This window comes from Rissa tridactyla, chromosome 16 (genome assembly GCF_028500815.1).
Source record: "Rissa tridactyla isolate bRisTri1 chromosome 16, bRisTri1.patW.cur.20221130, whole genome shotgun sequence".
Lineage (NCBI taxonomy): Eukaryota > Metazoa > Chordata > Aves > Charadriiformes > Laridae > Rissa > Rissa tridactyla.
In genome coordinates this window covers 5028803-5091220 of record NC_071481.1, presented here as the reverse complement: position 1 = coordinate 5091220, position 62418 = coordinate 5028803, and the positions used below count along the sequence as shown (strand labels likewise).

General features: G+C 46.4%; 2 protein-coding genes across 5 annotated transcripts; both read left to right on the top strand.

Moving 5' to 3' along the window:
- The first annotated feature begins 2329 nt into the window (after positions 1-2329).
- On the top strand, positions 2330-16146 carry H6PD (hexose-6-phosphate dehydrogenase/glucose 1-dehydrogenase). Of its 3 annotated transcripts, XM_054222245.1 has the most exons (8): positions 2330-2544; positions 2636-2778; positions 3032-3468; positions 4476-4646; positions 5993-6649; positions 7786-7903; positions 10041-10310; positions 10997-16146. In XM_054222245.1, the coding sequence occupies exons 5-8, from the start codon at positions 6023-6025 to the stop codon at positions 12352-12354; spliced, it is 2373 nt and encodes a 790-aa protein (XP_054078220.1). In that variant the 5' UTR covers positions 2330-2544; positions 2636-2778; positions 3032-3468; positions 4476-4646; positions 5993-6022; the 3' UTR covers positions 12355-16146. The 3 variants fall into 3 exon arrangements, with proteins under 3 accessions (XP_054078220.1, XP_054078218.1, XP_054078219.1); XM_054222243.1 differs by lacking the exon at positions 3032-3468; XM_054222244.1 differs by lacking the exons at positions 2330-2544; positions 3032-3468 and having other exon boundaries at positions 2613-2778.
- Positions 16147-24230: 8084 nt separating this feature from the next.
- On the top strand, positions 24231-61802 carry SPSB1 (splA/ryanodine receptor domain and SOCS box containing 1). Of its 2 annotated transcripts, none has more exons than XM_054222246.1 (3): positions 24231-24388; positions 55120-55948; positions 59671-61802. In XM_054222246.1, the coding sequence occupies exons 2-3, from the start codon at positions 55255-55257 to the stop codon at positions 59796-59798; spliced, it is 822 nt and encodes a 273-aa protein (XP_054078221.1). In that variant the 5' UTR covers positions 24231-24388; positions 55120-55254; the 3' UTR covers positions 59799-61802. The 2 variants fall into 2 exon arrangements, with proteins under 2 accessions (XP_054078221.1, XP_054078222.1); XM_054222247.1 differs by lacking the exon at positions 24231-24388 and adding an exon at positions 53085-53571.
- The last annotated feature ends 616 nt before the right edge of the window (positions 61803-62418 follow it).

Genomic DNA, 62418 nt, shown 5'->3' with positions numbered 1-62418 from the left:
AAGTAGATGGCAAACCCCCTTTTTCTTCCAGAACAGAAAACAGACTGTAAAAGGGAACTCCCACTTACCTCTTCTCACAGTCTGCTGTACCCAAACAGACCCAGATTAGCTGTAAGAGCTAAAAAAGCTTTGTCATCGGGTCATTAATGGGTTAAATACATAGCTATGGGATATAGCACTGATTCCCCTAAGCTTCTTGCTAAACGTACTGTGTAAGGGGAGATCTCTGGAGCTGGATTATTTGTCCAGCTGGCTCTTTCAGATGAGTTATTTACCCCCTCACCAAGTTTAAATTGTTAAATTTCATCACTTGAGTTATGTGTGTGATCTCCCCTCTGCTGGGTTTCAGAAATAGGGCCACTGTTGGGGGCATTCAGACTTTACCCAATCCAAAGCTGCACTGGTAACATGGTCGGAATCATAAAACGATGTGTAACGTGAAGCAGGGCAGACTGCAGCCTCCCTCGTCCCTAATTTGGCCCCATATCTTGCAGACAAACCTAGGTGCTAACACTCTGTGTCACTCGGACACCTTTGCGATGCCATGAAGGTCTTTTTGAGACCAGGCACACATGCTGATGGGAGAACCTCCAGAACAGGTTGGTGAAGAAGGGTACGGCATCAAGAAATTATGCTGTAAATATAAATTATATTACAAATATAAAGTAAGGCTTGTCTTATATATGTCTTATATATCATGTCATTGCTAGATTACTGACCTGAGCAGCAACTACCCCAGTTCTCAGTTGAATCTCGGCTGAACTGAATCTCTCACCAGTTCTCACCACAACCAGCCCTATTCTCAGCTCTGCCAACGTGACTCAGTTTCTCCACCTGCAAAGTAGCTGTGGTGAAGCATTTCTACTTGTGTAAAATAATTTGAGACCTTTGAGTGAGAAAAACTATAGGGGTGGTGTTTAGTCGTACCATATAATGTAATGCCATTTATTATGGGATACAGTTATAGCTGGTTAACTGCATAAGTCTGCTTTACAACTCCTTGCTACTGCCATACAAGTCATGATTTGCAAACCCACAGTGTTTTCTGAAGTCTAAGATGGTATCTGTGAAGTCTGGCTGGCCAGGGCTCTTAACAAAGGAGTTTTTAATATTCATTTTAGTTTTATGTGTTGCTCTATGGGGAGCTGGTGGAATCCATAATTAGAGCCCTGACGCAGCAGTGAGCCCAATGCTAGCAGAGACCCTGAGTCTGACTACAGCCTGCTTAGATCTTAGAGCCAGCAACTGTGAAGATTTCCATAAATTAATGTACTTAGTGGAGCCAACTATGGAAATGATACCTATGGCATTGCCCCCCCCAGTGAATCTGAAGACAACAGCTGAGCTCCAGTCAAAGTTTTACATCGTAGCAGCACATTTTATAAGGGTGCTCTGCCCTGTGCATTCTTGGGCCAAGGGGCAGTGCAGGCATTTGTGGAGTTTTGCTTCTCTTCTGTCTGCCTCATCATTCCACCTGCCTTCCCAAAACTCTATGTGTCTAAAAGCACTGTCAAACTGAACTGAAATGCACGCCAGGAGGTTCCCAAGGTACTTCCTTTGTTTAGAAACATAGAACTGGAGTTGTGGATGCACATGTGTAGTTAGAAGGTAGTGTGCTGGTGTCACGGTAACTTCAGGACACAAGGCAATGCAAGGTCTATAGGCAAATATACCATCATCACCACAACCACCCCTATATATATACATATATATATATATGTGTGTGTGTGTATAAAAATTAGACTAGCCAATGCAACCAGGGAAAATAAAGAATTTTTCTTTTGGTTCCTGAAACTCCTGGCCTCAGTAAAGGTTTTGGTCCCGTGGTGCATTATGAACCTCTCCAGCCCAAACGTGCTACAAGTGAAGGCACCATGTGCCCACCCACGTGGACATGCATGATGCAACCCCCAGGTGTCGAAAGGGTGCAAGCCTCGGTGCCCAGGGCACAGTCACCGCGCCGGTGCTGAGCTGGGGCTGGGCAAGGCTGGCTTGCCCCACAAGTAGAAGGGCCTGCGCCCCCAGACCCCGCCTTAGCCCTGCGATTTTCGACCCTCCCGATCGCCGCTACCCGGCGAGAGCCGACGCGAACCGCAGAGTCTCTCGGCAGTGGGCGGAGCGCTCGGGCGGGCGGGGCGCTGTGCCGGGCCCGCCCGCAGCCGCCGCCGCCGCCGCCGCCCCAGTGGCGGGTGGGAGGGAGGTGAGTGGGGGGCGGCGGGGACGGACCGGGGGGGGGGCGGGTGATGGAGGCGGCTCTTAACGGGGCTTCCCCTCGCCGCGGCTGCGTGTGGCGGCCGGCAAAGGGTGGCCTTCTGCCTCGGCGTGCATGGCGTTGCCGTGCAGCGCTTTCCCCGCTTCCCACCCCCGCCGCCGGGCTCTCGGCGTGGCCGCTCGCCCACCTGCGTCCGCGGCGGGGGATGCTCACCGGGGCCGCTCGGCATCCCCAGGGCTCGGGAAGCGGGAGGGGACGGCAGGGGACAGCCTGGGGACGGTGGCTGACGAGGTTGGGGTCCACCCCCGGCGCAGGCTGGCTGTCACCGCGGGGTACGCGGACCCCCGGGGCGCGGGCGGCCGAGGGGGTGCCCAGCACCGTGGGCGTTTTTCTGGCTGTAACCGTGTCCTCCCGCTTCTCCAGGGCGTCGGAAACCGAGCTGCTGTCACCGTGCTGGGGCTGGAGCTTACTCGCTTTAAGGAGCGAGGCTGCACATCACTGCTGCGCTGGGCGCTTCGCGGGAAAGGCCACTCACTAATTCACGCATCTCTCAGCTGGTTTTTAACGTGAGTGTCCACATTAAACCTCTGACCTTTCCAGGAGCTGATGGTGAGGTCGTTCCTGCTCTAATGTTTGCATATGCAGAAGGCCAATATATTTTTCCTGATTCTCAACGAGTCTCGGTAACCCCTTCATGTGCTACCTTGTAGGAGCCCCAGCCATGCTGCGTTTGGCCATGCATCTGTTAATTATTTTTCAGTGAGGATGCAACAGTAACAAAAAATAAATTATTTTTTTTTCATCTCTCCTATACCGCAGGGGAACTTACAAGACCTGAAATGGGCTCCTGGCAAACTGGAACTCCAGTGCCCGTGCAGAGGAATGCACAGTCTTACTGCTGGATTAAGTTTTTACAGTGTTTTAAATGGATCGGGCCCAGGATTCTTTTCCTGAATCCTGACTGAGTAACTTTGTTCAGTCTGGCTGGGGAATTTTTAGAGTGTTAGTTTTTAATGTGAACAGCGCTGAGTATCTGATACGAAAGCGGTAAACAAACATCCCTGGCTTTACTGTGCTTATTCTGAGCAGTGTAGCACAATATTTTGCAACTGGGAGTGTTGTGAAACTGGTTTCCAGTTGGCTTGGAGATACATGTGACTGTGTAGCTGATTCTGCCAAGAAACTACTTGGCTAATTCACTCATTTCCTTGGGTACGTGGAAGAGAATCACCCACCCAAACCCTTCCCATTCCATAGTAGGTACCGGCTCTTCAGCTGCGGTCTCTGTTCAGCACTGCCATAACTGCAGCCTGCCAAGGTGCAATGGGCAGATGTCAGACTTCACTAAGTTCCTGGAGCAAAGGTTGCTCAAGCCAACATAAATACTACTTTATTGCACTGAGAAACACTGTCATCTGCATTATAATCCCATAATGAGGCAAGGAAAACCAAACCTCTGCAAAAAATAATTATTTGTACTGCAGGCAAAATCTTAGGAGCCACGTTTCTGCCCCTCTGCAATTGCCAGCGGTATTTGCTGGAGCTTAAGTAACACAGCAAGAAGGGAGGGAGGGGAGGCAGTCACAACAGAAGGCTGGGGAGAGATGATATGAGTTAGACTTACAGACTACAATATACCTTGTTGAAGGTCTCTGGAGAAGAGCAATGGGTACTGGACCATTTCTTGAGGGAGTGATGTGCCCTGTGGGGGACATAGAGGCTGTCTCCTTGCATGATGGCAGGGCAGAGCAGGCTGCAGGTGTGGCTGGCTGACTGATGCTCAGTTGCTGTGGGATTTCCATGCAGGGAAGGAAAAGCCAAGGACCCTCTGCGTAAACTGACCTTTGAGAGGGAAGCCTGGGTGTCCACAAGGCACAGCAGCATCACACACGTGCCATCCTGCTGTCCTAGGGGGGCTCGCTAAAACTTGCCCCCTTCTCACTGCGTCAGGGTTGGAATCTTGGGACATGCTTTCTTCTGTGAGTTGGAGTGGGGGACTGCTCCCGGGGAGGCTCGCTACGGTCTCAGTTGGAGACCTGCAGCATCGACCTGAGCTCACGTGCAAAGCAGAGGTGTTAGGAAGATGCTCTGGGAGCAGGAGTTGCCACACACACCTGCATTTTGCCTGCTCGCAAATGGCAACCAAAAGGTTTAGCACAGCCAACATGTATGGGCTGAGAGCTGGGATGTGCTGGGACATCGCTGGCACCAGGCGTGTTTGTTTTTTCTCTGTTGTAATTGGGTCTTTTCCCTCATTTATCAGAAAGGGAACAACCTGCCTTATCTTGCTTGCTCACCTGACCGTTGATCAGAGAGTCTGCTGTACACGCAGGCACAGGAGGAGAGAGATCTGCGCTCAGGAGGGGCTGTGAAGACAACAAATTTCCAGCTACTTTTGCCACTGCATTCTCTGTAAAGCTTCTGTATTGCCCAGGTGAGTCTGCTGGGGAGAGAAACATGAGATTATTATAAAGACCAGTTCAAGCTGCAAATAGGGAGAGATGTTCAGAAGTCGTATGGTCATGAAACTGCTATTTTAAAATGGTGTAATCATGCCAGTGCGAAGCCTAGTAAGACTGCAACTGCACCAGTATAAAAAAGTCAGGTACTTTTTCCTCTTACTGTCAAAAAATGGCAGGTAAAATTAAAAGCTATAAATGTATTGACCACAACCAAAAGTTGATAAAGAATTTCATTGTCTTGCGTGCTGTGAAGGCTATGCTCCAACTAAACACAGCTTCAGAAAATGAAATTAAGAGAATGAGATAGCCAGTGTAAGAGCTTCGGAAATAATATTTGATGTAACAAGAACAGCACAATGATTTATTCAGTTGTTCTGGATTATCTCTCTTGAGATGTAAAGTCATTGCTGTGATTCTAGGTGTAAAAACTAAATGTGTCATTTCTCTTAAAAACAACTTTATTTTGGATTAGAGACACGAGAATAAATAAGAATGAGCCAAGGGCCTTTTTGGTCAGGGAGACCAGCTGTTCCTGGCTGCAGTGGTTTGAATGGGTACTGAGTGGAGAAGGCCAGGACGGGTGCTGACATGGGCTCTTCAGTGACGGAAAGTTGCAGTAGGCAGAACACAAACCCCACATTGTCTCCTGGCCGCGTACACAACCATCATGAGGCAGCTCGTGTCTAGACTCAGTTTTAAGGACTAAACTTCTTCCCCTGAGTTGTTTTATCAGACCATTTGTCTCCCAGTAGCTCATTAGAACTTAGTTCAGCTCCGTTCAGGAGAGTGGTGGTGCACAAGTCGCTGAAGTGCAGTCTGTTAAAGAAGAGCCTGTGTCCTGGAACTGGCAGTGGTCGTGCTTGTCCCTGAGCTGCTCTGACAATATTGACATGAAGCAATGCCAAGGCAGCATAATACCATTTGAGCAAAGTCCCAAACGAGGTTGTTGAAAGCAATACTTAATTTGCAGGCACGTGCGTAGCCAGCTCTGAAACTTGTATTAAAATGGATTACAGTTTCACAGTCTAAAGGCATTGACACCCCCTCATTAACTCAGCTGTGAGAACAATGCTTACGCTACTGAAAGACCTTAGGCACACGCTGTCTTCCGCTTGGTTTGTGTAAGGAGGCTGCAGTCTTTTCAAGAGCCCCAGTCACTGCCATGATTCAAATCATGGAGGGGAGGAGAGACTGTTGGGTGGAGGATCCAGGCAGAAGTCCCTGGCTCTTCAGCCATGGGAAAGCAGGTACCTCGCGTTGTGTTTTGCAGCGTTATAACATGGATTGACAGATTCTCTTTTTTAATCTTGTCCTCTAGTGTTCCTGAGTCTACCTCTTCTCTCCCAAGATGCTGCAAAGAGTCCTGTGTACAGTGTTGTTCATGGGAGCCTTGCCATCACTGGCTGAGGTGTCCCAAGGCCACATCTCAGTGGTCTTGCTGGGAGCCACAGGTGATTTGGCCAAGAAGTATTTGTGGCAGGGTCTCTTCCAGCTCTACATGGACCAAGTGAGCAGCGGCCACAGCTTCACTTTCCATGGGGCTGCACTGACAGCTCTGGAGCCAGGGCAGAGGCTGATGTTTGATGTGCTGAAGAAGCTGGCCTGTCCCCCAGATGAATCTCCCAACAGATGTGCTGTGCTTAAGGACCAATTCCTGAAGCTGAGCCAATACCACCAGCTGAAGACTGCCGAAAACTACACTGTGCTGAACAGAGAGATTGAGACACTGCTTCGCCAGGAGGGGCTGAAGGAGGCTGGAAGGATCTTCTACTTCTCAGTACCGCCATTTGCCTACACAGAGATTGCCCGCCACATCAACAGCAGCTGCAGACCACCGCCAGGAGCCTGGCTACGTGTGGTGCTGGAGAAACCTTTTGGCCATGACCTGGAGTCAGCCCAGCAGCTGGCTGCAGAGCTGACAAGCTTCTTCAAAGAAGAGGAGATGTACCGGGTAGACCATTACCTTGGTAAACAGGTGAGCAGCTTGCAATGCGCAGCCCTATGCCAGGTTGAAGGATGTAGTGGCTGGGAGAGTGTTGGGTGTCAGCTCGACATCTCAAATTCAGGCAGAGCCGCTGAGTGTGCTCCTAAGACTCCATTTGCTTATGGAGTCCTGTCCTGTTATTCTTGTCCTGTACTGTGCTGCCGTCCATCCTCTTACAGAGCAGAGGAAACGTGCAGGCCAAAGGAGGACTTTCTCTTGGAGTGATGAGGCTCCAGAGGGAAGCCAGGGTGTGGGGGTGAACTGTGTGTGTGCATGAAGGAGAGATGCAGAATCCATCTGGTCTTTCACCAAGGTCAGAGCTTTGATTTCGCTGAATAAGCAACGCCTCTTCCCTCTCTGACTTCTCCCATCTCATTACACACAGGCCTCTCTGCTTAGCCATGGCTTCTGGAAGCAGTTTTCAATTTGATACGATATGGAGGTGATGGGATGTTAGTTTTGCGGGATGCTTAGCAGAAGGTTTCTTCCTGTGCTGTGCTCCACTCGGGGCATGGAGGACTGCCTGCTGCAGGATGTGTAACTGCATTGTCCCAGAGGGAACGTGTTCAAGGACATGTCATCCTTGTTTCAGAGGAACATGATGCCATATTTTGAAAGGAGCGTGTTCCAGCCATGGCACTGTGGCCAGACTTTACTCAAAAGGTTGCATGTTCAGCTGCAAGGAGAGCAGCTCTACTTAGAGGGGGTGGATTTCTTCTCTTTTTTTTTTTTCTTCTCACAAAAAGAGCAGGTGGCTTTAGTCATGTAAGCATCTGATCTAATGTATTTCAGCATTTGGAACTGTACCTAAGTCCCAGGACAGTCTGACTCAGCCCTTTGTCCTTTGACAGATATGAACTGAGTGCCTTGCAGTTTGTAGTTCAGTCTTTTTCATGTGAAACCTCAAAATGCCTCAGAAAGACCTTTAATGTCTGCTCATTGGAGACCTCATTGTGCATCACTGCGGGCTCTCTTGCTGATTTTTTTTCTTCTCGGAGCCATTCTGCTCTCTGCTGTGTGGCATGTCTCGAGCTGGCTACATCCCGGTGCTGGGTGAGGCAGCGAGGCAGAGATGCTGTGGAAATCTGGTGAGGTTTTTATTGGGTCTTTGGTTTTTCCCTTCACAGGCTGTAGCCCACATCCTGCCTTTTCGAGATCAGAACCGGCAGTTTCTGGATCCAATTTGGAACCGTCATCATGTGGAAAGAGTGGAGATTGTCTTGAAAGAGACTGTGGATGCTGAAGGTTGGTGAGGCGAGCGTGCAGAGCCAGGGTGGATGAGTGAGAAGAACTGGCGGGTTCATTAATTGTGTGAAAGTGGGCTTTGAGGTACTGCTGGTGCAGAAACAAAAAAGCTGAGAGGGACTGTCTTACACTTCTTATGCTAGGGACTGACTCACTTCCAGGTAGTGTTGCTGCTTCCAAGGAAAGATTCCCATTGCAGTTCAGCCGGGGGCAGAGGTGGAATCCCCCACCTTTTTGTGCTGCAGAGCTTTGGGGGCATTGCACCTTGCTTTCTATCCCAAATCTTGGTAAAAGGCGCTGGATTTGGAACCGGTGCAATCTAAGGCCACTTCAGTGCTGCAATAACCTGATTGTTGTAACAACCATCCTTTTGTATTCCTGCCCGTTAGCTACCAAGCTCACACTGATTATACATTTGCGCTATTCTTTGGAAGATGCTTTTGCGTCTTTTGCCTGGATGTTACTCGTATCAGCCAGTCTGTGTCAATCTGTGTTTCTCTGCCTGTTTCTTTCCCTTCCTCTCTGTAGTAAGAAAGAGCATTGCAGAGAGAAAATCCAAGCCTGGAGCTGCTAGCATGGGACTCCTGCTGAAGGACACGGCTGCAATCCCTCCCTGCAATGCTGCAGCAGCCGCTCTGCAGTGCTCAGCATAAAGCACTCTGGGCTGGACTGCCACCCGCAGCACTTCTTGGGATGTCAGGCGCCCTCAGTTCTGCAACATCAGGATTGCTTCTCCCCTCGCTTTACCTCCTCTTCTATCTCCCTCCCTCCCTTCCTCAGCCATCACTAACTCAATTAATGCAACTTTATCAAACTCAGAGTTAATCTTTGGTTTGGCAGCCCAGACCTCACCTGGGCCTATTTGTGGGAGGGGGATGCACTGCAGAGAGATTTAGGGAGAAGAGTGTTGTCTGTGTGTAGCCCCAGCTGCACCCTCCCAGCTCTAAACAACTTTGCAATTTTTCATTTGATGTCTTTTTTTTCTCCCCCCCTGTGCAGCTTCAGCTGGCAGCCTGGCTCCCAGCAAGTCTGCAGCATTGATTACGTTAATGAATGTGCCTTTGGATTAGAGCAAGGGAGATAAATGTATCAATCAATAGGGGAAGCCTGTGGCTGTGATGTAGCCTGCTGCTGAGGGACCACAGAAAGGCAGCTGTTTGAGTCACTTTATAAGTGCATTGTCCTTCTCCCCTGTTGCCACCTCCATGAGAAGTCAGGCAGGGAATGAGAAGCAGGGATTTGTGCATGAAATTTGTCTCTCAAGGGCATGGCTCAGACCCGTCTGAGGACATGAAAACCAGGGGAAAAGAGGCAGTGAAGGCAGTGCTCATTGCCATGGCCCAGCTTCAGCTGTTCTGGGGACCTGGTGTGTAGCTATAGAGCTGCTGGGGTCCCTGCTGGACCCCCTTTCCAGCTACCCTGTCAAAGCTTTTGGGTAGAAACACACATTGTGTGGAGGCCCAGGTGCTGTGACCTGTGGGACAGGAGTGTTAGGGTGAGGGTTATCCAGGGGCCCTGCATCGTGCTGTACGTGGGAGGTTTGAGCTGGATATTGTTGCCGGTCACTGGCCACAGCTTCTGAAAGCACCAGCAGTCCAAGAAAGCAAAGCTGCCTTCTGCTCTGTGCACTTGGGAAGTATCAGGCAAGAGCACTATTCCTGCTGGGTTTAGGCCCTGTAAGCACCCAAAAGGAGGATTATGTCTGTCTCTGTGGAGGATGAGCAGTCCCGTGGGAACCTTTTATCTTTATTTTAGTAGCAGAGACGCTTTGGAAGCCCCTCTGGAGGGAGGGGAAAAACTTCGAATCATAGAATCATAGAGTGGTTTGGGTTGAAATGGACCTTTGAAGATCTAGTCCAACCCCCCTGCCATGGGCAGAGACATCTTTCACTAGGTCAGGTTGCTCAAAGCCCTGTCCAACCAGACCTTGAACATGTCCAGCAATGGGACATCCACAGCTTCTCTGAGCTTGATAGCTTCAAGTTAATTGTTGGGCCAGGAGAAGAGGAGCTTGGTGCAAATCAATTAGGGCTTGTGCTCTTTGTTCTCCTCGGCACACACGTTATACATGCAGAGGACAAGACTGTGAGAAAAAACACATCAGTTCACCAGCACCTTACCTCCTGTTTGTCCTCAGGCCGCACCAGCTTCTACGAGCAGTATGGAGTCATCCGGGACGTGCTGCAGAACCATCTCACAGAGGCCCTGATGTTCCTGACCATGGAGCTCCCAGCCAACGTGAGCAGGGCTGAAGAGGTTTTGCAGAGCAAGCTGCAGGCCTTCCAGTCCTTGCGGGGCCTGGAGAAAAACAGTGCCGTGTTGGGTCAGTATCAGGCATATGCCAGCCAAGTACAGGAGGAACTGCAGAAGCCACAAGACTACATCAGCACAACACCAACCTTTGCAGGTGAGAGTTTGGTCTGGGCCTTGGAGAGGGGAGTAGTAGTCTAGAGGTGAGGAGAGCAGGAGACGTGAGTCCTTGCATGCTGATACCAGCTCCATGACCCTGGGTCTCACTGCTGACACAGGGGTGTCTCCAGGCATCCACCCGCATGGCAACTGGGAGCTGTAACAAGATAATACTGTTGTCATGTTAGTTAACTAATGATCCAGTGAATGGGAAGCATTGCATAAGAGCTAAGTCCCATTATTCTTGATAAGATCTTTGCGTTATTTTTAGAAGTAGCCTGTAAACTCCTTTGCCTCTTCGTAAAGTCGAGTTGTTCTCTGCATCTGAGGGGTAAAGCATTGGCAGTTCTCTGTGATTAGTAGACCACAAGGCCATCTATGGTCATGCTGTGTCTTCTGAACATTAAAGATTTTGTATGAATGATATTTATGCTCAGAAATGGTTTTCCTGCAAGAGGAAAGCAGGCTAATGGAGTAAGATACCCGGGAGGAAGTACAGCAGGGTAGCAGGAGAGCAGTTAGTCCAGTGATGTCACAAAAGGGCTGAATGTGGAGCAAGAGATACGGTGGATGCCAAGATTTCTGGGTGCTAAGGAAGGAGAATGATGGGTAGGTGATAGAGATCCCCTCAAATCTGCTAGCAGTTCAGGTTTAATTTGGTAGCTGAGATCACTGTCCTTTCAGGTGTGCTGATTCACAGTGACAGCCTGCGTTGGGAAGGGGTCCCTTTCCTGCTCACTTCTGGGAAAGCTCTGGATGAACGGGTAGGTTATGTCCGTGTTCTCTTCAAGAACCGGGCCTACTGCACTCAGAGCGAGACTTTGAGGGATGCAGAGCACAGCCAATGTAAAGCCAAGCAGATCATCTTCTACATTGGGCATGGCGTGCTCAACATGCCTGCGGTGCTTGTGAGCAGGAACCTTTTCAGGCCTGTCATGCCAGAAGGCACTTGGAGAGAAGCAGTGGGTCAGTCAGACCTGCACATTTTTGGACAACCGTTGTCTGATTACTATGTGTACAGCCCTGTGAAAGAGAGGGATGCGTATTCTGTCCTCATCTCCAACATCTACCATGCCAGGAAGGACTTCTTCATTACCACTGAGAACCTGCTGGCCTCTTGGGGATTCTGGACACCCCTGCTGGAAAGCATTTCCCACCAGCCCCTGCGCCTCTACCCTGGGGGTGTGGAGAACCAGCACCTCTTAGACTTTGAGATGGTGAGCGGGGAAGTGGCATTCACACTGGCAGAGCCAGTGGAACTGCTGAACCCCAGCAGACTGATGCCAAGTGATTACAGGACGATCCAGTCCAAATTTCGGCAAAGTCCCCTGGTCTCAGCATGGTCTGAGGAGCTGATTTCCCATCTGGCTTCTGACATTGAGAAGACAGCAAGCAGGACTGTGGCACAGTCTGGGCAGTTCCACCTGGCCCTCTCAGGTGGCTCAAGCCCAGTGGTCCTATTCCAGCGGCTAGCAAGACACCATTATGCCTTCCCATGGAAGCACACCCACATCTGGCTGGTAGATGAACGCTGTGTCCCTCTCACTGACACGGAGTCCAACTTCTTCAGCTTGCACAACCACCTCCTCCAGAATGTCAGGGTGCCCTACTTCAACGTCCACCCCATGCCTGTGCACCTGAACCAGCGGCTCTGCGTGGAAGAGGATGCAGGCACAGAGCTGTATGCCAAGGAGATCATGGCCCTGGTGGCCAATGCCAGCTTTGACCTGGTGCTGCTGGGGGTGGGCACTGATGGGCACACTGCCTCGCTCTTCCCCCGGTCTGAAAACGGCTTGGAAGGGGCTCAGACTGTGGTACTGACTGAAAGCCCTGTCAAACCTCACCAAAGGATGAGCCTTAGCCTACCCCTCATCAACAAGGCCAGGCAGGTGTTTGTCCTGGTTTTGGGGAAGGGCAAGCACGACATCACCACCCTGCTCAGCAGAGTGGGCCACGAGCCAAGGAAATGGCCTATCTCGGGTGTCAGCCCTAGCTCCGGCCGGCTGGTGTGGTATGTGGATTATGAAGCTCTGCTTGGGTGATGTCTTCCCGGTGTCCCTCCTCCCTTGTCTGCGTGGCCCTGACAGCCTGGATTTTCCTACACAATGTCCGTGTTTTTCTGTTGCCAGCAGCAGCTTCATCTCTGACAGACTCCTCTAACCTTCTGGGAAATCTGTGGCCTGCAGTGCCTCTGACATTTGAGCCTGGAAAGGAGCTCGGCTCAGTGTCCAGAGCTGAGTAGGAGCCAAGAGCCCAGTGCAGCATTTCTGGCTCTGCTAGGGGCTCTGACTGTGACTTCGGACAAATTACCTCACCTTGAAGTGCCTTTCCCTGCCAGGCCTTTGTGGTTACTAGCATTTAACTACCTCACAGGCACTATGGGAGACTTCTTAAATTAAGTACCTGCCGATTTTTTTAATTTTTTTTTTAATTCTCAGGCTATAAAATGTTCAGGAAATAACACGTTCATCCTCTGCCCTGCTCAGTCTGGCTGGGACAGAGCTGTTGTCTCGGTGAAATGGTGGTTCTGTGCACATGGGTCTATAGTCTCGTATGTGCAGCCCGTCGTGGTGTCAGCCAGCCTGGGAGCACAGACACCCGTTTGCTTTTGTGCCATGTGGCCCCTAAACGCTGACACTGATTTGTGAGCTCACTGCAGCCCCGAGTCTTTGCAAATTGCCCAGCAGCGGAGGCTGAGTTTATAAGCAGTAATTTGCTGCTTTCATTAAGTGGGTAGCTGATACCATGGGGGCTGGAGAAGAAAGACACATCACTTTCTAGGCTGTTAGAATAATGGGGACAGGGTGAGGAATATCTCAGTTCACAGAGCTGTTGCTTGCCTGCAGTGCAGTAATTATTGAGGGAAAAGCTTGGTGTTCAGAGTTGTTTGGATTTAGCTAGCAAAGACATGTTTTCTTTAACCATCTTTCTCTGTCTCATTCTCTGGAATGAACTTTTCTCTGTCCTCAGAATTGAAGCTTGCAGTGTCATTCAGTGGCTTATAAAATTTACGTGTGAGGCAACTTTGTAAAGTATCAATGTCCCAGTCATTACAGCACACATTAAGGTAGTCACAGTGTTTGTGGATGGTGGGGATGGGGTTTGAACTCAAGGACACTGACTTCTAAGGGGAGGAAATCTTCTCTGTACACACCTCTTGGGCACACGGAACTAGCAAATTGCATCTCTGGTGACAGGACGATGTTAAGTGGCTATAGAAATGCATAGTGCTGTTGCTCACAGGAATGGTTGGAGGCATCTAGTCCTACCTAGAGACGCCACTCTCCCCTTCCTAATTTTCACCTTCCTGGAATGCTGCCACACGCAATAGGTGTCTCTCTGCTTTCGTGATACCCCCAAATGCTCCGTTATCTTCTCTAATGGGTAAGTTACCGCAGCACACCAGAGTGCAGCTCTTGGTAAGGAAATTGAGACAGCAGAGGATGGGAGAATCTGGGCTGATGGTCCATGGGGAGGCTAGAGGCAAACCCACTCACCCGGCGTGGCACCAGGATGGGACATGGATGTGGGCTGCCAGCAGGGAGGATTCCGCAAAGGAGCAGAGGCCACTTGCAAGAGGATTTCTCTCTTCTTCCTGTGAATGCTGGCCCTGTTTCTGCAGAGAAGTAGCTGTGTGTGGAGATGTGGGGGGCTGAGGTGAGGCCTGAGGGCTTGGCGGGGGCCCAATGCTGACAGGAGATGATGCCCCCACCTCAGGCAGCAGCAGTGGGTTGTTCTTTCTGAAAGAAACCCTGCTGTTCTTTCAGCAGGGCTGGCATGAGGCTGTGCCAGGCTGGGCCACCCATCACATCCCTGGCACCTCACAAGGGAAAAGTTGGGATCCCACGGCTTGGACCTGGGAGTCCAGTGACCCTTTAAGTACCTTAAATTCTGCCCTATAGGGAAGGAAGGAGACTTTGGTTTGGAGAGCTGGGTGACAGGCATTGGCTTCAGATCTTTCCCTGCGTGGGGATCTGCTGAATCCTGGTGATGAAGATGCAAATCCAGGTACGAAGAGGTGCTACAGTCTGATGGCACATGGAGCAAGGTGGGCAGGTCTCCACAGCCTGTGCTCCTGGGTTCCCGAGTTGTTGCCTTTCAGCATAATGCTTATCTTAATGCAGAGATCAGACGTGTTGTCCTCTGCTAACTGCACAGATAAAAGCACACTGAGCAAGCTCTGGAGAGCCTGTCACTCACCAGCAGTCCCTAGGCAAGCAGAGCCAGGGAGAACATAACCTGGCAGAAACTACGTGCAGCAGGAAAAGGCCAAATTCTCAGGGACTGGCTGTGATTTCTGGCAGACGCCCTCCCCCACCTTGCAGATGGTCCAGAAAAGCTGCATTTTACATACTGTATTTGACTGAGCTGAGCTGAGTCGCACGGATGCGCATCCCTTGGCTCTTGCATGGGAAAGGAGGGGAGTTGTGATAATGCAGCGTTATCAAAAGCTCAGGCAGAAGAGACACAAGTGCCTTAACTGGTCTGGTTTGACAGCCTGGTTACCCATCTTTTGTGGGCATTCGTGAATAAATTTGCTCCTGCCTGTTTTGTGGTTACGGGCTTAACTACCAGCACAAACACCAAAGGGTGAAAATAAATCGCAGGGGAGGAGAGGAGCATCAAAGAGCAGGAGGAAGGTGAGCACTGCAGGTTCCTTGCTGCAGGACTTGCCTGTCAAGTGGATATGCTGACGGTGGGGTCTGGAGTAAGAGCGTATGCCTAGGATTTAACTGGAATAATTCTTCTGGAGCAATTCTCTTTGTAGATGAGTGCTAGCAAACACTGGCTCCAGAATATACCACAGTGGCCGAAACAGCTCTGCAGAGGAAGATGTTTTAGGTCTGGTACGTCCATGAATTCAAACATTATTTTTCATTTTTAAACAAAAATAGCCATGTTAACTTCATTCCACTTCTCTTGTATTTGGTGTGAGGGAACAAGCTTTGATGAAAAACTGATCTATGTGAGAATAAATACATTGTTATGAATGACAGAATTTATTACTACTTTGCAGATGACTGTGGCATCGGTGTTTTATTTCTGCACACTTTCTTGTTAATATTTGGCTGGCACCTTGTGAAATAAACACTGGTTTAGAGAGGTTTGTTTGCACTTTTACATAAGCATGTGGGTTTTTTCCCAGAGAGCTGCTGTTCTTTGCAGCTGAAAATAGGATTCATTTGTGAGGTCTAATGGGTTCCCCCAAAATTCATCCTAGATTTTATTAAAATGCAGTAAAAGCTTAAAAGCTTACACGTGTTTTCCTCAGTGAACATAGCTGTCTGAGTTGCTTGGGGTTTGTTTTGTTGTTTTGTTTGGCTTTTTTTAGAACTGTATTTTCTTTTTACACAGACAATTCCTGTTAAACACTTTAATAGTCAGCATTTGCCAAATGAAAACCAAATATTTTTAAATATATAAAATTTGTGACAAATTTTATTTTGTGACAAAGGCAAGAGAGGGACTGCGGATGGGAAGAAGGGTTAAACAAATGACAAATCTGATGAAGAATGGTAGAAATCCACTGGGCTATAGGCCAAGGAAGCCGTGCTATTTTTATTTTGTGAAAGCTATTAATAGGTGTGCACCGTCTCGAGAGCTTGTATTAACCTTTCTTTGCAAAAGCAACTCCATGGAGTAACTTCTTGCAGTCTGTTTCTCCCATAAGTGATTCTTGATACCGATTTAATAATTTTTTTTAAATGGCAAGTGCATTCCTAGAACTCAATGGTATGATTATTTGTATGTTTTACAGAATGCTAACACTGGAATTCATTTTTCACTTAACTTTTATAAATTGAGTTGTAAAAATCTTATTTTCCATGAGTAAAGTTTTGTGATTCCTTTCATGTTGTGTAATGAATAGAGAATTATATTTATAAAAAAAATAGTTTTTAACAAAAATGTCTCTTAATTTCTTTCAAAGATGATGGTCATTCTGTTGTTGTTGGTTGGTTTGTTTGTTTTTCCCTGTCGTCTTGGTGAGTGAAGTTTTAAAGTTCTGGTTGTACAAAGAGGACAATGTTGTATTCTGTGTAGTGTGAAACCAGCAGTCTTAAATGTTTACTCTCTTTTTTGTGTGTGTCATCCAAACAAGGCCAGGACTTCTCAAAACAGGGGAACAGCCAAAGCCCTTTTAAGGTGAGAAGATGAAATTGCCCAATACTATGCAGTGTCCTGCAGTCGCCAGGCCTTAGGAAAGTCTCTGCTGATCCGCATTTACTCCCTGAGTTGCATTTCCATAGATACTATCACCATAGTACGGAGTTGCTTAATAACATAGACTTTTTAGAGCTGCATTTTTAACTGTAATCTATTCAAGATCTGTGAGCTGGGATTATGCAGTTGAACTTGGGGAGTGCGCTGTGCCGTGACTCCGGCTCGGAAGGCATTGCGGAGTCCCAGTGCCAAGGCTCAGCCTCCAGTTTAGCTGGTCCCCAAGTGTTCCTGTCCACAACCAGCCCCCTCCTCCTTGGCGAAAGGAAAATCTCACCTGGCACCTCCATGACACAGAAAGAGAAGGTGCAGTGTGTCCTGGGAAGGGGAGGAGGAGCACGGGCATTTCATCCCGTTGCCCCAGGATAAGGCGTCATTCTCCTGGCAAGAGGACAACAGGAGCATTTCAGTCAGATGTTTTCTTGCTGCAATCGTGCTGATTCACAAATGCGAGTTCCCCTGAATGCAGTTGAAAGGGCATTGGAAACTGCTGTGTTTTCAGTGGGTTCCCTGGGCTGCTAATGTAGCAGAGCATTTCTATAATACCAATACCATGTCTCTTCAGCATCCAAATCCTCTCCAGAGCTCCCTTGGGTGTCCAGGTACATTGCTGTGGCATGTGTATGATACTTTCTGGTGCTGTTGGTGATGCTGAACTATCTTAAGTGGCCCATACGTTTGAAGATGGCTGTGCAAGTGAGGAGACTTAACAATCATGTCCTAGGGCTGGGACAGTATTTTCCCATCCAGCTCAGAAGTGTTTTAATTCTAGTTTAGAGACCACTGAGTATCACTGAAGAGAGATACTCCAAGCAGTTACAGGATTAGGGAATCCTCCCCAAACACGGGCAGCAGAGGCAGTGATGGTAAAAGCAGCAAAATTTTCAGTATCTTAATGCTTTTCAAAACATATTTTTTTTGGTGTTGTGCTTGACTTCTCCTTTGGCCACAGCTCAGGGCAATCCTTAGTAGGATTTATTCCTCTGGATGCATTGCCTGCCTTAGTAGGGATTTGGTTTATTCCCTGGCTTATTACAAATGACTGAAAATGTGGCTGTTGCCTAAAAAGGGGCAAGAAAGGAGATGGAGGGGAGAGAATGAAAAATAGCATGTTTCAGGGGCCAGTGCGCTCCCGAAACAAGCTGCCTTGTGAGATGTCTGTGGGTAATGTGCATCGATCCAGTTCACTCCAGCTGCTCCCCCTGCAGAGAGCTGGCGTGAGGTCCTGTAGCAATGCAGCACCAGGTTCTCCTGCAAGCACCGCCGCAGACCGTGCCAGGCCTGTGCCCTCCAGCTGCTCCCTGCGGCGGGACGTGTTGGCTCTCCTTTGACAGATTGCTCCACAGAGAGGAATTTCCCGCAGAAACTATGTCCTGGTGGCGCTCTGACCAGACATCGCCTCATTTTTTCCTTAAACAGGGCTCCCTTTTTGTAGGCATCTCCTTATCCACAAAACAATCTGGGTCTTGTGTGAATGATGTTTGGCTCTGAGCAGTGTTGCCGTTGCTGAAACGAGACCTGCGCACAGACCAAAACTGTTCAGCAGGTTCTTTTCTGTAGATCCCAGCCTATTTTTAACAGGATTCAGGCTTGCTTTTTTTTTTTTTTTCATGCTTTGCTTTTCTTATGTGGGTATGTTTTATGGGCTGGCACAGTGTGTCTGAAGATTTGGGGAGGGTCCCCCCTACTGAAGAAGATCATGAGATTGGGGGGGTGGAATGGGAGCTCAAATGTGTCTGTGGCTGAGCTGGGGGGGGCTGGAGCTGCATCCAGTACCAAGTTTAGCTTATTCTCCTAAATGAAGAAGGGAATCCTGGGGTCAGATGCTAAGGGAAAGGGCAGCCTGCATTCAGGGAGAGGGAGGAGGAAGCGAGCAAGGACTCTGTGTCTGTCTGAGGTGCGCGTATCCCATCTGGGAATGTGCTTGTGGGATAGACCTGATTGAGGTTAAAATTTGGGAAAAGCAAAAAGCCCTCAGGAAAAGGGAGGGGAAAAAACATGGGCGACTAGGATTCATCTGACTGCGTGGATCCTGCATCATCCCACAGCTTTCTAGAGAGCCAGTTTGGTAGCGACACAGCATCATGGTAGGATTGCTTCGGGGTGGGAGGAGTTGGGACTCCTTCCTTGTGTTCCCAGCCCCATGGAATCGCTGGTCCATGGTTAGCAAGAGAGAGCTGAAGAGCCAGGACTCTGCCAGTGACTCACTGCGGGCGAGTCACGTTGCTTGCCTGAGTTCCCCTTTCCTCGTGCTATGCAGCAATAGTAAATTAGCTGTCTCGGGGGGATATGAAATGTTTGGAAGAGGCCAAAGGCAGGCTGCTGGAGAGCTTTATCCTACAGCATTGTGTGTATCAAGTCATGTCCATCAAACAATATGAGCCGAAGTACTTGCCGGGAACAGCAGCAGTCAAAATCTTTTCAGCACAAAGCCAAACCCTGTTCTTATTGCTATTATCTGCTGCGAGCAGACGCTGCCTGGCATCTCCTTTCCCAACAGCAGTATTTTGATGTGACCAAACTCTCTGACAAACAAACCACACACATGCTGCAGTGTTTTGACTTGCAGAGGGACATTGCTGCAGATGCTTTTCCTGAGCTTTTCTCTGGCAGTACTTAGGTGTCAGTAACTAAAAAGGTGCTTTGGAGGCAAGCATGCCAGCAGCAGAGGGTGCTGCTTCCTCACGCTGCAGGAGCTGGCGGGAACCACTTTTCCCAGCCCTGTCCTGCAAAGGGAGCTTTTTCTGCAGGCACAGACCAACACAGCTGGCCTCTGACACCAAGGCTTTTGCTGCTGTTCCTTGAGCCACACACAGCGCAGAGATGAGCGCTGATCTCCTGTGGCACAGTGAGCTCTCTGGGCAGCTTGCACTCCCAGGAGCTCCTCCACAGCTGCTGGTCCTGTATTATCCGGGTTGCTACCATTTTCCATTCGTGGCACCCCACGAAAAAAGCAAGGAAGTCATTTTTCGGCTTCCCCACTCCCAGTGGCTTCCCATACACACACTGCGACCATGTGCTTTGCCCCCTTCATACAGCCTTGCGACATACCGTGCAATACGCAGAGGCCATGTTATAATATCTGCTTTTTACTGCAGACATCTCTGTTAGCCAGTAAAGTTACTGTGATTTTAAGGGGGGGCTCCTGGCATGTACTTTCATTAAGTTTGTAGAGTATTTTCCGCATCCAAGTGCTTCAGAGTTACATATATCCCAGTATTTAAGGCAGGCCCCTTCACACACAGCGCCCTATGCTGAAGTGGAAAGGCAAAGGAGCAGTGACAGGAGATATCACAGCGAGCCCCTGCTTTCCAGGTAAATGTAAAGCAAAATCCTTGGATTCTACTTTATGATAAATAGTTCCATTTCATTCAACAGCCTCATTTATTTGTGATGCACTGCTCAGTGTTGTGTTGACTGTCCTGAGATCTGAATTCACAAAAAGAGACTAAAAGGAAGATGACTATTTTTTTTCCTGCAAAGGGCCCCTTGGGGATGCCTCTTTTTTCCTCCTCCATCCCACTCTCTTTGACTCCCTTTTCCACCACATTGAGCCCTCTTCCAGCTGAGGAGGGCTTGTTGATTGTCCTCTAAGCAGGCTTGGCAGGATTTCTACCTCATGAGGCTGCTGTTTTAACAGTCTCTTTCTCTGTTCTGCGGCACACTGGGTTACTTTGGCTTTGTTGCTGTACATTACAGACGCTCATTGTTCACTATCTGTTGCATTGTCTCCCTTAATTCCCACAGGCAGAGCCTGCATGCAGCACGTATGTGTTTCCAGGCAGAGTGTTTACTCTCTCTCTCTCCCCCTCTCCCCAGGGCACAGAAAGCTGCATGTTTTTTGCCTGCTTGTCTTTATACACATACACACACCCCCAAATACAAAAGCAAAAGGATCTCCTTTTTTTGCTACAGTCTACCAGCTTTCTGCTGCAAGGTTAGTATCAGTCAGGCATAAAGCACATCTACAAAGTCTGTACCAGCCTGACAGTCTGTGCTCTTACGAAGGATTTAGATGCTTAATTTCAGAAATTCAAAAGGTTCAAAATTTTTCAGAAGGTGGGTGCTCATCCACTTCCAGACCCCATATAATCTACAATACTGAACGCTGAACACAAAAAAGGAGGCATGCCAAGTCATTCCCCCTCGCACCTCCCTTTTAATAATCTTAGCATAAATTCACAAGGATGAGAGCTGGAAAAGTCTCTTCTAATCCAGGTTCCAGCCGCAGTCAGTTTTCCAAACAGGCTTAGAGGGACTCTGTTGCTGGCCATAAACACTGACATATGTCAGCCACCCCTCTCGGCCACTGTTTGCGCTGTTGTTTGAGATGTAGACAGTATTCAAACCAAGTGATTGAAGATTAGCAATTCCTGCTTCTTAAGGAACCAAGAAAGTCAAATATTAAGGAAATAAAAGGAGACAAGATTCCGTAGGAGCTGTGATCTCATCTGGCAAGAAGCCACCACAAAGCTGAAAAGTTCTGCTTCAGCACGTGTCACGTCTGGTTTCCTCCAGCTTCCCTGCTGCTCTTGCACCTCCTCCACCCTGTTTCTCCCTCTGCCTGTAAAGAACAGGGATCTCTGTTAGGGCAGGAAACCTTTGCACACCTGGAACTAGCGCACAAGAAAATGCAAGACACTGAGTAGCCCTCAGACAGAGCAGCTCATATCTGGCAATGGCAACGTGCTGCAAGGTGCTCAGGAGAGATAACGGGCCATCGTGCTGACCAGTGCTGGGAGGCAGGGACAGGTAACACGGCTGTGGTGGAGCAGCTGAATTCACAGGCAGACTAAAGCCTGCTGAGTTTCCTGTACAGTTCTCAGACATCATTTACCACTTTCTCGGACTCGGTGATGACATGTCTCTGCTGCTGCAGAAGGTGCTCATGCTGTGCTGGCCATTTAAGAGACCCTGGGGAGCTACAGATAGGCAGGCCAAGCAGAACCTTCTTTTGAGTCTCCACAAACGAGATTTTGGGCTTCCCTCAGGACGCTAGCCCTGGCCATTGCTCTGTTACTCCCCTGGGTCACGGCAGGTGGGCCGGAAAAGGTCTCAGGGTAAGAGGAAAATTCCACATCCACATCTCTAGGCATCAAGAGCTACTGTCAGCCAACTAATTAACCGCTGCTTCCCCTTTGCCTTTCTAGATTATGAATCCATGCTAGCCTTTGCCCCACTCCCACCAGTCAGCTTCTCATGTTACAGCAATTTCCCACCTTGGCAGTAATGAAACAAAGCATTTAGAGTAGGTGTACTTTAGTAGGTGTAGTAGATTAGATTGATTTATTGTAAAGGAGGATCTGGTCCACAGAGCTCCAATTCTAAGCAGTTTTGGAGTTTCTCTAGACAACACTTCAGTTTGTCTTGCTTTCATTCCAGGCACATTCCTCTAACACCTTTGGTACTGGCAGGAGAGCAGGAGTGGATCTTCTGAGCAGTGGAGATCAACTGGGAGAACTCTCCACAAAGTTGGATTCACATACAAGCTGCAAGTGTGCCGACAGAAACCACTGGGATTCTGCAGCATCAGAATCCCTCCTCAGCTCCCTCAGAGCAGTATCTCCAGGGTCTCTGGGTGAGTATGGCCCCCAAGGTTTGGCTAACTGTCCAAGAACTGAACAGTAATCTGCAGGAAAAGCTTAAAGGGGGAGATTTTTACAACATGCTCGGGAGACTATTGCTGAAGAACTACTGCTGAAATTATTGGGGAAAATTGACTTAAATGTGAGCAGGACTATGTCAAACCAAAGCAGTTTTGAAAAAGCTACACAAGTATGTATCTATTTAACATAAAATTTCTCCTATTTCAATCTTTCAGGGTGTGAAAGAACATATTTGTGCTGTATCTACAAACTCCCTGGTTTTTCTGGTCAGCTAGAGTAATAAATTTAATCTAATGTGAATGTGTTTTTTAATGAACCACAAAATGGCTGGCATAGAGCAACTATTCCCCAAGGACTTCAAAATATGCTTAACAAATTAGTGCTCAGTCCTGCAAAGATATGAAAGCGCATATGAACAACTTGACATGCATGCACTGTCCCACGCAGTTCAACAGAATTTCTTTCCCTGCATTGGCTAAAGTTCTGTTTTGGGATTTTTTTGACTGCATGGCCTGAAAGGGGTGAGGAGGAGGGGAGCATTCAGCAGGCCGGCTACCCCACCTTGGCCTTTGCATTAGGTTCATTTCTTCTGCCTTCTGACAGTTCAGTGGGTTCAGCACTGGACCCTGCCCCATTGTAAGTCACTAAACGGTCCTTGGAGGTATCCCATGCAATATGGCTTGCTTAATTTATGACAATCCACGGGCTGCGGTGACCACCTCACAGAGGGAATAACCTACCAGCGGGGAGCTCATGGCCCCTGGGGACCATTCAATTTCACTTCATCCCATCTGCAGCTGCAGGATTTTTTTTGTTGTAAGCACTGGTATAACTAAGTTGTACATTAATGTATGGCCCATGAAATGTGACAAAAAGTCTGTTCAGCTCTCATCAGAGTATACCTCCTTCCGCCAGCCTCCCCAGAGATCCAGCACACGTATACACCCAGGAATCATCTTCCTCACTATTCACCTCCCTGCTCGCTACGAGGAGCACAGCCAGGAGAAAAATGGCTGAGTATCCCGTCTAATTAAAAGGTAGGTAAGGAGAATGCACTTGCACATTTATGGTTGAACCTCGTTTGAATTAAGGCCTGTGCTGGAAATGAAGTTCAGCCAAGATGAAAGCAAAGTCCTCCGGAAGCAGGGACATAAAAATGAGGACACACAAACTACCCCTGCTCTTTTTTTCACATGTGCCACGAGACTATTAGTGATGAGAACTGGTCAAGGCCCAGTGTTAATGTCCAACCCCGCGGAACAATAACTTGAGCAACGTGCAGGGGCATTCGTTCCGTACTGACTCAGATGGCAGCCTGCCACCTCCTGAATCACTCATACCACTTCCTGCAGCTCTTAGGTGGTCCTTGGAGGTATCCCATGCAATATGGCTTGCTTAATTTATGACAATCCATGGGCTTACAGCTCCAAGCAGTATTGCTACAGACAGACTCTTTTTGTCTGGGAATACTGAAAAATGAATCATCTCAAAGACAGATTACCGGGTCAATGTTGTCCAAACCGTTTTTGAAAAAAAGACCGAAATTAACAGACTTGTATTCCCTTATTTATTTTGATAAACAAGTTTTAAAAAAGTAAACACACGTTCCCTGGAGTGTTTGCAACGCAAATACTCCAAGATCCTGCCAACGCATACAGAACCCGAGGATGCAATTCATTAAAAAGATCGTCCACAAAGAAACAAACAGCGCGACGCCTGAAACTGGCTGCTATTTTCAGCCATTCTTAGAGCAAGCGAGCCAGCAGAGAATTAAACGAGCCCGATTTCACCCAGAAACACCGCCGGCCGTTGGGGGTTTCCCTCGACCCGGGCGGGAGCCGGCTCTGCCGCGGACGGGGCCCGTCTACCGGAGCCCGACGCTGCCGCTCCTCCTCCCGCTCCCCGCCGCCGGCTGCGCCTCCAGCCCCGGCCGTTCCACCGCCCCCCGGCCGCTCCCCGCCCCGCTCCCCGCCCCGGGGCTGCCCGCGGCGGGGCGGGGCGGCAGCGGGGCCCGGGCGGAGCGGGCCGCGCCCCGGGCCAGGCCGGGGGCGGAGCGGGGCCGTCGCCGGGCGCTATTTGGGCCATGTGACGGGCCGGGCCCCGCTTGCCGCGCCTGGCGCCGGGAGGAGCTGGGGCGCTGCGGCTCCGGCCTCCCCGCCGCGGCGGAGGAGAGGGCGGGCGCTGCGCTCGGCGGCCCCCGGGAGCAGCCTCCGGCGGGGCCCGGCCCGGCCGCTGCCATGGTCCGGGAACGGTAGGAGCCGGGCGAGGGCGGGCGCGGTGCGAGGCGGGTGCCCGCGGGCCCGGGCGGCTCCGCGACGGCCCTTCCCCGGGGCGGCGGCCGCCGGCCCCGGCTCCCCGCCTCGGGCGCTGGCTGCCGCGGCCTCCGCCTCCCTCCTTCCCTCCCTTCCTCCGCGGTTCCCCGCAGGCGCGGAGCGGGTCTCCTCGCCTGGCCCCGCAAGCTGCCCGGAATTGGTGCCAGCTTCCAAAACAACACCAAGCGCCAGGCCGGGGTGAGGCCAAGCTGGAAGGTGCTCACACAGCCCCGGGTGGCTCGGGCGGCACCGTCTCGCGATGGCCGTGGCATGGCAGGCCCCATCCCTGGGGAGAGGGTGTCAGCAGGCACGATCACGGCGGCTGGGCCCGAAGTGCAAGGGCTAACGGGGCACCCCCTGGCCCAGCCAGCGACGGGGCCTGATGGGCTCCCGGCATTGGGAAGGCTGCGGGGACTGTGGTCGGGATGCCGTGAGATGGGCGGTTGCCAGGGGCCAGCTGGTGTATCTGCGTGTGGATTTGAAAAGCAAACACTGATAATGTCAGTTCAGAGATCTTCAACTCATTAAGGAAGTCAGGTTGTTTGTTCAGTGTCTGTGGTTACAGTGGTGGTCTCTGTCGTGCACCTCACAAGGTTTAATTAATATGTCTGGTTTTTTATGACATAAACCTGCGCTAATACAATGGGAACTTATATAGTCCTATATCTGAAGTACCGAGACTGTTGTTACAAGAAGAGGTGAATCTTGCTGTAGCCTTGTGCTGAAGTATGCCGTTTGTTTTCCGTATTACCTGACTGAGGAGTGGGTGGTCAGTGTGGCTGATGGCTGGTGGTGGCCATGCCTGATTAGAAACCTATGAATTGTCTGAGCTGTTGCTCAAGATAAGGAAGTTTACAAAATGATTGTAAAAATGGGAGTTGCTACCTTGGAGAAAGATCAGCTCTTTTTTTTCGTGACAGCGATGCAGGATGAATTTATGAACCTTTTGTTCTGGAAACAATCTTTGCTTTTCCCACCCCTCTGATGTCTGATTTCTACACCAGACTCTGCGTTGCAAAGCACAGTAGCGTAAGCAGCTTAGAGATGCTGGGTGCAAGTTGACTGCGAAATTACCAGCACCAAAGTATGTGGAGTTTCCAGTGGCTTGCAGTAAAAGAGATCTGGCTATAGGGTGGAGGGGGTCACAGCGTCTATCCCAGCCTACGAGGAAGGATATTTCTGGGTGAGTTGATAAGGGACTACTGGGAATGTGATGGAGCTGTGCTACTGTTTATAATGTGAAGGGCGATGCTGAGAAGCATTTAACTGGCTTGTGGAGGAGCGTCCTCCCTGACCAACCAGTGGCTACTGCGCCTGTCTCCTCCCTGCTCTGTCAGTGTGCCTGGCCACTGGCCCTGGCACCGCGCTCAGTAGTTGTGATGATGGATGCGTAAACCAGCAATTTATTCTTCTCCCCCCTTGAAGACAAGGGGTGGACCTCAGCAGTGTATTCCTCTGGGGGGCATGGTCTTGTTGCAGTACATCAGCAGCAGGCTTCTGCAGCCTCGCTCCTCTGCTTTAGAGGTTACTGAAGTGCACTATAATGTGGCTGGAGTTTGTTTGTAAACTTATGTTAGATACTTCTGAAATGTGGGTTTGTGTTCCAGGAACTGGCTGGCTGATGTGTGCTGCATTTGTGTGAAGTCAGTTCACTGCTCCCAGATGCTGAATGTGGAAAATGTGCTCTGCTTGTTGCTGTCCTCTGTCCTTTTTGTCCCTCGTCCCCTATGTTTCCTTTCCTCAGAAAAAGTGAAAGCAGTCTGCAAGTGTGGCTTGTCTTGTCAAATCTGTCTTGCGAGACCTAATTAAGAATTCATGAAGTTATCAGAATTAAAAATCTGTAGCTAGTGAGCCAATCGGGACACTGTGTGTGTCAGGCTTTGTGAATGAGGGCAGGCTGTGCTGATAATTAGTCTTCCATATCACAATGTAGTTTTTGAAGAATATAAGATCTGGAAGGGAGTGTCCTGTGTTACTGTCTGAGGTTTGTGTCTCCGTCAAATTTTGTGGCTGGAGCCACTGAATACACTAGAGTTGGCATCTGGTAGGCTAGCTCTGGTAGCCCAGGGCAAGCTGTGCCTATAATTTTGGACTGTGGTATACGCCTACTGACTGAGTCTGGAGTCACTGAGGGCTTGTGTTGACAAGGGGGGTGAGGATTAACTGGTGTTGGCAGCAAGTCTCAATGAGATGACCTCAGCGGGGCTGTGCTTATCTTCATGTCCTGTGGAAGGAGGCTTGTACATGTATTAGTAGAGTGATGTAGTATCATAGCAGTGGAGAAACAGCATACTAGACCTGCATGGATTGTACTGACAAGCTCTGTTTTGGTATGAGTTTCCATAACCTTGACTCTACCAAAGGTTGGTGGACATGGCTGGCTGTGAAACTGCTGCCCTGCTCCTTTGTATCTACAGGCATGTGATGTGACATAGCGAGTTCAGTTGCTGGTACAAGATACAAGTTAGACACTAGCTGCTTCCGGACAAAGCTGTGTAATGCCTGCAGAATAAAAGTGAGTAAGTGTCTGAGAACCAAGGTTACCATGCTGCAGTCACTGGACTGCTTTGTTGGTGGTCATTGCAGAATGGGCTGATGTGAAGGTGTTGACTCACTTCCAGTTACTATATTGCTCTGAGCAACCAAAAAAATCTTCCCTTGAGTTAATCCATGTGAGTAACTGCTACAGCTGCCACTGCTTCAATAAATAACTTCTGGAGAGGATGTGGGGTGCATGCAGTTATCCTTAGCAAAGATGGGATACGTGCTACAGGAGATGGCCGAGCACTCTACTGAGTGTGAGAACCTAGCTTAAAAGTACCAGTTTCCAAGCACATGTTGGGGGGGAAAAAGTACCACTGTTAACTGTGCTCCCTCAGGGACCACTAAAGCAATGCCACCTCTTTAAAAGAAGTAGGAAAGGGGTTCATAGATTTCCTTTTAACTCTGTACTTCTCTGTCCTCAGAGGTAATGCTTTGGAAGATCCTGGGTGAAAGTAAACTGGTCTGTTGCACTGATCAGGAAATTCTCTTCCAGGTGATCGTACTTTGGGGGAAGTAGTATCAAGCCTAGAAAGAATATATAATGGATCTGTCTTGGTAAGATCCAGCAGTCTTGTTGGGCAGCGGAGTATGATAGGAGACCAAAGGAAACTCACTCGTTTGCATGGCAGGATCCCTTCCTGGAGGAATTACAGTGAGTTGTAGAAATTAAATAGAATGTATAAATGTAGTGATGAGTGTGACTGAGATGCAGCCTTGTTTTACACATGGGAGGAAAGAAGGGCAAACCAAGTTGTCTGAAGGGTATGAGCGTGCTACTGGAAACCAGGCTGTCTGGTTTGGTGCATACCATTGGGAGAACTTGTGTGATGTTCTTGTATGTCTGCTTCTGCTTGTCTCGTAGCTGAGAGGTCAAGAACAATGTCATCTGCCCTGATACTTCCACCAAAGGACAGACTGAAACACTTAGCTTCTCCTGTGTCTGCACAAACTGCTTCACATAAATGTCACGAGGAAAAAGTTTGAGAGAAAGAGAATGGCTGTCTGTCAGTCTGGCTCTTTCACTGACTTACTTTTGTCCTAGTTATCTTCCCTGATAAACTTGCAACTCTGTAGTAAACACTCAAACACATGTCTTGCCAGTGTTGTTAAGTATGTGTTTGTCAATTCTTCACTGACTTAGTCGCAGGAATTGACATTCTTGGTGGCAGTGATTCCTCCTGTTCAGTGATTGGAATGACTGACCAAGTACCAAAGTGCTAACGAATCCCTGTATGGCTTCATAGGAAGGCTTGACTTCCCTCCCTTGCAGTAGTCTGGATGGATGCTTCTCCTTGAAATATGAGGGCTTCTTCATGTCAACCAAAATGTCTGTTTCAAATGCATCCTATGACGGGGGATTTAAAAGCCAGCAACTTTCTAATAGCGACTTCTTAGCTAGACAGTAGACAACCTGTCACCATATGCCTGAAACAGAGGTGCAGTGTGACTTTGAAACAAGCCTGTCTGAGCTCTGGAAGCAGGCTGTGCTAGTATGGGTTTGACTTTTGAAGAGGCTCAGGAGTTAGTGATGCTCCAGAGTTGCCCTTCTGGAAACACTGTGTGACTAAAGAGTGTTTTCTTTTTTTATACAGTGAATGTGATTGAAATGTTCATTCTGGATGTTAATTGAGTACAGGAGCTGCTTACTTCTGTAGCTGTGGGGTGGCACAAGTTGCCTCAACTCTGTAGCATCTAGGGGAAGGAAATGCAGCAGATTTTCCCTAGTAAAATAGATTTAGTGTGAGCTGGATGCTATATTGAGGTCCACCCCAAGCATGGAAAGGCAGTGAGTAAGGGTACTGACAGAACAGTCAGCTGAACCATGAATAATGTCTTACTGTTGAGCTGAAATTGAGTAAAACTTAAACTGTCCCAGCCCAATGGACTGCCTGGGTGCTGCAGGCTGCCTTTGCAGAGCCCCCTCTTCGGAAAGAGTACAGAGGGAAGAACCACTTCTTGGCATGTTAACTCTGTTTGAGCTCTGGGCCTGGACCACTGGGATGAGCAGATGCAAGCGCTGGCTAGTAAGATGAGTGCTTGGTGCTGTCTCATGACTGCTGGGTACAGTTCTTTTTGTCACATGTTGTCATGCTTGGGGTTGGGCTTAAGGTCCAGAGTTTTCCAGGCCAGCTGGTGCTTGTGGCAATGTGACAGTATCGTGTGAGCCCCAGGGACTGTGGCTTAGAGGGATGAGCGTAGGGCTGCAAGCCAGGGACAGCTGTGGGCTAATCCTTTCTGTACATCTGACTTGATGTGTGGCCTTGCTTCAATCACTCAACATTTTGCTTTGGGGTTTTTAAAAAGGGAGAAAATAAAGCTAACGCTTTTCTTGTCTGATCACCTTTGGCAAGGATGGATACTAATATGAGGTTTTATTTAATGGGCTCTACCCTGGGGCTCATCAAAGCAGTTGGAATAGAAAAGACTTACGATGCAGGGGATTCTGGCAGTGGCATGGAAAACGTGGGAAATGTCTCTTCCGTCCACAGTGTGGAAGTGCCGCAGCTAGGAGAGGGAGGATTAGCATGCCATCAACTTCCTGGTGTTTCATTCATGTGGTAGATGTCTTGCCATCCTCCCTTCTGGTTTTACGTGTTGTGCTTAAGCAGCATTGAACTTCAACTTCAAGGGTTTCTGGATTAACATGTTTTTCTGATCTTAATAGAGAAATAGCCACCTGCCCCTGCCGTATCTTTTTTCTTTAACCCTGGAGAGTCTTATCCACTAACATTTTCTTGTCTTATGGCTATGCTAGTTTTTCCTCTTCTAGAACATGACAAGACAGACTTCAAACTGAAGCAGCGCTGCTACTGTATCATAGTAAGGCTTTTAACCTGCAAAACTTTCCCTGGGAGGAGAAAGCTTTTTACTTTAAAAAAAAAAAAAAAAAACAAAAAAACAAAAAACAAAAAAAAACAAAAAGCCACCACCATCTGCCTGATTTCAAAGTGAGAGCAACAACTTTTGACTTGAGAGCTTTGAGGCAGGAGGTTGTAATGTCTGAATGGAGTTACCAAACATGGGCTTTTTCTTTTAGCCTGGGAGGGGAATTTGATGAAGCTTGTAAGTCGGAGCAGCTGTGTAGATGTTAGTTTCAAACTGCTTTCTTTGGATAGCTGGTATGTTATCAAGTCAGGAATCTGTCCTGAGGAGATCCCAGATGGGGCCTTGACACCATAAATGTACAAAGGCACTCGGTTGCACAAAAATTGCAGAAACAACTTAGTTCTAAAGAACGTGAGCCACAGATGGTAAACAGCCAAGAAAAGCAAGCAAGGGGTAAGGCCAAGCTGTTCTCTACAGGAGAAGGCTACATTGGTCTCGGATGTTTAGAAAATCTTGGTTTAAACTTTTGAGAACTTCACTGTGGATAACTTACGGTTTGAATGGCCTTTTGGAAGTTAAACTCTACATTAAGTAGAGATGTGAAAACTGCCTGGATTCCAACTACAGTATTTGGAGGCTTGAAGGAAGTCCTGGAGTTTGCTGAAGTGCAGTTCTTACTTAGATACCCTAACTCCTTGTCATACAGTGCTTCAGGATCCCTGGTCTGTAGTGGTGGAGCCTAGTGAGCCGTGTGCAGGGAAAGAAGTGTTACTTCTCAGTGAGAAGAGAATAATGACCCTTGAAATGCTTCCGATCAGTTGTCCTTGGTCTGTACTGTGGAGGAATTGGAACACTGGGTCTGTGGAATGGATGGGGTTGGTTCTGTGTTGTCAGAAATTCTACGTGTGGTCTGTCTTTGATAGACAGTCTCACCATGCTATTTAAAGGCTAAACTGGTCATGTTCTTGAACTTGGACAATGAGGGAGGAATTGCTTTGTTCTATACTAATCTAAGGGCACTAGTACACCTGGGAGTTGAAGTTTCAAGTGGTGCCCATGTAAAGAAATACCTAAAACTTTGTGGACCAGCTGGTAAGGGCTAAGCTGAACTGGGAGAAATTAGCATTTATTTCCTAGTTCCTATGCACCGCTGAACAGCTGTAGAAGAAACCTGTTCACGCCTCTGCTGAAAAGAGGTTTGGGGACTGTGTGAATCCAGAAAGTACCTGGCTTGACTCCTGTGGGGCAGGAAATGTAGTTGCTTGCACTTTCTGTTCTGGGGTTGTATGATAGGCATGAGCTGCTGCGGACTGGGCTGTGTTGTTACCCTGCAGCTTGCTGTCGAAGTTCTGCTCTACTGGCTTGAACACTTAGTTTCCTTGCCTGATGTCCCACACAGTTTCACTACTAATGTTCTGGGGTTTTCCATGTGGCATGTTGTACACTTCCAGCTGGAACAAAATGGAGCTAGGGGTGGGAGTGAATCAATCTAATGAACATGTTTCATTTTTTTGTGAGCCAGGGCATTGCCTTCCTCCCCATTAGCTCACAGCTTTTTTGGAGTGCTGTGTGTCCCTCTTGTGACAGGGATCAGACAGGCAGTTATAAGTGGTTTCAGCCTCAGACTTTACTCTGGTGTTGATTCAGGCACTTGCATCTCTTAGATCTTGCTAGCATAGCTTAGTTTGCAACCCAAGAGGAAAAGGGCAGAAGGGCTGCACACATGGCACTGTTTCCAGCAGGATATTGCTGTAAGGTTAGGTATGTGGCGCGCTGTCTTGCCAATGCACAGCTGCTGTGTAGAAGTTAAGAAGAGGCAGCTAATCTGCTGTCAGGTAGCTGTGAGCTTGGGTAATGGTGAAAATCCAGGGACTGAAGACAGACCAGCATATAAAATACGCTACTGGTTTGCCAGGTTGTGGGTTTGACTTGCTGTATGTTGGGATGGGGAGAAGAAGAAAGGGCAAAGTTTGTATCTTATGTTTATCAATATGCATCCATTTCAGTGGCTGAGGTTCAACCTGGAATTTGGATATTGTAGTTTGGTCTTGATATCTGTCTTAATTGACTTTGAGGTGATTTACTCAAGGACCAACAAGCTGCTAAATAGTTTAACATTCTTAACTTGGTGTTTGCAAGAAGCAGCTTTTGAAGGAACTGAAGGCTTTCTTGGAAGGGTCACTCTACACATTCCCTAGGTGAATCTTTCCTGTTTTATTGGGGTTCCTCATGTGCTTCTGATCCTCTGTGTATGAGGCATGTCAAGTGGCTGTAGGATGTTGCCTTCTAGTGAGATGGTTGAAGGGGCAGGTTGTATGTGCCCACACAGGCCCAAATCTGCACTTTTGGCATGAATAACATTAAATCCTGAGGCTTTATCTGAGTAATCAGATAAAGCCTGGTGTGTGGACACTGAACTGGATTTGCAAGAGGCACAGCTTTGTGTGTCAACACTTTGAGTGGGAGGGGACACCTGACTGGAGAGCCTGGAAGGAGCAATAACCCGCGTCTGCAGGCAGGCTGTGATTGTGCAACTACCCTCCTGCTTGCTCCATAGCCAGAGCAGTGCCCCGTTTCACTAGGGGAAGCTGGCAGAGTATGCTGTGTCACTCTTGCATGGCAGATATGTCCAGATGTTTGCCTACAAGGAACTCCAGTGGATCTGCTGCTTTACTGAGCTTACTAGTTTTGGATGAGGAAAATCTTTGCTGCTAGGTGTACTTGCATACATACTTGGTGGTATTTTTTCTATAAGGACTTTCTGCTGTGTACATTTTCTCCAAAAAGGAATTTGGCTGTGACTCATGAAATACCTTCAGTCTTTGTCCCTTGATGTAGAGTGTTAAGGTTTGAAGAACCCATAAGAGTTTATTGTCATTTAGACAATTATTCTATCACCCGATGACACCTCCCTACCTGAGAAGGGGGATCAGGGAAAACTAAGGAAACCCAAGGGTTGAAATATAAACAGATTTAATATAATAATACTAAATAATTAACATTAATAATACTAAAGAACCAATATTCATCCTGATACCAATACAAAATATACACGGGTTATACACATCCAATTCTATCAGTAGGAAGCTGTGTCCCCACACCTGGCTAGCTCAAAAACACTGAGACCTTGAAACCCAAATACCATAGCTGGCTGTAAAGTAAATATTTTTACAAATTCAGACATAGTCTTCTAAAAATGCAGTTTTCCCAAGCATTAGAAGAGACCTTACTGAAAGAGAAATTAATCCTGTGCTGCCCAAACCAGGACAAGGGATATGGTTGTAAGTGCATGCTGGGGCTCCCTTCCCAGCCAGGGCCCGGTGGAACAGCTCAGCTTGCTGCTGTGGGCACAACCCCACGGCAGCACGTTAATGGTGGGGGGAAATGGGATTTCCATTGACTGCACATTGCTGATGGGACATGTGCAGTGTCCTCTGACTAAGCTTAGTAGGCAGAAGCAGGTTTGGGCTTTGGGCCAGAGGGATGGCATGGCTCTCGGTATGCATCCAGGAACATACAAGAGCAAGATAAGAGATACGACTTATCCTCAGCTGGGCTGTGTGAAAATGGAGAAGGGTGGCTGTCACTGGTTTGGCTATTTCTGGTAAGAAACAAGAATTGAATGGCTCTTAGAGCTTTAAGTAGGAAGAGGTTTCTTGATGCAGGTAAGACCTTAGTGGGCACTGGGAAGCAGTGTGCTGTAGACAATATATTAAGACTGACAAATCCCCCTGTGTATTTGAGATAGGAGAATGGTTTTCAAGCTTATGGTCATTAAGGTGAAGAGGAAGGATGTGGTAGTGTAACCAGTACTTGTTCGGAGGCATGTGCTCTTATGTTATTTGGATTAGGCTGTCTTCAAACATTAAAAAAAAAAAAAGCCAGCTGATCTCCAGTCTAGACTGTTCTTGAAGGAACACTTGGTGTCGTGGGTATCTCCATTTCAAGGTGCAAAACAGTACAGCAGAAGGCTCCTCAGGGATTTTACTGTTGAGCTGGTTTTTGTGCTAATGTAGTGTTCAGTATACTCTTAAAGCTTGTTTTGGCATGTCCGAGGCACCCACAAAACAAGCTTGTCATGGAAATCGTGTCTGACCCAGGGTTGTGGTGTTGAATAGGTGTCAAATGGAAGTCCTTGTCCTTAGGCCTGAGGGGACAAAGCGGGTGGCCCAGCAGGTGGCAGGCTGGCAGCAGTGAAAGAGATGGCTTTGCAGGTTGGGGAATGCAACCCATTTTTGCTTTCAAGTCTGACAGAAAAGCTGTACAGTCCGATTAATACATGCCTAGATGCATTTATCCAAGGTGAATATCTCTACCCAGCTTTCTCAAGTCCTAGTATGGTGTCACCAAAGCACTGGGATTATCTGTAGGGGATGGATGTTTAGGGTGACTTCAGTTTATATTTTCATTGAGTATTAGAGGTAGTAGCATAATGAATTGACTGTAGAAATAAAACTGCAAGGCAAGTTTTTTTTGTCTGGTGTGAGTTTTTTAAGGGAGGAGAATACTATTGGATGTGGTGGCTTTGTTTGATATTCCAGAGATTAGGTATTCTAGGCAGTTTACATCTATTCCATGTTTGGGAGGTTATGGTGCATTGAATGGTGGGTGGCAGTGGCCTTCTTGCTTTCAAATTGATGCTTGTACACAGCAAATCTTGGCAAAGCCTCCTCTAAAGGAGGAGTAGGGACTTCAGTAGCAGCTGAAAAACAGTTGAACTTTGGCTAAGACTGACCAGCCTTAGAAAAGACAGCAGCTTAGATACTGAAAGGAGTAACTAACCATAACTGTGCATATCTCTACAACTCTTACTCACTAAACTCTAAAAAAGCAAGGCAGCTTATCTTTTGTGCTTGTTCCTAAGTATACTGAGTGCATCTTTCTTAAGAGCAGACCTTTTGACTGTTTCTACAAGGTTTCTTCCCCGCCCCCCCCCCCCCCCCTTTAAGTTCTATTAATGTGTTTCAAACTTGGTTTCCTAATTGGAAACTTTCCATTGATGTCATGGGAGCTTTCTGTGGCCCACATCAAATAGCTTGGTTCACCAGGAATTAAGTGACTGTACAAATGTTTATATTAAACACTTATTTAGAAGGCATGTTGACTTACGAGGACCTATGATGACTGTGGTATGTTGGGAGGGTAGGTTCACTGTACAGCTTTTGTCTTGCCTTTGAACTGTGAAAGTACTGGCAGCTGTTTAATGCTGAGATAAGAGAGCTCAGGCTTGCTTACATCTAATCAGCTTGTCCCATCACTGACTATTGTGCTGTTTCTTGTCTCTGACATTGGAGAGGTTTTTGAATGGGTAACCTTAATGGGAAGGACTCGGATGGCAATGTCTGGAATAGTCACAGCAGGAAGCTGTTGGCTTAATTACAGGTACTGGAATTTTGCTGTTTTAGAGAGGAAACCCACAGTTTAGTCTGAGAAGCCAAGCCCTAGGGAGGGAAGGAAGAGATGGTGAACATGCATGTTCTTCAAACTTTGCTTACTCGGGCTTCTGTGGTGGTGTTGGGGTATTTGGAAGGTGGAAACAGAAGGGATAAAAACCATCTTAGCATCCCTCTCGCCCCCAGATAAACCTCAGACATTGAGCAGTGGCCATCTCTTGCCTTGCCTACAGGAGATTGTGCTCCTCTGTGATGTAAAGGAAAGATCATTTCAAAGCTGCTCGGGGAGTTATGGAACCTTCCTTATGAACATCATGTGCTAGTAGCTGCTGTCTCTGCAGTAGACTGTCTTAGCTGGTAGCTAGTCAAAACCTTTGTGTTAGTTGGCTTTGCAAGGCTCACTAGACTTTTGCACTAAATTTCATTATCACATGTGGCTGTGTACTCTCTGTATGCAAGACCAATCTGTTTCATAGTTACGGGGAGCAGAGGGAAGTCTTGTGTAGAGCTGCAAACTCTTCAGTTTTGGTACTTTTCAGAGGGCAGAATACTTTTGAAAGCTTATTGTTTGAACCTAAATTACAAGAAAAGCAAGGCTTTTGTTATGACTGATATCTGAAATTAAGCTTTTTGGTGGGAAAAATCTTTTCAGGTACAGAATGTTTAAACGCTTTTTCACTGCCCTTTCCAAAAGGCTGGATTGCTGTCAGCCTAAACTGCCTAGAAAGCCAAAAGCGTCCCTACACAAATTTAAACTGAGATCTCTGGTATGGTGCTCTGCCTTGAAAACAGGGTAGATGCTTAATACATAAAAGAGGAGATTCCATTTCCTTTACACAAACTTTCCTTCCAGTATCCTTCCTCAAACTGATGTTGAAGTTGTCATGGGTACTTCTAATTGCAGTCTTTCCACGTCCCAGCGTCATGCCTGTTGATGTAACTGTTGATGATGCTGAGTCGGGAGGCTTTTTGGAAGTGAATGATTTGGGAGAAATATTCTTGTAGCAGGACATAAAGATGGACTGCTCCATCCCAGATGTAATCTTGTGAGTCGGACGATTATTGCTAAAGTGGCCCAGAGTAAAAATTTTTGTGCTTTCAGATGCTATCTGAAAAGGTGACGCTTAAAGCTGTTTATCATCAAAAAGCATGTACAAATCTGTCTCTTCAGCTAATATATCCTGTCTTTTCAGTAATATATCCCCTCAGCATGGTTCAGAGCATGACAGTCTCCTAACCAGTTGTTCTAGTTGAATGTGCTGAAGCAACTGATGTGAACTGTTACTTCATACTCCCTTTTTTTTTTTTCCAATGGAGAGGTACTACCACTATGCAAATTAGCAGTGTTGGACCTAATAATGCGGATTTGCTTTGCTGCTCAAATGAAATGATTGAGGTGCAGCTTAATGTTGGCACACAGGAGGTGATGAGGAAGCCACTTAAAATATCACTTGACTTACAGAGCTTAAGCTAGTCAAACTGTTGCTTAGGAATGCATTTCTGAGTGTGTCCCAGTAAGGCCAAGGGACGAATTCCACTACTTGCCACTTGAACCAGCCACTCTGGACCCTACCCAGTAGTGAAGCAACAGTGAACAGTGCTGTAGGTGCATGTCTTGGTCGTGCTGTTTGGCAAAAACATTTGTTCTGTATTACCACAACTGTTATTTCCAGGAAAAAGTTGCTCTTGGAGATCTGGCCACCTTACAGTGCAGATGTCCTCTGAAGGCAGTATCCCTGCAGCCACAGTTTGTATAATGTGCTTTAATACATTTCATTTTGGCGCGCTCTGCACTTTCAAATCTGATTTGTCTAGTTGCAGTCGGGCTAGAAAGGCTTTCTAAAATTGTGCTGTGTTATGTGATGCCATTTGCTGGATGATGTAAGAACCCAGCTGAAGCTTTTGGTCACCCTGCCTATCTCAACCAACCATAGTAATTTGCAAGGACCCTTTCAGGTAATGGTGAAAGCAAAACATTGCATCATGCTGAGACTGTGCCCAGCTGTAGGCTTCATCGAGATGTACAGTGTCTCTCTTCCTAATTATGGTGTGTCCCAGGTCAATTATATTTAACCACAGAGTCCAACCGTGTCATTAAACTTTTTTGGCTAATGACAAGTCAGAAATCTAGTGAGGCATCATCCCAGAATGCTCTGCTTTGGGGAGTTGCTGTGTATATTCCAGTAAAGCTGGCAGTGTGAGATGTTTCTTGTGTAATCTGTCTGCCAGGAATATCCTCCTAGTTCAGCACTTTATTGAGAGCTGCTGTGAGATGGCTTGTTGCTTGTGTGTATTCCTGGATGCGGAGGCCTTACCTTACTGAGTGTACTGATGGAGTGGTTCGCTGAATGTTGACAAATGTCTTGGCAGTAGTCTGTTGCATGTTTATCTGTCTCTTTCTTTGGTTTTTGCTCATATAACCAATGTTTGAGTTACATAGCTTCTGGCAGCTGCCTCAGAAATTAGGTGAACACATCTTTCTAGAGACTGGTGACAGCAGAGTGCACTCTGTTGGCTTCTCTTTGCTGATTTCAAACAGTTTAAAGGTTAGATAGAAGTAGCTTTCCATATTAATTGCTAATCCGTGGAAGGATGGGGATCCATGCTTCCTCTGCAGAAATACTGGGCTGAAGTAAAACAATAAATGTGTGCATGGTAATCAACAAAGCATTTACATTCTGCAGATCTTACATTGGATCCATGTTTCATAGCTAGTTTTCATGTGAGCTGCTTGGACCTTGTACTTTTGTGCTAGCTTTCTGGTCCTCTCTGGATGCTCGCCCCAAGCTCTAGCAGATGAAGCTTGGATGCTACTAAAAAGCATGGGGAAAGGGTAGAGAACAGTCCTTCCCCACCCAAAACCTCAGGATGGCAGATCAAGGTGACCGTCAGTAAAGCTAATGAGTCTGCATAGTGAAGATATTTAGAGGGACTTGTCTCAGACGTACTGGGGCAGACAAGAGCAAGGTCCTTATATATTCTTCTCCCCGGTAAGATGGTGCAAGTGGCATTGCAGAACATAAACTTTGTTTGGCATGTTTCCAGCCGAAGACCATCACAGCATGGCTGCTCTTCCTAATGTTTTCGGTGCTGTAAAAGCTACCATTTCTTGCCCTAATGTGTGAAGTGCTAGTAAATCCATGTAAAACAGAGCAGAGTTGGCCTACTCTTGATATACTTCTGTGACAAACTTTAGTGCCTCTGTTATTGTTACATGACTGGACTCGAGCATGTCTAAAATCTGTGTTATAACAAACTCTCATGGTGATCTTGACTTGATTCCCTGCAAAGAACAGACTGTACTAGACAGACAAGAAATGCCAGTGCTTTTTTCCTTTCTCTGCTGGCTGGATTGCAAGCCACTTATGCCCAAACATTCTGGAAGTGTTCTGCCATGGTGTGACTCTGCTCCCTTCTTGCTAAGGGAGATCCCTAGGAAAGTGCTTTCCCTTGGGAGACTTGGAGGGGAAGAGGGAATTGGAAGCTGAAGGGGGGGATATAATGGACTTGAGCAAGCCAAGGTGCTTGATTACACCGGGATAGCAAGTTCAGATTTGTGTGGACTCTTCGTCTCAACTTGCTGTTGCAGAAATTGGAGAAGAGAAATGGCATCTTCCGGCTATGTTGTTGGATTTGGAAAGGGTTTTTCCACAGCTTTTGTTATGTTTTAAGGGTTGTTGTTGTTCCCAGTTCAAACTTGAATAGAAAACATAAGGCTGCTGCCAGCTTTCTGTCACAGACACCTTTTATCTTGCATTCATCTCTTCCAAGCAGATGCTGCTTTCATTTCGTCTACTTTTTTGCTACAAGACTAAAATTAACAGCCCTTTGATGCAGGGGAAGAAATTGTATTTCAAAGCAGAGTACCTAGTTACCTTTGATAATAAAACTGTTGTTTTTATCTTGAAGGTAATTCTGTGTTCCTTTGAAACAAATCTGAGGGTTGAAAGCTCCTCAGCCCCGCTGGCTCTAAGTCAACATCCAGATCCCTCCTGGCCTGGGAACGTCATCAGGGACTGTTCTTTTTGGGTGGGAGGTGTAGACGAAGCTGAACTTCTCAAGGTGAAGCTGTATGTGGGGAAGAGGGTGGCAGGGATTGATGCTTGATGCAGTGTTCCTGCAGATTGTTTTCCTTCCAGCTGATTATAAGCTGCAGTGCGTGGCTAATGCTATCACAAGAGTGCCAACCACATAGCTCAAGGTGGAGCACAGCAGGGGGAAGGAGCTGAGGAGAACACAAGCCTTCAGACGCTTCATTGTGGTAGTGAAGCAATCTGTATCCTCTAGCCAGACAGTGTTGTTTTTCCCAGTCCACCCTGCCCTCCCTAGTCTTCCTGCCTTCAAAGACTTGTACTGAGCATGAGGTTTGTATGAACTTCCAGCTTCTGGCTTTCATCTTTTCCACTTAAAAAGATGAGCCCTGTGTCTGTAAGGTGGCAATACTTCCTAAAGGGTGATATGGCTAAGCTGCATGCATTGGGAGGATTGTTTCCAAGGGGGATGCTGAAGCATGCCTGCCCTCATAGGAAGGGCAACTGGTGGTTAAGGCTGAGCCATAGCATTGCTCATGTAGCAGGTGACTTTGGGGAGTGAAGAGTTCCTAAACTTAGGCCATGGCTGGCTTGGCTAGTAGTCAGGACATGGAAGAAAAGATGTTGCTGTCATAATTTTGCATGTTGCAAGAACTATCTGATGCAGCAGAGGCACATTTGATGTGCAGGTTATGGGTCCATCTTTTGGACATGAATTGCAAAGGACACTTTTTTGAAAGTGGCAGTGTTATCTTCCATGCCTGCCTGGTCCTACTGAAACCACCAGACTTACTGAGGGAGGCCACAGAAGGCTTTTTTACGAATAGACAGGTGCTAGAGGCGCTGAAGGAATCTGGCAGGCTTTCAGGTTAGGAAGCCTAAACTTGATTTAAAGAACCTGTCATGACTGTGTGATGAGCTCCTGCTTTGGATGCATGTGCAAGGGTGTTGTCTTCTGAAAACATCCTTTTGCTAAGTGAACAGAATGGTTTCCTAAACAGTATGAAAAAAATCACTTCCTCAGTGACTCAACTGTCTCCTCTTGTGAGGTTTTTGTCTTCAGCGGTGACACTGTCAGTCTCCACAGACCTCAGGACAGGAAAGACCTGAACCTATAGTTTAAGCTGTGAAAGATCTACTGGGTCTTTATACACAAGGATATAACTTCAGTCCTCTTTTTCAACACTTTAACAAGCCCAGGATGAAGAGATCTGAGTAAACATTGTAGAGGAATGCTGAGATTTTCTATGTGGCAAGGTAAGACAAAAAGACGCGTGAACTAATTCTGTGTTTGTATTGCTTAGAGTAATTCACTGACCAGAAAGAAGGCATTATCAGCTAGTACAAGAGGCTAAACTACATTTAATTCTTTAGGATTTATTTGACCTGAGGATTAACACTAAATTCAACCTGAAACTGGCTGATTAAGAAACTGGAATGACTTGAACAGGGAGGAAGATACATAATCCAAAGTATAAGAAGTTTTGTCACCGTGAGGCTTGTCAGGCATTGGAATATGTTGCCCAGAAGTTGTACGGTCTCTAATTTTTGAAGGTTTACAAGAGTAAACTAGATAAAGCTCTGAGTAACCTAGTCTGACCGTACTTTGAGGAGGAGATTGGACTAGAGACCTCCTGAGGTCCTTTCCAGCCTGAATTAGTCTATGATTCTATGAAATAAGCTTGTATAGGCATCTTGCTGTGATATCAGAAGAGTAAAATTCTGGAAGTGGGTAGGCTGCTTTCTTAGTTGGTAGACAACAAGCCTCATCTCCTGCATCGCCAGCCTAGAATCTGGGGTTTTTGGTTGTGTTTCCCAGCTCGTCTAAGAAACTCCCATAACTAATTTCTGTCCTACAAATCACCCTGAAACACAGCAGAGATTAATTACTACGTTCAAGTCTCAGCACCACTACCAAAACTTTTCTTAATTAAACATTAGTATAAAAAAAGCTTTCTTCCAGTCTTGTCTCACCGTCAGAGGTGAGCTATGAAATAAAATTAACTCTGATTTAACTTCACCACTACCCCCTATCCTGCAGTATTGCTGAGGGGAGACTTTGGGGGAGACTTTGGGGGAGACTTTGGGGGAGACTTTGGGGGAGACTTTGGGGGAGACTTTGGGGGAGACTTTGGGGGAGACTTTGGGGGAGACTTTGGGGGAGACTTTGGGGGAGACTTTGGGGGAGACTTTGGGGGAGACTTTGGGGGAGACTTTGGGGGAGACTTGAATAGCAGCAAGCATGCATAGTTTGATGGGAGTCTTTCTATGTCCATCTTCCTGACTGTAGTGGGATTGCTGTGACAGTAGAGGTCAACACAGTGACTAAATGCAGACTGTAAAAGGGAGAATGAAAGAGATGAAATTGGCAGTGGGAGTGTGATTGTTGAATGTGAGGAAAAGGATGCCAGCTGAGCTGGTGAGTATGCAAATGTAAACTGTAAAACTGGAGGAGAAAGAAAAGTTAACTTTTGCTTCCTTAAATGTTAGGGACAAAGCAGCTTTTTGTGAGGAGGTACTGAATGCTGTCCTGCTGGCTATCAAGTGTGCTGGGCCTTGGAATTTCCTCCTCGGTAGCAGGCAGTTTGTGGAGCATCCTCTGTGGTCCTGTTGTTCACCTTTACCTTTTGCCCGTTATCTCCCTGTGATGCAACGATCAGAAGGGTGCAACACTTTCATTGACCTTCTACTCATACAAAAAGTTTTTTCTCCTGCTGTACACAGTAGGTTGGTAGTGCTGTTGCTGCTCATCTAAATGGGGGAAATGCAGATCCAAGGAAGTGATGTGCTGAATCTTCCCAAGCTGAGTGGCCATGAGGCAAGGATGGAACATAACTTCAGTTTTGCACCATAAGGCCCTCATCTTCCTGTGGCTGTGCTGCCTTCTGCAGTATTCTGTTTGTGGTGCTGTAAGAATCTAATGCTCTGCTTGGAGGGAGCAGAGAGAGACTGTTGTAATGGATCAAGAATTATTTGTTTCTAGTACATGGCACAGATTTCAACTGTACTTTTTCCATAGTGCTGATGAGCAGTACCAGACACTTGCACAACTTCCCCTCTGGCATAGATGTATTTGATGTAGATACACATACTGAAGCTTCAGACACAATAAACCTATTTGAGGGCACCAGGCTGAGTAATCTGGTGTTTGGCAGCTGCTCTGTTATGGGGATTTTTGCTTTATTGTTAGCAGTGCTTGTGACATCTTTAAATGAAAAGAGGAAGGAGGAGGCAGAGGCTGGGCAATCTTAATATTAAAATAGCTCAAACTGCAAATGATTTTCCTGAGAGAAGGAATCCTGCTGGATTCTACATGTCTTCTGACAAAGTATATTGTATTGCTTTTAGGAGCAAGGATCAAAATCCTCACAATCTGCTGCGTACATCCCATTTTCAGGCTGTCTATTTGAGAAAATGCTGCTCTATAATACCCGAATCTGTGTGACCCTAATACAATAAGGGCACAGTTCCTGTTCTCACGCAGGTATTATTACTTGGTGTGTACTGGGTGACTTTATTCAACTCTTGATGGGCTCTCTCTGTTTATGGAGGTGTTGTGCACTGCCTTATTCTGCCCACTGAAGGCAGCACAGCAGCTATCCTGGAAAAAACTAGGACTTCTAAACTAGCATTTCCAGCAATTGGGATACCATAATCTTACTCTTAAGCCTATGACGAGCCCAACCATCTTGCTTCCCCCATTCCTTCAAACACATAGCATACAACAGAGGCTTTCTAAAAATTTGCTTCTAGGTAAAACAGGAGGCTGACCTCCCATGAACAGGGAGAGGGTAGCACAAGATGCAGCTGTGCCGGTGTCTTTGTTGCCACCTGGGAAGGAGACAGAAGGGGAGTTTTGGTAGGTGATTGCTGAGAACCTTAACATGGATTTCTTCTAATACAGCTGCTGCTAGCATTAAACTGCAGTGATTAACTGTTAACTGTTTCAAGGGGAAAGCAGCGCTTTGTTACCAAAACCTTTGTCCTGATGGCTTGTTTTGTTGGCCCATCTTGCAGTCATAGCAAAAAAAGCACTTTTGATACAGGGGTGGAAACTCTGGACAGGAGGTAGAAACATCAAGCTTCATTCTTTCCACCCACTGCTCCCCTCCCCATCTACTGATTATCAGAAAAACCTAATGAATCAAGATACTTGGATGGACAATGGGCTGTGTAGGCTGCAAATTAGTAAATGGGGAAGTAACTAAAAGCAAGGAGTTCTTGTGCAAGAGTGGCTTATTCTGGATTATGTGGGCCCCTTTAATGCACATAGCTCTGAACATAAACATCTACTATTTAAAATTTATGGTGACTTAATTGTGGAGGAAATGCCTTTCTAAATGCAACCTGTCTTGGGATGTTATGGCTCCAGTGCTGGAGGGAAGGAGGGAAAAGCATTAGGCAGGCATGGCAGCTCAGCCAGGTGCTGACTTTATTTTTCAAACACCAATGCTGAATCGTTTACTGCTCCACCCGTTGAATGGCTTCTGGAGGGTAGTGACTGTCACAATAATTGCTGCTTTCTTTGGCTTCTCTTGTGAGCTGGGGCAAATGTCTGTAGCACAGGGTCGTGAAACAGCTTGGGGAACAGTATCATCCTGGATGGGTTCCTCAATCTTCAGTGTGATTGCACTTACGCTTGCACTGGTGCAGGAGTGTGAGGGAGTGGGATGTGAAGGGCTGGAGGAAGAGAAAACAGTAACTAACAGACTGTTGGACTGTGATTTTTTCTTTTTTTTCAATGCACTGGAACAAGGCCTGACCTGGTAATCATCCTCTGGTTCAGCCAGTGACTACAGTGAAAGGGTGGACTGTCCTTCTCCACATTTCCAGATCACTTTTCAACAAAAGCTTCAGAGTAGCTGACCAACCTAGTCGCTGCTTTTGAATGGTAAGCTGAAGCAGACTAGTGTTGTAGTTTGTCAGGGCAAGTGGCTCTTCGGTCCTTTGTTGTTCCGTTTATTTTCCTGATGCTACTTGGACCATCCTTTGTTGATAATTTTGCAATTTAGGTTTTAAGGCATGGTTCAAAGGTAGACTTTCTAAATGCTTGTTCTTCTCAACTTTTTGTGAGGATGGATTAAGTAGAGCCCTGGAAAATCTTGGGACTTCTTCCGGAGTAGCCATCTAACCTATGAGTCCCGCAGGTGAGCTCATTTAAGAGACTTCTGTGCTGGCTGCATTGGCACTTGGCTGTCTTGGAGTTGCTAAGCTCCTTGCACAGATAAAATGACAGCCCCATTCTCTGAAAGAGTTTTTATCTAAGGCCAATACTATATGGTATCTGAACAGAAGCCTCAGTATAATCCTTGATTATAGAAGAATTTTTAAGAACTGCGCTGTTCTTTAAATTTTAAGAACACGTGGCAGTAGAAAGGCAGCATGGAGTTGGCTGCTAAAGGACGGGGAAGTTGTGAGACGGGTACTCTTAGACAGCGTACTTGGTAGTTCAGTCCTGTGAACTAGTCTTTCAAGTGCAGCTTGTTTATAAAACTGGGTGGTTTTGTGTTTGCAATGTGCCAAGCATAGAGTTCAACCTTACAGGGATGTGAGGCTTCCTCTGGAAGCAGTGCTTGTTTACATGCAAAGTATCAATAACATAAGGAAAAACCAATTGAAGGTGGTTGGACAGGTTCAAAGGTGTAAGAAAGGTGAACCTCTGGACAAGGTGAAAAAAGGCTTCATGTGACCTTTCTTCCTGCTACCTTTGTGACTTATTTCCCATAGTACTTAGTCCACAAGTAGATCATAGAGCCATCTCTTGAGCGCATGTAAAGAAATCAGAACTGTGAAAAGTCTGTGCCTTTTGCAGGTGACTTCTGCAGCTGGGGTATCTATGCTAGCCTACATTTTTTTTCTCATTGGAATAAGCTCTCCTGAGACACTACTGCCTTTTTCTTAGGGCAAAGACTGCACTGAAGCAACCTAGGAGCAGCCTTCCATAGTTGTATCAAACAGTATTAATTTCAGTACAAGCAAACCTCATCCCCAGAAAATGGATTCCTGACACAAGCAATGAGGAGAAGCATCACTTGTCTGATGGATCTAGCCTGGAAATGGTACCAGGAGCTAAAAAACTATGACTTTGCCAAATGTGACTGGCGAGATGAGAACCTTGTGTGTGGGGAGTATGTCTTGCTGGGTCTGGAAGACATCTGATCTGGTGCTGCTGTGTTCTCTGAATGGGTATCCACATGCTGAAGCACGCAGAGAACTTGCTGTGCTGGTGAAACATGTTGTAGCTGGAGTGCTGTAGCCTCCCATAAGGTGCTCAAACCAGTGCATCAGCTATAAACAGCTTACACCCCAGAATGGCTGTGCTGATGGCTGTGGGCAAAGCACTTTGAGTGGGAATAGGGCTGTACATAAGGGCATAGCAATTGCAGCAACTTACTAGTTTTCCTCCAGGCTCTCTACCTGCAGTGGCTGCATTGCTTTTGTGCTCCTGCTGTCACATCTCCCTATACTTTCTCACAGGAAGCAGGGAACTGTGCGGATCTTCCCACTCCTGTAACACCATGTACAGGTGCTGTCTCAGCTCAGACCAAACTGCCACACCACAGCTGTTCTGCTGTTTCCTCCAAAAGAATCTATCTGGAGTGCAGATCTATGGCTCAAAGCTGAATTTGACACATCTGATCTTCATCAGCAGTATGTCCCCACTATAGCCTGTCTGCAACTTCTGCATTAAAAATAAGTGATGTCTGCAATTAATTTGTATGTATTGCTAACTTGAGAGCCACAGGCAAATGGTTAGGCTGCTAGCTGAGCTGAACATCATCTGAGCATGTGACAATCTGTTTTGTGGCACCAAGCATGATTCAGATGCTGAATTCCACCTGGAACCCAAGTTCGTCAAGTCAGTCTTCGAGGTTTCTAACAGCTGCCTGTAAATACTTGCTAGAATACGGAGTTTAAAGTTGCTTCTGGAAAATAGCACTTCACCAGTTGGCTACAAACAAATATTCTAGACCAGCAGGAAGTTAGAGAGGAGCAAAGGGGAGAGGTATGAGGAAGGTCAGTGCTGCAGCTGCAGATGTGGGACATGAGAAGGGACTCTGGCTAAATTTCTCAGTGCTTAGCTAAGATGCAGAGCTGTCAGTTCAATGTGGGATGGTAAACTTGTGGCTCCATCCTGCCTTATGGGGGAAGAGCTTTAGTTGCTGGCTTTCTGACCTGTTCTGTCAGCTCCTATGCACTGTGCATACTTTGCCATGGCTTCTCTCAGGCCTCATGGTCAACTTAGCAACCCTTCTTATGCCATCTAATGCTCCTTGCTCTGCAGTTCGGGCACTTGTCTGCCTGTGCGGCAGTGTTCTGTAATGTTAGGGATATGTGTGCAGAGTAAATTTCTGTTTTACAACTAGCATGCTGGGAAACCAGAGCAAATTGCTTAACTGCTTTTAACATCTGTATGCTACACTACCAGTAAATGAACTGTTTCTATCCAGAGTCTCATTGTCCTGACTTGAACACAATTTTTGCTCTGTAAAGGCCACAGACCATGACTAAGAGTGGAAAGGAAATGGACAGATTAGACAAAGGGATAAGGAGAAACTGTGCTCTGTTGGTAATGCAGGGGTCTGAAGCCAGCAGTAGTCATTGTTTAACCTACATAAATTTCTAATGCTGCTGTCCGCAGAATACCGAGGACAAAGTGTCCTCAAGGTAGTTTTGGAAGAGGTACAAAAGTATTGCTTTAAAGCACTGATCTAACTAGACTGATCGTAGGAGGATGGACTAACAGTGCCTCATGCCAAGAACATAATGGCTTGCAGTGACTGTCTTCTAAAAAGCTGATCCCAGCTTCTTTATGGGTGCAGATTACTAGCACTCAGTCTGGCTTCCTCTGCTTCTCGAGGGAGGCAAGGAACAGAGGTCCCGATGAGTTACTTTACTACCCTTTGTCCTTTAAGGAAGGAAAGTCTCCAGCCCGTCATTTGTTATGAAACCATCTTTTCTGCAACGAACTACAAAGTGTGCTCAGGCATGTGAGACGGATGAGAGGTCATGGACTGTGCTGGTGGAGAGAGCCCTTATGTCGGTATGGCACGCTGATCTCAGTGCTGTGCCTGCGAGTACATGTTAGTCATAAGTGGGAGAGGCTGTGGAAGAACACATGTTCCACTCTGGTTCTGAAGGCTTATTAGGGAAGAGAGTCTGTCACTTCAAGTACAGGGTTTGAGTGAAAAGGAGAACTTAACTCCAAATATTTGACCATTTTAAGACTTAATACCCATTAAAGATAGCAATGCCAGAGAAGGTGAATGGCAGGAATTAGACTCTGAGAACCTATAATAAAGAGCCTTGAGGAAACATTGCGCCTGGTCTTTAACTTGCAGTTGGCCTTCCTAAGGTACCTGGGAGCTGCCTCACACAGAGTTGTAAAAAGTTTAATGACCCTTCTGAAACATCCACTGAACTTCCTCTGCGAGGAAAACCAGCCTGAGTTTACTTTTTTCATTTAAAGAAATATCTTTGTTTCTCTGCAAGCAAAATTGCCATTTGTAACTAGCCCTTAATAGGAGCTCTGGCAGGAGCTCGTGGAACTCCTTTTGTCCAAGTTTCTTCCATCATTACAAATACTTTGCAAAAAGTAACCTCTCTTCTGTTGCTTAGTAGTATCTTCTTCTAGATCGTGCAGCACTGCACTCAACAGGAACTGGTTGGGTAGGTGGACAGTGGAAACTTGCTTAAGTTGGTGTCTAGTAAGTGGGTTAGTTGAGGATGGGTGGTGGTGGTTGTTACTTCAGGCTTTAGTTTACTCAGATGTGCTGCTCTGAGTAACTTCAGTGCTTTGCTTTGGAGAACCAGAGGCTCCATACATGGTGTAAGAGGGCATGCTGCCTTCATCACGCTGCCTTTCAACATTGTAAAAATAGCTAGAAAACTTCTGCAGAAACTGTCTGAATCATCCCAAAGAGAGGAATGCTGGAGTGCTGTGTTCATACAGACAAGCTGATTCTTAGTGGTTACAAGTCCTAGCAGCATTGTACGATGGCATGCTCTTGGCTTCCTTGGACAGAAGCCTTTTCTGCTATGTCTCAGGGTGGGCATGCTTATGCTAGCTGCCTCACGTACAGAAGAGCAGAGCTTTTGGTGTCTGCTTAGTAGATGAATGAGGCTGTTTGCTTAGCAAGGTGGCTTGTTAACTTTGTAGTCTAGGTAAATCAAGAATTGCTAAATACTAAGTGTCTTGTTCTCCCCATCCCTGGCATATCTTGAGCACAGTTACTTGTCAGGGGCCTCTTACTCTGCTGGAGGATTTTCCTTTTTGCTGTTTGCTGGGACACGTGCCATCTTTCTTAATTCTTCCTTGCCGAACCTCTTGTGATCTCAGAGTGACTGCAGTTTCACTTTCTGTGCAGGCCACACAGCCCTGCCAAGAGCTAAACCTGCTGAGCCAAACTGCTTCTGCTCTTCAGTAGGTGGGGCTGAGGAAGTTGCCCCTGTGGCAACCTTCTCTGTGTAGATCAAGGTAGCAGAGAGGCTGACAGTGCTGCCAAAACCAATGCTATGCAATGAGGGTTGCCTGCCCAGCCCTGATCTAAGCAAAATTGCAACACTCCGAAACTAGCTCTAACCATGTTGCTAGTGCAGTTGTTCCTGTCATCTCTTCTGTAGCTGCTTGCTCTCTCCTAAAGACAGCACTGGAAAACTTTTCAACAGCATAGGTGAGCTTACTTTTTTTTCCCCAAGGTTTGATTACTATTTAGTGGGTGGGAAGGGTGCTAAAGCCAGAATGCTGGTGGAGTGTCGCAGCCTTTCTATACCAGTTTCTGCAGTAGGCAGAAATACACAGTGCGGGTAAGGTGGTATATTTTTGATGCAAAGAAATAACAGCAGGGAAAATTGAGTGTCCTAGTTCTTTGGGGATAAAGTTTGAATGCTATTTGGGGCATGCATGTTCTTCTCTCTCCACCCCAGTTAGGATGTTTCATAGCATTGCTGATCCATCTTGGATTTTAGCTTGCTTGTACACAAGGTCTATGTGATCAAGAGTTGTGATCTTCTCAGCACCACCAAGGGAGGAAGGGGAAAACCTCTGGTGTTGAAGCAGCTTCTAGAGATCACGTTAAAGAGTGGTTAGCACTGTGAAGGCTTTTTGTGGGGAGCTTATGATATACTAGTTGTGCACGTGTCTGAAGGATGTGAAAGGTGACCCCAGGTAAGCCATTGCCAGCAGGTTAGTCAGCAGACTGCCAGTAGCGTAGCTTCTTTGTCTGTTGGCTTGTGGGATGAACATTCAGCCCACGAAAATGGACCGAGTTTACTTAATGTTTTTCTAGTAAAATCATGGAAACCTTAACAAAACTGCAGTGGCTTTCTTAGTCTCACTTATTATTACTGTCTGGGATCCTTTAGTTCAGCTTTCCAAAGCTGTAAGCAAGTAAATCACCATGTGCAGAATATGTATTTTTCTTTCCTTCTCCTGACCTGTTTTTCAGGCTGAAAATGTTCAAGGTAGGGGTCTGATTCATTAAATGTAGAGCACCCAGAGTATGCTAGGTATTTATAAAGGTCTGTCCCCTTATCTGTAGAAGTACACCCAATAAATATTATGAGGGGGAAAATAGAGCCACAGTAAACTGACTTGGAATAGATTTTAAGTAAAACTGGATCAGGAATCGAGGAATTGCAGAGCCTTCATGTAATCTTGTAATTGATGTTCCAGACAGGTGTCCTATATAGGTGTTGAGCTGCAGAGCAAGGGAGGACCTGTGAGGAGCCATGGATTTTCTGAACCGAAGTTACCAAACTTTTTGTAACTGTCTGAAGTGTTTCTGTTGAAGTGTGTAACTGAAGGAGAATGGTTTGCCAGTATTCAGCCTCAAGAAAACAGATGTCTTCAGTGGCTGAGTGAGTGCCTCACAGGTGCTTAAACAAGTGCAGGCATCTTCCAGTAAGGTGGCTTTTTTTTTTTTGCTTCCCATTGTTTTGGAGTGGATGCTTCTAGAACTCTTTTTGCCCTGGATTTTTCAGTTGTGAACCGTTGATGCTACACTGAGCCTCTGGCAGCACTCTGGCAGCTCAGGAGTTGGGCTGGTAAATGGAACCAGCAGTGACAGCAACTCCTGAATGGCTAGTACTGACACTTTGCCTTGTGTGCAGATGGTGGACTGAGACTTCAGATGCTTCCATTGAAATGTCTTTGTCTCCTGCCCTGATCTATTTGCAGCAAGCAGTTGTTTTGAAATGCGGCATATCTTTCTAGTATGGCAAATTGCCTCCTTGCTCTGAAGAGCTAAACTGAGGGGAGATCTAATTCTCACTGAAAATAGCAGTGAACGCTTTTCTCTGAGACGCTCTCATAATTTCATTCCAAAGCTTTTAAGCCTAGAAGGTTAACAATGAAACTGAAAATAGCATGGGAGCAGAAGAGAGCATCATGGGGTTGAGCTTATGTTTATAAAGCAGAGCAGAATTGCAGCAAGCCTGAGCTGTTGATATGATAAGATAAAAGCACTTTCAGTGCTTACACTTGTACTTAAACCTGTAACAGTTCAAAGGTTTGGAAGTAGCTAATTCCCTAGCATATCTTTTAATTCATAGCTGGCTGTGTCTCATATCAAGCTGCCCTGGGCATTAATCCATTAATTTAAGAGGGTAAGCTTTTCTGTATCTGTCCTGCTGAGGGAAAGTGCCTGTATTGTCTTGTGCATGAAGAGACTTTTCCTTTTAAAAGATGAGGGTGTAATTGTGCTTCATGACTGGAGGGCAAGGTGCCACTCTGCAGTTCTAGACCAGGCTAGTGCCAGGAACCGTGGAGCCAGCTCGGAGCAGGAATTGTTGCCTTGCCCTAATAAGGAGCCATGTTGCACTTAAATCTTGGCGTATGATGCTCAGTATCTGACCTGCTTTCAGTCTAATCGACCCCTCTGTTCCAATCATTTTTCTCTCTTTCCCCCTTTCCCTTCTTTATTCTGGCCATTGTCCTTCATCTACTGTTAATAGTCTGCCTGGGAAAAAGTCATAACTAATGCAAGTGATGAGTGGTGCTTGTGTTCAGGAAAGACTGCTTTCTCTTTGGAGTGGGCGGTGGGATGGTATCCTGTCCCATGGGCTTCACAAGTCCCTGTTGGTTTTCACTGTGGTGATTCCCTTTCTGGTGCAGCTGCCTTGAGAGAAATATGATGAAGCTTATGTTGGCAAAAGGCAAAAAGTCATCATGAACGAGGCATTGTTTTGTTAATGAACAGAATTGTATTCTATTCTCTCTCCTTGAGCATTTTGTGCTTCAGTCTGCACCAGTACTCCTGTAGGCTGCTTTGGTTTGGTTCTTGCTTCCTATACCGCGTTCTCACATGTATGGTACAGCGCTTGGGAAATCTCTGCCTCTTCTTCTGACAATGTTTTGTTCCTTTACCCTAATCGAAGTTCCAACAGCTGAATTTACCTGTAGGCTTCCAAGTGTGCTTTAGCCAAGGCACTTCCAAGTGCCTTGTTGACGGCCTTTGTCCATGGGCCTTGGGAATGCCAGGTAGTTCATCTGGTACTTTCTGTAGAACATGACACGATTCAGTTCTGTCTCAGCAGCCTGATGGTCTTTATCCCAGCTTGAGCAAATGACTTACACTGAAACTTTTTAAAAATTATTGCATCTGGTCAGTATTAATATGCCTTTCCCAGGGAAGACACCTATTAGACTTCACAAATATCTTCATAACAGAGCTGGTGTCAACTTTGAGATATAAAACTGAGAACTTGAGTACAGACAGGCATGAGGGCTTCAAGGTAGGACAGTGGGATGGTTGGGAGGAACTGCTCTTAAACAGTTGAATAACTGTATGCCATACATGTGCTGAGTTGAAAAAGCAGATCAGACAACTTACTAGGTGGGTTTGTGGGATTCATTGCAATGTTGTGACACAGTCTCTGCAAGACAGAACAGTGAACTTGAACTCGTACACCAGCAGCTCAGCTCGTGTCTGTATCAGCTCGTTCTTGGGATCCCTTGGTTTTAGATATTGCTGTTCCGTAGGCTTGCAGAGCCCTTAGAGGCTGGGAATGCCTTATGTCATGGAAACACTTGGGCGCAAGCACCTGAGCTGTGGGGCAGAGCAGCTAAATAATGTGTTGGGGGAGGGTGATGTGCTGGCACCCAGTGACTGTGCCATCCCTCAACTGGTTTTGCTGTTACTTATTTTCAGCAGTTGACCAGCTGGCTGATATAATTCAGGATTTGTTTTGATGTTGAGGATGGTATTTATTTAACTTGCAGGATGTCTCAGTGACCTTACCAGCTAATAATGTGATTGGACCTTATTTAAATGCAGTTGTTTAATGAACCATCTTCTGTCTGTCAGTGCCATACATCTGAGGTTCCTGAATAGTTTGAAATAGCTATACTGCTACCTAGTAACATGCATTGGGATGTGTCTTTTAAAGAACCTTGGGCGTTTTCTTCTCCATACTTGAAAAAAAGGACGGAAGGAAAGGAAAAGTAGTCTTGTCTCTAAGAACTACAAGATTTGAGCTCACTGTTCCAATAGCATACCCTGGACTAGTAGTAAAAACCTGTAGGGAAGCTGGTGAATTGTTCCCTAACCCAGACCATACATGAGCCTTCCCTGTCACCTTCTAGCTGAAGCCTTGCTGCTTAGGTCCAGTAACCTTTATTTTTAAACCAGATCTGATTCATGCTCTATTTTTCTATGCCAGATGAGGTCCTTGGTTGTGAGTAAGTGTTGTGACTGTAGCTGGCAGGAGCCCTGTGTGATTGCCTCACTTCAGGAAATGTTAAAATAACACTTTTTTTTCTTAGAAAGCTAGTTTGCTCCCCTCCCACTTCTGATTCTCCTAATAGCTGCCCCCAGTTTGGCAGCTGTCTTACAGAGGGTTGTTTGTGTTGCTGAGTGAGAGCAGAGACACTTTGGTGGATGCAGTGCTGGAGGAGAGGTACACGAAGTGAGCTAGTATCTCTAGCCAAGCTGGCTTAAACTTGTTAGAGGTTTCTCTGAAATTTGGAAGGAAAACTGCTAAACTGTGAGAAGAATCTTGCTCCTCCCTCTGGACTTGGCATTTGAAGCTGGGGATTTTTTCCTCATGGAGAAGAGAAGCTGCCCCAACTGAAGCTGCTCATTTGAGACAAACCATACAGCAGGCTTATCTGCTCTCTTGACTCCAGTAATTCACCGGGGCCGGTAGTACCAATAGCTGCTGGAATGGGTGTCACCAGCGGCTGGACCCAGCAGGTTTTGTCTGCTGTTTTGGACTTTCAGTCAGACGTCCGAGGTACTTAGCAAAGCTTTAGTGAGGTTGCAGAGAATTATGTCCTCAAACCTGTATCAGTGGCTGCTAGCTGCTTTGCCAGATGATCTGTGGAAGGTTTGTAACTCTCCAGATGGAGAAGTTTTTATTTTTATTGCTTAGTTCCTGCCTTGTTTGATCACTGCTATGGGGAGATGGTTTGTGTTCAATGCTTTATTTCTCTTCTGGAATTGTTTATGCTGAGGGAAGAATATTATTTATGTCTGGATAACAAGAGAATACTTCTGTGTGTGTCTTTGCAGTATGTAGCCTTTACTCTAGGGGATGCTCACATCCTAGAGGTTCCCCAAGAACGTTTGTTTACAACTGTCAGACAAAAAAAATGAAGGCTAGAACTCAGTTGTCTTCATCTAATGTCTGTCAGATCTGGGAGCACTGCAAAGGAAGCACTGCAGTACCAGCTAGGAGAACACAAAGTGCTAATGTAGTGTTATATGAATAAGCTGATTTGGACCCTGGAAAAACAGTGCAGGTGCTAGGCCTGTTTGTAGTGCCTGTTCTACCTGCCAGTCTTTGTGGTCCTCTTCTTGAGCTAGAACATAAATATATCCCTCCTGAAAGGCAGCCTGCTTTCCTTTCCCTATAGTGGAAGTTATCCTTCTGAATGTTTTGCCTTCTGAAGGCTAGTTCCAGCCTCTCTAGAGCAGCAGAGGGAGAAGTTTATTCACTCTTTTATGCCAGGGACATTCACTCGTTCTCGCTAGGGACAGCTCAGACTAAAGCTTTGCAGAGTAGTTACCCATATAAACCAGTCCCTCTCTACTAGTCAGCTGTAGCACCTTACTACAGGGTCCAGAGACAATGCAATTGACTGTAGACATAGGTCTGTCTGTAAGAAATTGACTGGAGCTGTTTAGGCTCTTTTTCTGAGTATTAAATGCGTTCTGTGTTTTGGCTCCATTGTAGACAGCTATAGAGGTGACTTTGGCAGGAGAAGTTGTTCTCCATGGTGGTTGGAAGGAGCTGGAACAGTGAACACCAGTGGGGCAGCCTGGGCCTTCACTGGGATGTCTTGCTCAGCCTGGCCTTGGGGTATGAACTAGGGCTGGGAGACCAGGTAAAACTACGCTTATACAAAACACTGTTTTCAGTCCTCCTGTCAACTGAAGACAATCAGGAAAAATTTAACTCTTAAGCATTACTATGCAGTGGGTTCTGAGTCTTCTGCATTGAATAAATGCTTTCTCTGAATTTTCCAGCCAGGACAACATATAGGTGATCATGATGTAAAAGCAAGGTTTGCTGGAGACAGCCTAAATACAGATGTGCTCTCGTAGAGTTCAGTGATGCAGTAATAAGGTGCAGGTCATTCACTGTAAAGATGAGCTCTGGTGGCTGAATCTATACCTTCCTTAGACAAAGAAGGAGAAATTAGAGTGCCTTTCTGAAGGGGGCATTGGAAACTTAATACCTATCTATTTGATCTATACGTTCTCTCTGCTATGCAGGGTCTCCTGCATAAGTAGCATGCATTACCCTTCCTTGCTGGTGGGAAGGAAGGACAAGATGTCAGAATAAGCAGATTAAACTGCTCTGTAAATGTTGCATACAAGGTTGTGTGTGCTAATGTTTAACTCGTCTCTTGTTTTTCTTTCCATCCATTAGGCAATACTGACTGGTGCACATCTTGACAAGGTCTCCTAGCAACTTTCTCTGGAGGGCTGAATGACAGCAAGAGTGGCCGGGTAAATCGATGAGCTTGCCTTGGGAGCCTATAAATAGGCAAAATCAGAATACACCATGGGTCAGAAGGTCACAGGTGGGATAAAGACTGTGGATATGAGGGACCCTGTATACAGGCCACTGAAACAGGAACTCCAAGGACTCGACTACAGCAAACCCACGCGTCTAGACTTGCTACTGGACATGCCTCCGGTATCATATGAAGTCCAGTTATTGCATTCATGGAACAATGATGATCGCTCACTGAATGTATTTGTGAAAGAGGATGACAAACTCATATTTCACCGGCATCCGGTGGCTCAGAGTACAGATGCCATCAGAGGCAAAGTGGGATACACGCGAGGACTTCATGTGTGGCAGATCACATGGGCGATGAGGCAGCGAGGGACGCATGCTGTGGTTGGGGTGGCAACAGCAGATGCCCCTTTGCATTCAGTAGGGTACACAACGCTTGTAGGAAATAACCATGAATCCTGGGGGTGGGACCTTGGGCGCAACAGACTGTACCACGATGGCAAGAACCAGCCAAGTAAAACCTATCCTGCCTTCTTAGAACCAGATGAAACTTTCATTGTGCCAGACTCCTTCCTGGTGGTTCTGGACATGGATGATGGGACACTGAGCTTCATTGTAGATGGGCAATACATGGGTGTTGCATTTCGGGGACTCAAAGGGAAAAAGCTATATCCAGTGGTAAGCGCAGTGTGGGGACACTGTGAAATACGGATGCGCTACTTGAATGGACTTGACCGTGAGTATAACTCCCTGTATTTGTTCTAGTAGCATAGATCTGTGCGCTATTTAAGTGCAGGTGTACTAGACCATCCTGGGGAGGGTTTTCATTTTTCTGGAGAGCTGAGGATATCATGTCAGCAGCAGTAGGACTGCTGGATACAGCTCTGAATCCTTAATGGCTAAATCAAAAATTTTGTCTGGCGGTATACTTGTACTGTTACCAAGGTGCTGCAGGGAGCAAGCAGGGTTTGGGGAGTTAGTATGGTGGGAGAAAGTGATGCCAGGTGATGTCTAGAGATAGAAAACCTTTCTACTCTGCTTCCAAAGTATCAGCAGGAATGTCCTTCTGATAGTTGCATTATTGGCAACATAGTCTTGGTGTCCCTTTACAGGAAACAGTCTCTGAGGGACAATCACCTTACTTAAATAGCTAGTGGAGGGACTTTTAAAATCCCTTGGAGGCATGAGCGGGAAGATCTGTCCCTATCTAAGGAAATGGGAATGTCTCATGTCTCAAACAAGTAGCTCACTTCCCTGTGTTTTTCAGGGCTGGGTGTGCTCATTTTTAATGTGGGGCTGGATATTGTAGCCAGCCCAGCTTGCATGCCAGGCCTTTTACTAATAGGAACATCAATCTCTAGCTAAGCTTAGTAATAAATTTGGCTGTTCAAATGTGCTAAAGTCTGTTATCTCTCATAGTCAGAAGTTCCCATTGGGCCAGACTGTGACTCAGTCCTCTGGGTAGGGTGGAGGAGAGAGGTGAAGGAAGTGGATTAAAATCTGGATTTATGTTGTTAGTGAAATAAATTTGGCAGTATTGATATGAAAAGAGTAGTGTTTCCCCTGCATTCCAGAACAGTGTCTGTGCAAAGGCTGTAGCATACTGAGCTCTTTTAGTTGTGCTTAGAACACGTTCTAACGTTTGGCCAGCAATGGCAAACCCCTGGCAATGGTGACATGAGGTACAACAAAACTGACACTGGGCACGAGAAAAACTGGGCTGTCAGGATAACCAGGAAAAACTTGCAAACTTGAAAAGGGATAGGAGCAAAATCCACAAGTGCTTTGAGAAATATGCTTCAACTCAGCAAGACCAAATAGATACCTCTTGTCAGAGCACTTTCTCACCAAAAGAAAGAAATCTAGCTCATTCTGCCACAACAGCTTACAGAATGGCAGCAGCTCCAGTAACCAGGTTTTTCTGAAGTGTGAAAGCCAAAATCTGCAGCTCCTCTCAAAGCCAGCAAGTCTGTGGAGTTGTTGGCACAGAACTGCGCTTAGCAAGGAAACGGCCACCTCCAGCATTGGATTTGGTTGTAATGTGCTCTCAGCATAGGAGTGAATTGTGGGCATAAGGCCAGGAATGACGGGACGCTATTTTGGCACAGATAGAAAGAAGGTGTCTGGCTCTAACCACTTCTGAGCATTCAATAGCAACACTGTCCAGTGATTGTAGTGCTTGTGAATGGAAGGAGGTCAGATATGTGTGTGCTTTCTCTTTTGGTCTCCTGTCATGGGGTTATCAGTGCAAACTAGATGAGGACAAAGTTCTTGTTCTTAATCTCTGTGGGAAGAAGATCCTCTCCTTTTAAGGCCATTAAACTGGAATGTATTTGTTATGTTAATGTCTATAGGCATTGAAGGTCAGGGCCCCTTGTCCTCTGGGATGCTGGCTAGACAATGCCTCTGTCCCAGCTCTATCACCATATGGAGCAGGAGGAATTGGGACAGACTTTGAATACTGCATATTTGTACCGCAGTGGTTTAGGAATAAGCTACACTGGGAAGTGTCAAAGGAGTGTTGCCAGTAATAGGCCTCTCTGGCAGTATCAGAGCCAGAGCTGAGACGTGCAGGCCAGCTTTAGAGACCTGTCCCTGCAGAAGAGGCACTGTGGATCCTGGAGTAGGTCATGAGCAGGCAAGACCAGCAGTACCTTGCGCTGGGTGTAACCATGTTTTCACTTACGGCACAGAACATCTATGACAAATGGTGGGGCTTGGGAAGCAACAGCACTGCCCTGGCAGATCTGTGTGCTCTCCACCCAGCTATCAGTGTGAGCAAGGTGTACGTATAGAGGTGTGATTCCTCAGGAATAATCAATGCTTGAAGCACTGGCAAAACTTTTGGAGAACTGCTAGAAAAGCATTCCACTGCAGCTTCCCCTGGAGCTATGGATCCCCTTGTGATCCATAGCAGGGAAGGAGGAGGGGGAAATGGCATTAGTTCAACTCTGGCTGCTGACTTGAGGAGGAGACAGACCAGTTCAAGTGTATATTTCTTGACTTTATTAGCAAGCCTCTCCTCAGCTAACTCTCCTTCTCACAGACTCTTTGCCAAAAATTAGATAAAAATTAGCTTTCTCCGCCCTTCACTGGAAGTGTTTTCTACATGGAGCAGTATGACCATTTACTCTTTCCAAAGTGGAATCAGGAGTAGCCTGATGAGAGGCTACTGACAACACTCTTCTCTCTCTTAAAGCTTTTCAATTTTGGCTATTATCTTTGAACCTGGAAGGAAGGGACTTATATTCACCTTATTGGTGAAACGAATTCTGTTTTGTTTTTTTTTTTAAAAAAAAAGTAACATGCCCATGTTCAGAAAAACTAAGCTTTTCCTGTCTTTCAGCTATTTAAAACAGCTGTATGAACAGTCAGATTAATTTGGCTTGTAGTAGTGGAAGCTAGAGCTGTTGGCATCTGTCAAGGTTCCTGAAAACTGCAGCTTCTCAGCCAAACTTTTCCATTCCTGTGGATGTTTTTAGGTGTCTGTGTTCAGCCCAAGATAGCTGTAAAGGAAGCTTTCTAATGGTGCCTGCTGAACCCTCAGGCTATTAGAAGGATGTCCAGTTATCGGCTTAATTTAGGATGTCTTTGTGTTAGTCCTCTCTTGAGGGAGGAGAAACCCCTTAGGCTTGAGCAGCATGCTGTGTAAAGGTGAGCATTGACAGACTTAGCAACAGAAGGTGTGAGAAACTAATCTGTATCTTCCTTTTGTGCAGCTGTGATACGTTAACTCTGGCTTTGACCTTAGTCCCCTGTATGTTCTGAATAACTCTTCAGCATCAAAGGGCCTCATATGCCATTCCTGAAAAACTAGTATTATCTTGTTTAGTGTTTGTAAGTACAGGATGTGAAAAAGATAGCTAAAGGCTTGTATATTTACCAGGCTTATGACACAGGAGGGAATCCTCTAATGGAAAATGTCACAGTATGAGTAGTGACATGAAGCTTGGACGGATGGCTTTGTTTTTCATGGGAAGTATGTAGCACAAATGAAGAGGTTGACAGCTGTCATCCTACTATATAAGAGACAAATTGTGGTACTTTCTGGGTGCCCCTACCACATGATGCTATCAAACTGTTTGCTGCAGTCATTTGCTTCAGTGAATTTCTTACAAAGGTTTTCAGATACTGCAATAAGGCACAGGCTAGAGGATGTGTTCTGACTTGAATGAATGGTATCGTGTGGGGGGGGAACTTCCGTTAGGGGCTTCTAGTATTTTTTTTTTCATTCACACACATGTATTGCTTAAATAACCTCTACAGAAACATCATGCCCTGCCTGTGTATTTGATGAGCTGAAGTTGTTGATGTGAGTGCTGAATGGCTTGGGTCCCGCAAACATGCCAGGCATTCACTTTTCTTGTTCAACCTTTTTCTGGGGGCGTTTTTAGAACTAGCAAAATGAATGTGTAACTTGTGGGTTGGGATGTTAATGTCTTGCATCTCTCTTCCCAGCTGAACCACTGCCTTTGATGGACTTGTGTCGGCGAGCTGTGAGGCTTGCTCTGGGCAAGGAAAGACTGAATGAGATCCCTACACTGCCACTGCCAGCTTCCCTCAAGAGTTACCTGCTCTACCAATGACCTTCGTGTTCAAGGACAGAGAGTTGGAACCAAGGCAAAATATTGGAGCTGACCCACTGAGCAATGGGTTCTCTGCTCTTTGTGTCATTGCTACTGTTAGAACTCCTTGGCCAAAGTATTCCTGCCACTGCTTAAGTCTCCATGTGCCCTTATTGGCAACCTCTCAAATAATCCTTGTTTCACAACTGAGCGTTTTGTTCTTTGGAAGTCACTTCCCAGCACACTTACAAAAGGAACATTTCCCTGCTTTTCCTGAGAAAAGGCTGTACTGCATCCTTTGGGTTGTTGAGCCTAGGAGTTAATGATTTCTCTGTACCAGCTAAAGGGAAGAACATAATTTGGGGGAAGGGAAGGTATTAGGAGTGGAAATATTAAGACCGGGTCCTAAGAACGGAAAGGCATGGGGTGGCCAGCAGAGTTGGGAAGAGTCTGGAATACCAAGAATTAATTGCTGAGTTTTTAAAAACCAAAAAAAATAATAAAATACAACCCCAACCCCTGAAACACCAAAACCAAGAACCCTTCCACCAGGACACTTTTTAATTTGGAGAAGGTGGTTGTGTCACTGATGTCTGTATCTCTGCCAGGACTTCTCACCATGTTCTAATGTTATTTCATAGATGGTGAATCCTGTTTTCTTGTTTATCACCATTGCTTTCTCAGTTCTCCTGCTCCATTTTCTGTTCTGCCCCTTCTTAGTGGATTTGACTCAGTTGACTGAGCAGTCAGACTGTGTCTTCACCTGCCCTCTTCTTCCTGTCTTTAAACTGCAGGTTTTAGTCTGGGATCAGGTGTTCCTTGCTGATGTGGGGACAGGGAAGGGACAAACTTCTGCAATAGGCTGAGGCAGACTATATGAGCTGAGATTTGTTACACAGCTATAGATCCTTGCCATCTTAGGTCTGCTTTTTGTATAGCCTGTTCTATGTTAAGGCTTTAGGGAAACATACTAATGTGTCTCTCTAATGGCTCTGCCAGGAATGTCTCTTCTTAGATAAGCTGCTTAAAGTCATCCAAACCAGGCTTTGTTCTGTCATAGACCATCGGCATATCTCCACTGAACTATGCAGCAGAAATAGTTCTCTGTTTCTTGATTGGGGGCGGGAAGATGTCCCAGAGAAGGTGGTAGCAGCGTGGCTGCAGAAGTACCATCAGCAGATGAGATATCCAGAAGGTGATTGCTGCAGAATGTAATTTGTGAAACTTTAACAGAGGCCAGCGAGGTTGTCTTTAGGCCCAGCAAGAAGAAGCTGAACCTCTCCAGAGCTGGGGCTGGGGGACAGGAGAGAACTGCAATAAACAGGACAAGCAATTCAGGCAAAATCAGCACATCCCAAATAGATTCTCACCTCAGTAGCCAAGTAAAGAGGATGACACTCCTTTACTAGCAGGAGCTGCTCTCTTGACCTCTCTACAGGTTACTATGCTGCCTTTCTGGGGTTATTTTGCACATTTCTTTGTCTTGAAAAATGTTTGTGTGGTTGGTTTTTTTTGCTCTTGAGTTATCCCTTCAGTTCTGTGTAGGTACAAATGAGTTTAGTTGTTGAAAATGTTAATATATATATTTGTGGTGTATGTATAAGAACATGTTTTAAACAGCTGCTGTAGGGTACCTTTTTTTAAAATAAACTACTTGCATAGTATATTTTTTAAAGCACAGAATTGGTGCCAAGACTGGGTGGGGTGTGATGTGCCCCTTTTTTAATCTAATATTATATGATTTCTTTTTTAAAGTAGGGGTTTGTACTAGTTTCTGTTACAGGGTGGGACACAAGAAAATCCAGTGTGTATGGAGCCCTACTTGGTTGCCTTCGACTTGAACCAGTGTCTTCCAGAACTCCAGGGAAGCAGCTGTGTTCTCCCTACTTCTAATGCTCTTTGTGCTCCCTTGTTTCCATCTCTTCTCACTTCACCAGTACGTTGCTTTGTACAGTTTTAGGTTCTGACTTCCTATTTTATGACTGTAGATAATACTCATAACCTAATAAACTTTATTAAATATTACTTGTTGCTGGTTTTTATTTGTATGTAATGATGAGTCCTTTCTGTCTAGTTTCTACATGAATGGTGAGCTCATTCCCCAGAAGCCAGCTCAGACAGGTGAAGCAAGGGCTGTTGTGGTCTTGTCTCTGCTTGGAAGAATAACAATTTAAAGCTGGCATCTAAAAGGTGTGTACAGGTGGAGGACAAACTGCAGCTATTGGTACAGGGTGGTAGGGTGTGATAACCTGAGATTCGGTTCAGCTGCCACTAGTGCCTAAAAATGTCTACTCCAGATGGAGTTGAATAAAATCTGTGATGAGAGCGCAGCCTTGGTTTCCTAATTTAACTTGGTTTACAACTGACTTACTATACCATAGTCCTTTTTCTTCAAATAGATTCAAGGAGGTTCAGTAGATAGGGCCCCGGCTATCTTGCCAAACTTGATGCATTATGCAGGTTTGCAAATTTCTCTCCTAGACTACAGCAAACAACTTTTCTTTTTTTTTTTTTTTTCCAGAAAAGAAGCTCATAGGCAAACAAATCACTAACCTACTTTATGTTGATACCCGACTGCCCTTTTTCTTCGGAAGGGAGATGGTGGATAGAAGAAAGTAAAAATAAAATGATGAGGGCTAAA

What these genes read in the sequence shown, in the direction of transcription:
- SPSB1 (XM_054222246.1), top strand. Translation starts at nt 55,255, where the DNA reads ATGGGTCAGAAGGTCACAGGTGGGATAAAGACTGTGGATATGAGGGAC. An exon ending in CTACTTGAATGGACTTGACC is followed by an intron (nt 55,949 to 59,670) that starts GTGAGTATAACT and finishes CTCTCTTCCCAG; the next exon opens with CTGAACCACTGCCTTTGATG.
- H6PD (XM_054222243.1), top strand. Translation starts at nt 6,023, where the DNA reads ATGCTGCAAAGAGTCCTGTGTACAGTGTTGTTCATGGGAGCCTTGCCA. An exon ending in ACCATTACCTTGGTAAACAG is followed by an intron (nt 6,650 to 7,785) that starts GTGAGCAGCTTG and finishes TTCCCTTCACAG; the next exon opens with GCTGTAGCCCACATCCTGCC. An exon ending in AGAGACTGTGGATGCTGAAG is followed by an intron (nt 7,904 to 10,040) that starts GTTGGTGAGGCG and finishes GTTTGTCCTCAG; the next exon opens with GCCGCACCAGCTTCTACGAG.